The sequence below is a fragment of the Pholis gunnellus genome (genome assembly GCF_910591455.1).
Source record: "Pholis gunnellus genome assembly, chromosome: 11".
Classification (NCBI taxonomy): domain Eukaryota; kingdom Metazoa; phylum Chordata; class Actinopteri; order Perciformes; family Pholidae; genus Pholis; species Pholis gunnellus.
The window spans coordinates 5,999,666-6,071,754 of record NC_136538.1 but is presented as its reverse complement, the minus strand read 5'-3'; the positions used below and the strand labels follow the sequence as shown (position 1 = coordinate 6,071,754).

Below are 72,089 nucleotides of genomic sequence, written 5' to 3'. Positions count from 1 at the left end.
CAGATTTAGTTCAGAATACTGCAGCGTTGCATCATTTCTTTTATGTAATATTTCCAACCAGACATGTCAGCCAATTACTGGCGCTAATGGACGACCCCAAACAAGTAGACAGTAAGCTATTTCCTCACAACATTCTTCAAGTGCTATCCATCCGCTTTGCTGGGAGTCCATCTCCGGAGAGGTGTTCTGCATTTCTGGTGGTTCAACACTATTGAACAAGATCCTCCCTTCAAAACACCACCTAATCAAAGCCAAAGAGGGAGCGGGAGAACATCTAGAAAGTTCACGATGAAGAGGAGCTAGTTTTCACGGCTCCAAAACACCATAAATTGACTCTTCAAAGCTCAGTGGGTGACCTACTTTTGTGAAGCCAATTATATTATGTCTCCCTTCTTGCATCTTTTTTTTTTTAAAGTGGGTCAAGAAACACGAGAAACCGGAAAAAACTAAGTTTGTGCGTTTGTACACAGAAGGTGTGTTATCTGTTCTTCTTTTCTGAATCATGATTAATGAATGTCTTGGGTTGTCAGGATCAATTAAATATGAATTACTTAGACAAACAGAAAGCTGTAGACATCAATGGAAAGATGTTTAAGACGAAGACGTACCGAGAACTTGGATAAAAGAAGGATTTTGTTGAAAGGGTTAGGCATGGGAGCTGATCATCAACTCCTGTTATACTGTTACTTCTTGCAGAAGCCTCTTCGGCTCATACAGAACAGCAGAACTTGCTTTTGCTTTTGTTTTAGTCTGAAAGTACTCTTAGTATCATGAGCACGTCAAACTAAAGACTATGACCGATTACCGCTCGATTGATGAACATCCATTATAGCAGAAAAACCTGCTAATAAACACGATTAATGGGGTCAAGGCATGTCCTGCATGAGTCACGATATGAAAAACAACAGATTTGGCTCCGTTTTTTGATCAAATCCCAGTGTTAAAAGTACAATATCAATTTGACATAATAGCATTTTGCCTGTTATACCTGATAGCTAACAGTGAATATGGGGAAACAGAGAGGGAACCATTACCGTCCCTGCACTCAGAGCACTGCAGTAATACTACATCGCATGGACTGTAAATGCGTGTTTATTCACGTACAGATATCCTTTGGTAAGCAACAAACTTCAGACTGCTGGTTTTTCATTGTAAAGGCTCCGTATCATTGCCAAATTACAGTCAAGTGCCGGTAGGACGTGTTGCTGGATGCAAATGTGAACGTTAACCATATAGAGCGAAGTGAAGCATACATTTGCAAAAATATCTTTTTGACCAAGAACACCTTCATCCGATGCTTGTAGATTGTGAAAACAATAAAAAAAGGTGCACGTATACAAAACAGAATCTTTAATTGTCTTTTTTAGATCTATACCCAGGTATTGTCATGAGGCTTTATGTTCACTGTTTAAACCTGCACTATTTGTTACAGAGTAAATGTTCTCCGTTACTCAAATGTTAAAGCAGTATCAATTGATTTTTTTTCTTCTTTTTTTTTACTTTGGGACAGTGCATCAAGCTGTAAATGCAACACTGGGATGCTATGTCCTTATACAGTACCGTTGATATGGCGAACCCATTTGCACCCATTTTGAATGTTATTAGCCAATTGAATGGCCCTCAAACGGTTATCACTACCATCCTAATGCTCCAGACGAAGTCCAAACTGCACCTACCAAGTTGTGAAAGTGAAAGCGAAAGTTTAATTGAAACAAAACAATGTTAGGTTTAGGCAACAAAACTACTTCAATTGGCTGACAACATTAAAAGCAGGTGATAGTTGCCTCTTTAAACTCTCTTTTTTACCTCGGTTTTGGTCTCCTCCAACTCGCAGAGGGAAATATGTCACTCTTTAGCTGTTAAATGCTCAACAATGTTCACCATCTAGTCACTAACAGTCTGATGTTTGGTAGCATTCAGTCTCCTGGCTAGCTTGATAAGAGTAGTGACAGTATACCATAACAATGAAGCAACTCGCTGAAAGACACTAAAATGCTGGAACTGCAGAACTTGTAATCATTCTTTTCTGGTTTACACGTGGTCATTGGAACAATTGTTAATATCAACATGTTGACCACATGCCATAGCAAAGGTTTTGTACATAATGCTACGTAATTTGCGTACATGTTTTTTTTTTTAATAGTATGTTAGCAAAAGCAAGTTCATAAAAAAAACATTTTGCCTTCACTACCTCCAACTTTGTCCATGGAGCGCACACAGTGGTAATGCAGCATGTTAAGACACAGCAGCAGTGATCGTTTATAACCCTTACCGAGCATCTCACTTAGAATGATGGAGATCCTTTTTCAAGCCTTGTTATGTGTGCTGTGCAGGTACCTGCACTTTAAGAGAACCCCATCGTTATCGTACAAATTGAATTAGACAGGGGCTCTCAATCACCAGAGTAGCGGTTGTTGTTTACAAATGCTGCATGTGTCACCCAGATAGAGGCGTGTGCTCGTATTCCATAACTGGCATAAATGTCTCTTTTTCTAGCACAAGCACAACAGAATACTGACAATTCCTCCCTCTCCTGCTGTCTTTATCGAACGCTGCAAAAAAAAAGAAACAACACTCACATTGGTGCACACATGAGACTACTGAGAACCAATCCACTAAAAAGAAAATGAGACTTGGCGGCAAAGCAGTTGCTGTCCAAAGCCCCAACAAGACACAAGACGAACAGAGGTCTGAGTGGAATTTCAAACATGGAGGTGAGGCATGAAGCAGGGGATAAAGGCGTGTGAGTGTCTATTTCTGTATAAAAAAAATCAAACAGCTTACACCTCGACCATAACAAAGCATCTGTCAGTTAAACTCGGAGTTAACAGGCATGACCTCTCTGTTCCAGCTGATATTTTACCTTTGGCTCTGTTGTCTCCCCTTCTCTGACTGCATTTCCGGCTTCATTTCGAACCCGATGGGTTGAAGGAAATAGGTTTAAAAGGCTGGCACCAGTACGTTTTGGACTAAAGCTGCTGAAAGCTCAAACAGACACTGAACACCAGTAAAACTGACCATTTTCATGCCAAACACCTCCTGAAAATACTGTTCGCCGTTTGAATTTCACGCCTCTGGGACAGCTTTTAGAAGATAAAGCACTGAAATTCAGACTCATGACAATGATAATGGAAATCCAAATTCGGTGTGGACAGCGGAGCGTTATCAAATCAACATGTAATGAAACAAATTTATCACAGCCACCATATTTACAGGTCTTCAATAAGAAATGCATACTCAAGAATAATCACTCGCTCCCCCGTCACCCACACACTGAGTTCTGTCAACCCAAATACAGCCACCCACGCGCTCTCCGTCTGCGGCCCTGCAAACATTGCAGCGCCAAACCGACACAGTTCAGCAGGTTTCTTGAAAAAGAAAAAAAAAAAAAAGAGCATATGCCTGGTAATCACAGTCATATGCAGACAATGGCAGAGTCCTCTGTACAGCCGAAACAGGTCACACAGTATGCGACAGCAAAGTAAACAGCAGCTGCTCTCAAATGTTTAATGAGAATGCCCGAGTAACAACAGCCTGCGGAGAAATGGTGGCTTGGCTGTCGATTTTTTAGAATGTGACAGCCAGTTTATAATGCATGGACATCGTCTCGAAGGACATGAAAATAATCAACTGTCACAAAGTTACATTTCAGTAGTAGAATAGAAGAGATTATTCTATATTGATAAATAAGAACTAGAAATCACAAAAGTTTAAAAGACAAATTTGCTTCTTCATGACTGTGTGGGTGCAGTTTGATCAGATCTATGGTTGAGTTTGGGCGACTCGGTTAGAATAACAACTGTGTCATTTTTGACACATTGTTTAAGGAACCGTGTATAGCATTTAGGGAGATCTATGATATTAATAAGTATGTTTTTTTTGCGTGTATAATCTCCTAAAAATAAGAATCTAAGAAAAATGAGCTGTATATATCCACATACAGAGCGGGTCCCCGACACAAAACCGGCCGCCATGTTTCCACACTAGTCCAGAACGGACGGACCAAGCTCAGGCTAGGACCGTTCATGTTTTCACGCCGCTAGATTCCGCCAAATCCTACACACTGGACCTTTAAACAAACAAGATGTGACATTTGTATTAGTGCGCTTTAGCGGTGCTGGTTGTTCGATTGTATTACCTTTGGACAGAGCCAGGCTAGCCTCCCCCCCTTTTCCCCGGTCTTTGTGCTAAGCTAAGTTTGCTAGCTGATTGGCGATAGCTTCATATTTGCTGTACAAACATGAGTGGTATCGATATTCTAATTTAACTCTAGGTAAGAAAGCGAATGCGTTTCCCGAAATGTATGCAGCATGTCCGTAACGGGACACAAATTCCAATCGTCTGAGTCTGAAGTACTGCAGCCAATTCACCACCACCCCTCGCTACGTAAAGGGCACACCGTTTCCTGCATGGCTGCCAGTAGCTCCTCACAGGACGCTTATCGGCCTAGACACACATGCATAACTGAAGCCAGACAAGATGGATTAAAAAAAACAACACAAAACACAGAAGTATTCTACCTTCTGCCATTCATGTTGTGTTCATGTAGGACCCTTGGTGCCTTTAAAATGGAAAACAGCAACTTTACACCTTGCGTATCACAAACGGCAGCAGGTGGTACCTGTTACTACGTAAAGAACGTTTGTGCTTCCCAGTCTGGTCGGTCTGTGATGCTTTAAAGCGACGACATTAATAGAACAAGATGGGGGAAACTCAACAGCGTCAAGCCTACCTTGAAGTTACATGCTGTGCCAACAATGAGAGCAGTTTCAATGAAAACAAACACTGGGTTTGAAAGGCAATTTGCTTTTGAGGGATTGCTTCTATCCATTCCCTCCTGTGTGTGCATTGGATGACTGGCAGAAAACACAGAGCAGAGAATTGCAGCACTGATCGGAAAACACTCTGAGGGATGTTGAAATGAGATTAAAAAGAAACTTTTGCCGGAATCATATTAAGGGTAGATGCTTACTGTTGAAGTCTTGCTCTGCTGAAGTTGTTGTCAGACTGCGGGAGAATGAACGACAGCCGTGCAATGACATAAATGAGTCCTGGTATCTGATTGGGTTTATCTTGTCTGACTGGGTAAATGTGAAAAAATGCATCTACTTACCGAGTGGCATTGTGTGTGTCTTTTTGTTGTGTGTGTAAGCGACAAAGCAAGAGAGAAAGAGAGAGAGAATGTGTGTGAGTACATGTGGGTGTAACGGGCTCCAGCAGGAGATTCACTGATCATTTTTGGGATGCGTATGGTAGGAGGACAGAGAGGGTGGGTGGAGGGACTGGAGAGGATGAGAGCGAGAAATTGTAATTTGCTCATGGTTGCATGGCAAATACAGTATGTTCTGCTGATATGTTTACAGAAAATAAAATAAAAAAATAAAAACAGGCTGGTGGGATACTTGCTGCTGTTTTTGCAGCATTCCCCAGTGTTATCAGGCTTACGCTTTTTCCACCAACACACGTTCATATGCAGGAATATCAAATTTTGAGCAATTGTGATTTGAAGCATTTCCCTCTAGCAGGATCTAGATACCAAAAGAAGGCCGTGATGTTCTTGCTCTTTGTCCTTTGGAGCTAACTTTGGCATGAGAGCTGATGCACCACTGTAGTGTCTTGAGGGTTGTGTCCCACTTTATCATGCATGACTCAAAGAAGTCAAGCATAAAAACACCTTTGCCAGTGTGCTATGGCAGCTACCATGAAAATGGATGCTGGAGGAAGGGCAGTCTAGATGGTTCATATCACATATAGACCTTTTTTTATTTTTTATTTGTATTCATACCACAATGTTGCTCTTGTTTGAGCTGAAATCAATGGTCGTATCCAGCAGGTAACTCAACTCACCCTTCTTTTAAGCCCTGCCCCCCTGCTGCTACATTGCTACAAGCTGTCAAAGCTACTATTGAGTCCACATTGTCACTAACTCCCTGAATCATTTTTATTTTTTTTGGGGGGGGGGGAACTGAAAACGCCATTTCAGAGAGAGAAGGGATTTAGCATTTAGCATTTTGAAGGATATATCAGCATGTCAGCATGCACAGTCTTCCACAACAAAATACCCCGTGTCAGAGTACCACCCAGACCTAGAGAACATCCAAGGATATAGCTGTGAGAGCCCAGGACACACTGTTTGATGGATGCAGTACGAGGACATGTTAATAACAAAGAACAGTCACTATAAAGACCACTGAAACTGGACTTTTGTTTGTGTTTCGTTTTTTTTTTAACAAAAACATCACCCTTCTCAGTACTTGAAAAGGAGAACATCTGCGATGGCACATAGTGCAACATAATAGCAGGAGTACACAATGTACGGTAAGTTTAATAGGCTATAGCCAGCAGTGTTTTCAGCTTGATGCCTTTGCATCTGCTGTAAGCAGCAGAGAGGCTGTCTGTTCACAGGAGGTGTTTTCAACATCCTTCCACCACATAATACGCCTCAAGCTGGGATCTGAGCCCCCAGGATCTGTTGGGTTTGGGCGCAATAAGTGTCACACCAAGGAAAGGATCTAAGATAATAATGAAAAAAAAAAATATATATATATATATATATATATATATATATATATATATATATTCTGGTTCTTCTTTACTCCAGTCAACATTCAGCACCAGTCTGCCTTACTTTATGTCTCTTTTTTTTATACTGCTGTCAAGCCTGCATGATCTGACTAAAGCCTGAAAAGAAACTACGTGATGGCCGGGTCATGACCGGACCTCTCTGGCAACATGACAGGACCATGACAGCTTGGCCAGAGTGACCCTGATTCAAGGAAACACTGAATGAAGTAGTAATGGAATGACAGCATGACCTTCAGACATAAAAATTGGCGCGGGTCACTGGACGAAGCGGGCAGTCAGCCTTCGGCCAGTGTGCTGTCGGAAAAGGAGGAGGAGGACAAGGATGGAGGATGCCAGGGTAGTCTCTCTTTTTTTTTTTACAGTGCCATGCAGGGCTCAGTGCACCCGGCCCCCTGCAGGCTCCCCAAAAGAGCCAGTTGAGTGACAGCGTTACGGAGAGGGTGTGGACATGAGACAGAGAGAGACAGTTAAGGACAGACAGAGTAAGAGAGAGGGAGAGCGTGGGGGGGGGTGGGTAGCCTACTTAAGGTTGGACTTGATGTCTTGGCTCACAGGGGATATGTCTTCAAGAGCATAACAGCCCATCTGTCCCCTTACATAAAGTGTTTCCCCTCAAGTGGGATTGTGGATTGAGAGGGAAATGCCCTGCGCCGCTCAGTCTGGTGAGAGAAAAGCCACGTGAACCGTAAAAAAGGCTGGGACCATCCTAAAGGGCATGTGGTGACAGAGAGGTACCCACCCCCCCCCCCCCCCCCCCCCCCCCCCCCCCCCCCTTATCTGATCCCTGGCTGTCATCCTTCACTACAGTCGTTTTAGTGATTTTACAGTAAACGACAGGGATAGACCAGGAAGTACTACAATATTTACTCAAATAAGAGTAAAATGACTTGTATATACATGTTCGTAGGTACAAGATAACAGTAAAACAGTACTATGTTTTTTAAACGCTACAAAATAAAGTGCATTAACGTGAACGTTTACACACCAGTGGAACACCACCAGGCCACAGTTGGGAATCGCCCCACCGAGCTCTCATGCAGCCTGTGCATTCAACCGATTCTCAACTGTAAAAACACAACCACCTTCCTCACTGCAGCCTCACTAGATTGTACCAGAAAAGAGAAAACTAAACTCACATTTACACAAACTTGACCAACAATAAATAAAAAGAAACTACTCATGCTCCATGCATTTCAATAACCTGCCTCTTGAACAGCCAAATTAAGTTTCACCGAGGCAGCCAACGCACAAAAAAAGTAAAGTCAACATCAACTCGACAGCTGCTGCAGCCCACAAACACGCATTAAAACAAACAGAGACTGCAGTTTCCACACACAGGCACAACTCTACACTTCTAGGCAGTGCGGTGGTTGAACAGTGAGTTACAACAATCAATCGAGTGCTGCAGGAAGTCCGAGAACACGGAAATTAGTGAAAAGGTTTACACTTCCGGCTCCCTCCTCTTAAAGTAATGTTTTGTTTAGAGATACCTTAAAGAAGGTCCGTGGTTAACACAAGCTTAGGAGATTTTAACATTTCGTCTTACAAAATAAAAACACGCCAGTAAATCCCACATTCCTCACTTATGAAGCTTTTACGTGTCTTAAAGAAGGCGGTTGCTAACAAGTGGCTAAAAGAGACTCCTAAACGTCATCATGCCGAACGCTAGTCCACCTTTAGCTTCGTGGCGCTGACGTGAAGCCAAGTGACTGTGGTGTAGCAGTTTGTTTACAGCCGAACATTTGTTTTTAACTTACGTGTCAGTATCATAAACTTGTCATTGCCACAAAGCTTATTTTCTGATATAATCCGAAATGGAAAAATGCTGTTGGATTTTTGTTGAGGGAACCAGTGCGATGATAACTTTCTGGTTGGCCTACAAAAATAGGTCATCCCTGCTTCCCAGCCTCTGTCAACCAGTCCCACTGTCCTCGGTGCTATTATATCAGCGGGCAGGCCAGCGTTAGCCGCTCTGCCCTGCTCTTACGGATCTGGCCAAGTTCTGTAAGGCAACCGCAGCCAAATTTGGTATCTGAGATAGTGTTACAATCACCGACACATCGGATTGGCCTAACCCTGAAACCCCTTTCTCTTGTAAAGTGAACATAAGTGAGCATAAATCTATACTTATGATTCTAAGATGAACTATCTCCACACTGTTACACAAGAACAAAGCTGTTTCTTGATTTCCATGTCTTCTTGCCTGGGACTTGTAGTTTTATCCTCAGACTTTTAGTATTACATCGTGTATAGCCATTAAGAAATAATTGGAAGAATAAAGAAAATTGGAGCGCTAAATCTGCCGCCGTCGTAGGCTTACGTGTGGCATAATAAGGGAATGCTTGAAAGGCGTCACAGCACTACGGCTGGGCTTAAAGACATTAAAAGACTTTAGTGCCTTGGTTGCTTTGCTGCCGTGTCTCCATTATCCGTACACTCACATTAGATCAAGAATTCCTGCGGTTTCAAATGAGGTTGTATTTGCTTTTCTTTTAAACTTATAATCAAGTGTACTGGTACTCTTCATTTGAAGAATAAAACGGAACAAGAAAAAAAAACAATGGAGTGGTTGAGGCTTAAGTTTAGTAGGACTTACTTTGACTTTCCTGTGGTTAACTTGTGACTGTAATTGTGCTTTATTTAGAACGATCACGCAGTGAGGGCCAGTGGGATGCCATATTTTGGCGCGTATCCTGAGGCCGGAGCCAATCTGTTGGGCAATCAGCCAAGGAGCAACTGCGAAAAGACAGAGCACCAGGCTGCATTAAGAAAACATAATGCTTACGGGAAAGAAAATCCCCTCCAAAAAGGTTTTTAAATAGAATTCATATCTGATCCAAACGGGTTGCTCCCCGATTTTGTTCCCCGGCACATCTGAGATTGTTCCTTTCTCAATCCCACTGTGACAGCGTCGCATTATAAGTTTCTTCAAGCACATGTCACTTTTCTTATCATCAAAGAGAAAAAGGGAAGAAAGAGTGAGAAGGGTGGAGGGGGGAGGAGGGGGAGAGAGGGAGCAGCTCCCTCAGAAATTGCTTTCATAATGCGACCGCGATATGAACTTTGTCAGCAATACGGCATGTCAACAGCTCCCTAGCCGACATACGTCGGGTCAAATGTTCAGTTTGATGACGCCATGTTTGTTTCTACCGGGTTTAGAACGCAGTCTGATTTAAAGCACAGCAATAGAGGAGAAGGTGATTAAAAAAAAAAAATGGGACAGTGTGAGAGGGAGGAGGGTGGGTTCTGGCTGGTTACCATGGCACCTGAGCTCAGCGATGTTGCAGGAGTATTAAATATCACTCAGGGTCCTTTTGCTTTTCATCCAACTCTTCCAGACACACAGGCTTGCTGGCAGGATCGGCACATCTGGCTGCAGAAACACATCAGCCACCCGAGGAGAGAGATTTCATACGCACGCTCACGAACCGATGTCTTTCATAAGGGCATGATGAAACGCAGCCTCTCATCAGTCAAGTTCCTCCTGAAATATTCAGAAAATTGATCGTTTTCTTTCTCTCTTATTTGAAAGAGATTTTTCATCACAGTTGATACAGTCAAGTCAGATATCTGTGGAATTTAGAAATGCACATGACACCGTGCATGAAAGCAGATTTATTTTTGTTGTCACTGCTTTGAATTTATAAAATATTAGCAGCCCCGTCGTAAAAAACAACAACATTTCCATGCAAGAAGGATCCACAGTTCTCGGAAATACCAGCATAAATAATATGAATGAATGTGTAAGAGCCGACATCTGTTTATCCAGGCAATTTAAAGCACGGCGCATTCAATCAAACAAAAGCCAACAGCCGTGCCCTCATGCATCGCTCATATTTCCACATTGGGAGACGCGTATCTCATACGTCTCACAGAGAAGGCGGTAAACTCGATGAGCCAGGTGGAAATTATGGCGTGAACTGACAGAAAACATATTTGACGTATTATTCTGTCTGCATTGTTTTTTCAAACTATTGGGTTACAGCTCAAGCAAAGAATGTGTCTGCAACAACACAAAGCATAATAAAGCCATCAAAACAAGGATTTAGTTGGAGATCACAAATAAATAGCCATGCTGCTGGGAAACGCCTTGCCATCTCGTGTCAAACTACCAATGTAAATGCTAATAAACAGTTGCAAGTACGCTACAGTGAATCGCTCAACAGCCAATAATGTAAGGTAAGCAATCCGAGTCTGAAATCCTATCTGATCTCAGTCTGGGATGAAATTTAGGCAGGACATTTTGGTGCTACAGACAATGCTGTTGAGGAAAAAAATCACATCTTAGGATAGCAATTTAGGATAACTTTAATTAAAATAACTGCCAAAAGTTGCAGCAACACTGCTGTTAGTCTGTACGGCAATGACAATGAAAATGGGAACACAAACACCGAAATGTGATGATAGAAAGGCTACTCAAACTGTGTGACGACACCTTAAATTCCCCGGACCACGTATTATTGGGTATATACATCGACTGCCAAGGCAGTTCATTTATTTTTAAAAAGTTTCATTCCACCATCGACATGATTAATGCCTCCAACTCCTCGTAGCTCAAATTGAACGCCTGGCTCATTTTTTTTTTTGTCCATGATAGCAATCTAGCTAGCTAGCCAGCTGGTGACAACAAGACATGATGGAACAGCCATGAGCTCAGGAATTGCTCTTATTATTGGGCGATAGGATTTCTCCTATCCTTGGATCTTATCTGTAAGTTAACATTGGACAAACAGTTAAGATATTTGTCTGTCATGAGGCCCCTGGTGCTTTAGATTTATTATTACTTGGTTGGCCTTGTTGTGACGGCTTGGTCTTAATGGCTCAAAGCACCTTCTGTATTCTTATCAGCACCTTGTGTTATATTGAACTACCAAAGACCATAACCTTCCTGTCAGTTTAGCACTTTGGAGTCAAATCCTTACACCTCCTTACACTCCTTTCCAATTTCAACCTTCTGACCTCATGCACATCCCACATACATCAACAAACAGATTACGATCACTTATAAAGAGATTAATATTATTCACAGATTATTATTATTATTTAATATTTATATTATTTTGACCTTGATCATTGTGAATTGTGTAGTAATGCTGTTTCCCAAGAAATATAAGTGTATTTGATTCATAGATTATTTGAGCATTTTTGCAAAGACACTCCTGGACTTAGTCCAGCCCCCTTTGCCCCCCTGGCGCAGACCACATCCATCTTCAAACTGGATCTTCACTTTAATCTCAACTCCCCTTAAATACTCACAATATCATTAGTTACAAAGACATTAAAACTCCTTTGTGAGCTCTATTGTTTGTTTTTGGCTCTCCAGTCAGGCGCAAAGATCTTGCTTGTCACTTTATGGCAAAACTGATGAACCATTGACCAGTTCTTCCCTGAACAGTGTCCTCTGAGCTGAGCATTGTTTGCTCCCGACACTTTGCTTTTGTTGGTTCTGCTTAGTGTTTCCAGTTTGATTCAGTCTATGACAGCTGGTTATATTTAGTACATTTTTTGTTCCATTTTTCTCTTGAAAAGTCCACTTCATGCCTGCCAGCTCGGCCCCTTAAAGGCTCATTTGACGATTTGAAGATAAAAAAAAAGTGAAAAAAAAACAGTCCAATCACCAAGACCGTTGACCTTACCCCGCCATCAGGAAAGCAATAGACTGTAAAGAAGTGCAACTCTCAAGAAACAGCCCATATGGGGAGTGAATGCACTCGCTACAGAATAGTTATGAGCATGAACGATAATTCCCTCAGGGAAGTGACTCAGGGTGCAGTTACGTCTATGAATATGAGATGTGGTTTATGTTCAGGTCAAGCTGTACTCAAGCACTGTCAAGCGGCAGAAGACGGGAGGTAAAAGTTCAACCAGCGCGTGTCTTTAAGTGGTTTATTGATGCCTGTCAGCGGTAGTGCGGCTAATCACAACAGACGCCCTGTCCCTGCACTGAGTGAATGGGCTGAAGACGGAGGTGATGGAACCTCTTAACCAGTAGATCAATCAGCCCGGCTGATCCTTTCAGCAATCTAAATGGAAACGACTTAAAAGTCTATAGGCATTCCACTGAGCTGTGAGGCTGCAATAATCGTTACGCATCAGAAAAGTATAGTTGGACGGATAATGGAGAGGCAGCTTTGCTATTCTTAGATTGTTACCATGAGCGGGGCAACGGTTGAAGTCAGAGGGGTTTATTTTATTTGCCACATTTACCGCTAACTCCAAAATAATGACCACATCTGTCTCCCCATCCAAGTTTCCATCTGAATGCAGCACACATTTACCAACATTTCCAGAAAATCGCAAAAGAAAATGCAAATTGATGGATGTTTTCACTGACTACTTTGATGCATTATTAGTAGTTTGGTACATCAAGACAATCTGATGGTGTCAATTCTCAGCACCAGTCAAACCTTAAAGCAGGGGCCCGCCACGTCATTCTATGTGGCCCGCGACTCCGCCAGCAAAAAAGAAAAAAAAAAGTTAAAAAAAAAAAAATTAAATTAAAAGTTAGACTTGAGAATAAAAATATCCCCATAGTCGAAATTATGAGATAGAAAGTCGAAGTTATGAGATAGAAAGTCGAAGTTATGAGATACTTAAACACAGTCATAGAAGCAGCTCTTCATAGGTTACATTTGAAATGGAAATGTATTGTGAGTACATTGAAGACGACTTTAAACCACATGAAATACTTCACGTGGGATTGTGTAAACGCACCTTTGAAAGGATTTTAAGCTTTGAACAAAGTTAATGTAATAACTTGTGTTTGATATTTGTCTTTGCTATTTTCTTTAATAGTTTGATAGAGTAATGTGGGTTTCTTAACCCTAAATTAAAAAGATTTAAGTTGTAATAACAGAAATGTGCTTAAATATATTTTTACATTTATATAACTGCATGTACAATATTTTAACACTTGAATAAACAATAATCAAATGCAGAGACAGTTATTTACCAATATGTTAGGAGTAGTTACATTTACACAGTCTTACATTTACAACCGGCCCTTTGAGGGCGACCGTGATGCTGATGTGGCCCAGAGTGAAGATGAGTTTGAGACCCCTGCCTTAAAGGATGCTAAATGTAAAATCAATAATTCTCATACTAAACCCTCAGCGGAGGACCCTCGCCCTTCTTTTCTTTATTGGAAAAAAAACCCATTTTCCTTTCTTACTTTGCAGTCAGCCCAATAATACACACTATAATGCCACTTTATTTCACTTCATATTTAATAGTCTTAAAGTTAGTTAGTTTCCTGTTGATCCAACCAATCAACAGAAAGGGATGTAGCGGACACCTGATGCCAACAGCAGACCAACTTGCATCACTGAAATAGAAATCACTGCATCTTGTGCTTGTTAAGTCTTCCGAGTGTAGAAGCAATGCGTACATTTCAACATTCAGCGAGCTTCACTGACAACTTTTATTATAGTGACAGTGTTAGAATCAGCTGCTGAATGGTAAATTAGCTAGGTAGGTGATTTGTTAATTTATAATGGGATTGGAGCAATATTGCAGCTATAACTAGTTTATAGAATATTATGGATCCAAGATGAAACTGACAGAAGGCAATTGCAAATATGTCAGCTACTTCAGCACCATGGACAGCGCCGTGGATTTATTGATACATAGCACAATTAGGCTACTGATGTTTCGGGGGCCATCGATTCTATCTTCATAAACCTCAGTCAGATAAAAAAAAATCAATGAGTCAGGCAGACCACACTAGCATGTTCAAATAAACAACCCCTCTGCCCCTGCACTCTCTCTGCTGCCAGATAACAAGGGGCAAGGCATTCTTGTCATTTTGCAAACAAGAGGGCTTGCTTCCCTCATTATCCCTCCGCAAATTGCCTACCGCCATATACTGCAAGTCAACTGACTTATTTCACAAGGGAAAAGCTAACACTTTTAGTGGCGATTGATCAACTCACTAGAATCCATCTTTGTGGGCCATAAACAGACCAATTTTGATGGCAATCCATCCAGAAGTTATCCGATATCACTCTGTTCCAATGTGTTACACCAACAGACTAAATTGCCGTCCCGAGAGTCACGCCTCTGCTGTGGCTGAAACACATCTGGTGAATAAAACATCTCATCTATCTTTCACAGTACAACTGATTAATCATTTCCCAATGGATCATCAAGCTCAATCAGATGCATTAGGGCTTTCTAATCAGTCTGTTGAGCAATTGCAGCAAAGCCGAGAACTAAAACTGTCGAGTGATGACTGAAGTGTCTTAGTAAAGACTTTGACACTTTTTTATATTTTTGCATTGGAACAAGATAACACATTACTTTGGATGCTTGTGCAGCGAAATGTGAAGCACCCTGGACATCAGTAGGATGTAAAACTGCATCTAGTTGCATGTATTATCTTACCATTGATTTACAAGTACTAGCAAAGCACCAACATTAAATCTACCTCAAAAATCGAATGAGAGCATACATGTAAATGTGCAGTGATGCAGCTCGAGTGTGCTCATTTGTCATCGGTTCAACTTGACATTATTGGCTAATTGCTACGGTGTGTAACCACATCAGCAGATGCATGCTGTGAAGGATTGGGCATCGTGTCAGTTATTGCTAAGTACGCATCCAGGGCGCCATCAAATCCAATCCCCACGCCGATGATGTTTTAACAAATCAGTGGCATCCGTCATCTCCGATGAGAGCGTAAGCAGTGAGTCAATACCCTCATTAGCCGTTTGAGCACATGCTTGCATAGATAAGAAACTGTGCGTCTGACGGTCCAGCTCTGACAGGCCAGATTACTTTCAAATGTCAAATTGTTTAAGCTTGCCGATCGGGAAGCCACGTCATCCTGGAAGTGTGTTTGCCTATTGTGCATAAAGTAGGACACTTGAGGAGCACAGGACACACACACAAACTGCTGGGTACAAATTCAGAGGGAATGCAACATTAACTCACTCAGCGTTAGAAAAAAATCTGATTAGAAAAACCTTGAGGGGAGAAAATGTCCAAGCAAAGAACCTGTAAATGATGTATTGCTCATGATGGCGCATTCCTTAGGGTGGTATTGTGCGCCAAAACTGCTATGAGGTGTAACAAATGGATTTAAAATAATCCAAAGAAGGGTTCACATTACTAATTACCCCTATTTAATAGAGAACCTCATTCTGGGAACTGAACATAATAAATACATAAATATAATACTGAGATATTAATAAAAACAGACGTCATGACACCAATTGCTTGGCCAGTCAGACATTTAGCCTGAGGCTCTCTATCCAATCAATGACTGCTGCTACTCTATGTCTCGTGGGCTTTCTCTGCAAATGCACGGCGAATTTTGGATGTGTTCATTTAAACCACTAACACCCGTACATCTGTTTAAAATCCGGTGCTGATTGAGTACATCTTAAATGAGTGGCGGTCCTGCCAATTAGCTGCTCGCTGGTGCAGTAAACACTTGTAGTCACCGCTCGCTGTGCGTGTGCATGTGTTTAGTATACAGGCTTCAGTGTGTTATTAGCCATGCTAGCGTCGTAGCTTTCGGAATGTCTGTCGGTCCACCACTTTTGTCCAGGTTGAAATATCCCAACAAATATTCAAAATTTGGTGAAATTTGGTGCCAATGTTCATGGTCCCCTGCTCTAACTTTTCCTCTCGTGCCACCGTGAAGTTTACATTTGTGGTTTACCTGACCAAATACCTGCTAAGACTAAGGCATTCCCATCAGTCTTTTAGCTGTATGCTACTTTGTATTTACTACTTATTAATAGCAAATGTTGCCATGTATAGGAAACAGATAAGACCACTCCCCTTTATAATGTAGGAGCAAAATATTAGAAACACCTCTCAGTATAATGAAGTCATATAGAACTCCAACACCAACTATGGCCTTAATGATTACAATATAGGCTATTAACACATGTCGGAACGAATGTCAACTAAAGTATTATTATTTTATTAAGGGGACACAACACCAGCATTTGTACTAAAGCAAATACAGGGAAGTGTGCCAGGGGAAAAAAATGGAAATTTGTGTTAAACTCTGCAGCTCCATCATTTATGAATCTATATTTTATATCTGCTGTATCAGCCCAACAGCCCTTTTACAAGATAAAGAGTAAACAAATCACACCTGATGTTAATAACACAACCGCGCCTTATTAATGTACTTCATAAAATTGCATATGTAGACGGTTCTAGTAACATCATGGCCAGCTGTCCCCACAGCCTCAGATTCACTCACTCCCTCATCCTCCACTTTGCACCGCAGCACTCTGGGTAATCCTTAGTCGGGATGTAGGGCAGGTAAATATTATGTGAAGGTGGAATAATGAGATTGGCTAAACATCATGCACTCCATCCCAGTCACTTAATGTCGACGGTGCTCTTTTTCCCGAACCTGAGACTTTTATTCTGAAAAGACACATTACATGCAACGAGCGGTTATTGACACGCCATCACTAATGCGTGCAAAGCTGACTATAGAGCGTGATAGTTCGACACTTTGAAGCACAGCTGCATTATTTTGACATTGGTGTGGGAATGATTGGATCTAAGCTCTCAATCTTAGTTAAATTCCTGTTATTTCCTGTAACTCACTGGGGACATGGTGTTATTCAGACCAGCCTAATCCTTGGCACGAGTTATTTTTTAATGAGCTTTTAAGACACCCCCCATCTTACGAATACAATATTGATAACATTTCACTAAATTCACAAATTTTACAAACTTTCTTTGTCTCATTTGTTTGATAATCTTAATGAAAGGCTATTTCTAAGCATTGCCCTCTATTGCAGAAGACTCACAAAGAAATCTCTCGGTGCAATCAGAGATGAAAGATACAAGCCGTTTGGCTTTAAGTCCTAAAGCAAGACATTTGGTACTTCTTTATACATTCACATAGTAAAGTGTACTGGGACTTGCATGTATGTAGAGAAACAACCAGGTCGTATGATTTGGGCTGATGCTTGCCGCCATGCTTGTGTATGTGGGCTTCACATGTGCAAAACGCTCAATTATTGATAACCATTTGAGAGTCGATCAATAATTGATCTCACCCTGCTGATTTAACATCTTAAGGATATGCTGGTGTTGCGGGGATTTTCAGAGATGTAGAAAGTTATCCCATCAGGGGGCCAGTTAATGCAAAAAGAGTTTCTTCCACACAATGGCTTTGATTCATTATGAACGAGAGGTGAACTGTGCATGTGCGTAGCTCGACGCAAACAAATATTTTCATATGAAGTTCAAACATGCCTGTAAGAGTGAACAGTTTCATTATAACTGCTAAGTACTGGAATAAAAAAAAAAAAAAAAAAAAAGATCAACAGCTATGTGACAAATCTGTTCTCATCTTCTTGTTGATCTGAACGCTTGTTTGCGATGAGCTTTACGGTGTGAAACACAGGAGCCTTCTGGGTATTTGCTTCTGTGAGTCTCTGGAAAATGTTTGGGGTGATTAATTCCATTTCTTCTGCTGGTGGTGCATTGTTTTGTCTTTGTTCTCCGCCTTGGCGTGCGTCGGCGCTTCTGTGGTTACATCCTCATTAGACGCATCTCTCGTCCACGCAACGGTCCAGAGGTAACTCACAGACGCAGCTCACGGATTATCACTTCGTGGCGTTTTCATTTTTCCGTTCTCAATTAACAAGAGGCCGCGACCCAAACGTGCCGCATTGCAGCAAGATAGTATTTAGGATGCTGTGTAAACAGGAGCTGAATTGAGCTATAAAAAAAAAGCTGCTGTTTAGCCCTGACGGAAGCTTAACATTCATTCATTGGATGGAGCTTCAACTCACTCTATAGTTTGTTAAATTAAATTCTGAAAGAGTCCAGGCTCGTTATTCATGTAATCCGAGAAAGTTAAGTCTTTCTTTGTGGATGTCAGCCATTCCTGGGGCAGCTCCAGTGGCAGTGAATTCAAGTCAAATGTTGTGGACAAAGTGAAAATGATCTGGTTGTCTTTCCTGGGACATAATCTGTTTTACACCGTAACTATGATACATGAAAGAAGATGAGGTTTTGCCATGACGATACATGTTGAAGCCTTGGCTCTGGATTCTATTTTTTTCATCTCTATTCATATCGACAGATATTGATAGAATTGTGTGAGATTACAGCAATTCATTACATTGTTTAAATCCCATTTCATAGGATTATACAGCAGTAAAGATGTCTGTAAGCTTTACAGCTGGGCAGGTGTATTGTTGTAATATACTGGATGACAGCCTGAACAAACACATTTAGCATTTTAAGAGCCTATTCATCTTCGTATAGCACCATCTGTGTTGGCCAGATTTGCCTGGCTGCAGGCTTTGTGACGCCAGCCACACCCTCCTCTGCTATGAATTGATTATGTCACCAACATGAAACAGAACTGCTTGTCCTGTACCTTAATCCTACAGAGGCAGATTGTGCTTTTTACGTCTTCATCTGTTTAAATGGGCACTTACAGTATAGGTGGCAGGAGAAAATCCCCATGGTTGTATCTGAAATTGTAGGTATTATGCACTGAAAAAAGATCTTACATCACATATATGTATAAGTACACCTGACTAAATCATGTTTAGAGGGTCAGGGTTACACAGTAATTTGTCTGAAATGACCAGGAGAGCATATTGGTGTTTCCCTCTGCAACTCAACACTGAGCGCACATTAAACTGCTGTCTATCAGCAAAAGTGCTGTTTTGATGGCTGTGACATTTTAAACAACAAATAAAAGCACCAACTCACACCATTAAGTAGGTCAAGTGACTCTTCCAGTAAATAATAATATATTTCATATTTAAAGCAATCCCAAAGGGTGAATATTCTCTCTGTGTGTATATTTAGACAGGTTCCACGAGGAATTGCTTTACAACGTTGCTTGAGGGCCACTGAGGAGCCATCTATGCTGCTTTGAAATTCTGGCAGGTAATACATCTTTCTGTCAATTAACCCTCTAACTAGGAACCCCGAGTCCATGGCAGGGAGTGCCACTGTAGTTTGCCTTGCCTCACGATTTTCTCCCATCACATCAGTAACAGTATTTGGTTTGACCAAGTAAATTATTTTTGCACACTGAGTGGCCTGATTTCAAGTGATGCACTTTGAAGTTAATAAGAAGCATTGGGACCAGGAGCCTAAAGAGGTGCTTTGTGTGAGTCAGAGAGTCAGGGAGAGAGAGTGAGAGAGCGGGCGCGCGCGCGTGAGCGAGCGAGCAGGAGAGAGCGAGAGAGTAAAACAAGTCTATTCAATTTGACTTTAGAGACTCCAGTGAGTTGTTTGAACTCAAGTTAGTAGTCAATCAATACAAACAAGTGTCACCCTTTTTGGTCCTATTCGTTTACCGTAGTTTCATCCGGTTCTCGGGTTGCTTAGTAACGCTCCCTAACTACAAACACGGATGGTGGCTCTGTCCAGCATTTTACCTCGACACAGGGTTAGTTGTTTATTAAAGACGCTAATAAGTGGCATATTTACATTGACGGTAAAAATGCAACGTACGGACGTATTGTTTTTCTAATATTCAAGCAGTTTTTAAATTCTAGTTGACCGACGTAACAACTTTCACACACCTGTAACGTTAGTTTTAAATGGGGTAATTTAGCGCGAACAATAGCGTAACTGGCTGTCTTAACCTAATTAGTTATAGCTAGCTAACATTAGCTAATTTTTACCATAAACACATTAGCTAACGACAGTTAACGTTCTCCCGACATGGAGCGGGATATTCGTCAGTATCTCACCGAGGCAAAGGAGCGACAAGGTTTGTATTGTACTGACGTTCATTCAGGAGCACTTTCAACTTTAACACGTTATTAAAATGTGCCTTCGTTGTGTTTAACGTCACTTCACGTAGACTCTGGAGCTCTGCAGTCAGCTTACCGTTTACTTGAGAAGGTGGCGGTGGCTGGAACCAGCGGACGAACTCCACGTGTTGCCCCGGAGTTGTACGTCGTTTGTGCGGAAGCAGCTCTACAGGTGAGACCGGGGGGAATCAGTGAAAAGTTACCTGTTAATGTAGCCAAACGATGTCGTCGTAGATTCACCAGGGTCAAAGAAATAAATAATAATAAAAAAAACTTTGAAACAATGTCCCTCAGAAGTGTTATATTATCCCCGAGTTAGGATGAGATAGTCACAGGCCTCGTTTTGTCTGCACTGTTAAAAATAGCCGACAAATAAAGTCGTTAAGTGACGTTAAAGATATAATTATTGACTGAAATCTTGTTTAATCAAGTTTAAGATCTAACTGCCAAACGTGCTATTGTAATGCCAATGACACCTGAGGTTTATTTCTTTTTGGCAAATTCTACTAAAGGACTTAAGCTACTAGGTTACATATCACACAATACAAATGATACCTATATTGTGTCACCAGGATCATATAGATGTGAGCGCCTACATTGAATACCAATGCAGGCCTGATGCTGCCAATGCCATCTTATGCTGGAATCCTAGTGTTTGAACGTTGCTCTGAATGTGCCTGCGACGTTGCCTTCCAATTGCTGTGAGGAGCGTTGTCGTGCTGCGAGGGGTTCAGAGGCCGCTGAGATGTCGCATAAGACGCCATATATCCGGTTTGATTTTCGCACGCGCATGGATCTCATTTGCGCTCTTGGATTTTGACAGTGATTTGCCTTCATAGATTTGCATCTGACTGTGAGAAATGCGGCGCTCATTTATATCAGTAAATGCCTGCTACATGTCAGCGTCATCGTCTGCGGAAGTACTGACGTTATTGGCACGTGGAGAGGATTTTATTTGGTTTGAGTAAATAAAGCAGAAATCCTTTTTCGGGGTTCTTCGTTGATTAACACACATGCTTTGGTTGATGGCAGCAACTAAAGGTACCGATACAGAAAATCATTTGAATGAAAACCTCTGCAGCAACGGCGCTAGAAGAGTCCTATCACAAATGCCATTATGTCACTGTTTTCATACAGTAACTTTAGTTAGCTAAATCTAACTATTCTCCCAGTGGGACGGGATAATAATGAATATCCACTAATGTCGACTGAAGTGTCCTAGGGCAGTGGAAGCACATTTGAATAATGGAACACAGTGATATTCCATAATGTGATTTGTCTTTTTTTTTATGTGGTACAGCGAGGCTTCTCAGTGAAAGAGCAGCTTGCCTTGAAGTCTCAGGCCTGTTTGAATACTGAATGAGTCCACATCCCCAGCAGGACGACATCACAATAGTCCTCAGTTGTTAGAGAACTATGAATATTCCTGTTGCATTAAGACATTTTTCTAACGTTTTCTCAGATACTGATGCCGCTGTGCATCACTGTTACGTTTCACTAGTTTTATCATCTTCCAGCATGAGGAACAATGAAATGCTTAACGCTAACACAATCAAACGCTTACAGTATACAACATTTCTGTTACTAATGATCTTCCTACAACTCCATGAATGAAAACTACCCAGAGTGTGTTCATCTAACAAGTACAGTACTGACATGCTCAAGGGCAAAAACCTGCAGTCGGGATGTTTTTCGTCATGCGTAAAATCGATGTGCATCACACAACACATCGAGCCATTTCTTGAGTTCTTTTGATGCCGCATCAAATCTAGAAAAATGCTGGTGACACAACGTAACAGCAGATGAGGTCTAAATATGTATTTTGTTTGGCCTTTTGTGTTTTGTTTTTCCTCAGCTGGGCTGTTTGGAGATAAGCACAGCGTGTCTAAAGATGTACTTTGAAGGGAATCCGCCGGCTAATCAATTTTTGTGTCGAGCCTACCTCTGCCGGGGCCAGCTGAAGTCTCCACCGGCCACTGGCAGCAGTGTGGTGAGGACACCAAATTGGACAGATCTCCTCAAGGGGGGGTTGTGTGTATGTGTGTTTCTTTGTCAATAGGATACACACACACACACACACACACACACACGCAGTTACTTTAGAAATATACTGTTTTGCACTGTAAAAGGAGCAGATGTCCCCGCTTCGTAAACTACTTTTTTTCACAATGTGATTCTTCAAGGCACATTGCCCTTTTGTCTTTTCACACTTAAGTGCAGCTTTTCTTGGTATTGTATCAAACTGTGGCCTCTATTGAAGAGTTTCCTTCTCTGTTCTTTGTTTGTGACAAAGTCTTCTGCACTATTTTTCTATTTCAGGGAGACTTTGAAGAGGCTGTGCTGTGTTTTCTTAAAGCAATTGAAATTTCAAAGCATGAACCAAGGTACGTTACCTCCGGTGTGTTTGGCTTTGTTTCTAACAGTGTCAAGAAAGTTGACCAGTGTATGCCACGCACAGCTTCTCATCTCTGCTACTACAATGAACGTGAAATATTCCAAACAGGGAGTGTTCTTCTTTTTTTTATAGCTATGATAGGTCATGAGGGTTCAGATATATTCTGCGGCATCAAGGTTTGAAGAATACAGTTGAAATGTGACATGATTCTTCATGCTTCACCCGACAGGTGGATGATATTCAGAATGTTTTCTTCTTAATCTGCGAGCTGGGAGAAAGGCATGATAAATATAGATGTGATGATAGAAATTGTGACATTTGAAGAACGACCCATCGGGAGATAGTGGCCTCGGCCTTTGCCGAGCGAGCGGCGCCGACTCTCTTCGCTAATGAACTCATAACCTGTCAATAAAAGGGCGGAATGAGCAATCCCAATTAACACCAAAGGGAATATGTTTCTAATACATCCAGCCCAGACTAATGCACAACGCACTCTCTGGTGTATCAATTAGCAGCACTCAAACGGCCCGTTCACACAATTTCCTCTAAAACAGTGCCTTGGATTCATTAATTTCCCTCATTTTACATAGAAAGGCTCCTACGGGGCGGCTCTCCTGAGGCCCATTGGACGACGGTTGATCCACACGCATTTGCAATTCACAGAACTTCTCCGTGCAGAGTTGACACTTGGTCTGAATTGAGTTGTTCCAAGAGATCAAATGGCTTGCCCCGCGGATCATGTGAATAATTCATCTTTTCTCTGTTAAATTATTTTGCATCCGGTTTGTTTTCTCACAGATACTTCTTCCTAGCGTTCAACGCCTCGGTGCTGTACCTCCAGACAGTGCGTCCTCTCCTGCAGCCGGGGCGGTGCTGCCACCTGGTCCCCTCCCTCAGGCAGGTGGTCCAAAGTCTGGACGAGGTGGCAGACCGGGACCACAGCTGGAGGGCTGAGCTCATGATGCAAGTGGCCCCTCGATGCTCGCTTAGTTCTCTTTCATGAATAAGTCCAGTCCTGATTCTGTCCGGTCTCATGCTGGTGACGCACAGAGCTAATTAACCAGCAGCTCGTCTGTGGCCGTAGCGCTCTGGTTTCCATACTTGTATGTAAAATACTAAACTGGGTACTTGGTGTATATCGTTGTGGAGAACAATGTCCATATTTTGTGGAAAAATCCCAGTAAGCATTGCAAAACACTGTTCTTTCACACTGAACTGGTATCAGGCTCACGTTCTCTCTGTTTCTGCTCAGGCATCTTATTAAATGTCTGGTGGACGCCGGTGAAATGGAAGATGCTGCAAGTTTTGCCCAAGTTACAGAAGAATTCATGAAGTCCCACATCCCACATCTCTATCCAAGACTCTTTACGTTACTGGTGAACGGCATTTATTTTCATTTAGTGGTAGCATTTACTTGGGGGGTTCGTTTTTATTCAATACATTTTGGACTTACCGGCGCTCTGGAGTCATTGGAAGTGTTGGGATCACACAATCTGAAACAAGACTGCTTTTCATGCACTTAATAACTGTGTTTAATTTGAAATACAGCAGAGCTTTTAGTGAATGATGATGATGAATAGAAATGAACTTCTACCTTTTTACTCTTCTCTCCTCAGGTACAACACAAGCTGACAGAGAGTGATGTCCTCATTGAAATGAGCAGGCAGTGTCCTACCTTAGCAGTCATTTACAGAATACAGGAATTCAAAAAGTAAGGACATTTTCTTTGCTATATTTAAGTAAAATCTTTTCTGCCATTAAGATGAAGACGTTGTACTGTAGCAAGAAACTTAAAAACAGTTTGGAAGTATACGCTTTAGTTATTGATTGCATGTTTGTGTTTTTAGAGTGCTCCCTGCTAATACTACAGGCAGGTTCAGTCATGACCTTTTATTAAGTATGACCTTATTAATGGTCATACCAACTGTTGTTCAGAGTTTCACCACTCTGTTTGTAACCTACAGAGTTTTTCGGTTCTGCGTCCGTCCCATTCTCGTGGATGTGATATCTCAGGAACGCCGAGAGCAAATTATTTTCAAATTTGGCTCACAAACTGTTATTTTGGCCATAACTTTATGCTAATGATGACAATTTCATACAAATGTCTTAAGAGGATAAAATGATAACGTGATGACACTCTGGACAGACATGCACGTCAACTGCAACATGACTGGTTGGCAGCGGCACACAACCGGGAGGCGGTACTCCTAGTTTATATTTGCCACGCTTTTCTTAAGCTGTAGGACTCCCAGGGATGTTTGTTTGCTTTCAGCGAACTCGGCAGCTACTCAAACATTAAACTCGATCCACAGGCCCTCGGTTAATAAGCCCGCGGCGTCCCACGGTGGGCAGGTTTATCTGGCTGCCTGCACACAGTAATGCTATAGTACCACGGCTCCTGGTGTGGCGTCATACAAACCCAGTCCCTTTTTCTGCAGGCATGTACTCGACATGTCAGAGCTCCTTATGGCTCCCCAGCTCATCTATAAACGTCAGCAGCATGAGTCAGTGTGACCCAGTCGTCGTCGGCTTCGTATAGGTCATTTTGCCCGAGGTTGATGCACTGTTTAGTGTGAGTAAATTACGAGGGAAATGGAAATACAGATGCATGCATACTCTTGGGTATTTTTGCATGTTGTACAAACAGCAAGTTGGAAGAAGTAAATGAGGTCGACCCAACAAAAGAGGAGCTCGAGCAGATCTTTCGTCTCCTGATGGATCGCACCGACGCATCTGCTGCAGCTGTGAACACCAGTCCTCCTCAGAGCCCGACACCCATCCAACCAGCTGACAGGTCTGTGGCCCGAAGTGACCCGAACAAATGTCCCACTGCCACACACAACCGTGGATAACCCGAGGGGCAGAGCGCGGCCCGGATTACTGTACTTGGAATTGTATAAATTATGTTTTTATCTGGGATTTGCAGAGTCTCCTTCCTCCTGGAGTTGGCTCTGCTGGCCTTGCGAGTGAAGCGTCATGAAGTAGCTGTCGACTGTTTGAAGGCGCTGAAGTCGGCGGGAGAGACTGTGAGTGTCCGGTGTTCTCCTGAAACCTTAGAGGCTACAGACTGTCACCGCAAATGCATGCACGGATGTTGACGTCCACTCTTAAGTAGGCACTAATAGATGAAATCAATTAGCTGAGCTCACGGCCAAGAGCTTAAGAGAATGCTGCAGTTACTTTCATAATGTGCGATTATTTTTAATAGAAAGGTGTGTAGTGTTTTCACAAATTTGCCATTTTGCTCGAATTGTGAATTAGGTGATATGATAACACAATTGGCAACGTTGCACATGCAAGAAACCTTTGGCATAAAATACGACTCCCCTTATGGATGTGTCAGTCACCCTCTCTTCTGTACGCCGCTGAACGCCGGCTCTTGTAACCACATGTATGTGCTTTTGTCTTTTCCAGAGTCTTGGCCAGCGCGTAGTAATGGAATGTGTCAGCTGTGACATCAACCTCCAGAAGAGAGAGGGGAAGATGAACGACTACTCCAAAGCCAGTGTGGAGGTGCTCGATCATACAGCCGCGTGTTCCCGCCCGCATGTGATACGGGCGGTGGACCCGTCGGCGGAGTCGTGATTAACTGTTCAGTCATATTTTCTGTGATCTCATTCTCTGTCTAAAGGCAGTACATCCATACACTCCCTTTCACTCTCTGCCTTAAAACTGCTAACCCAGTTAGCAGCGCTTAAGAGTTTCAGCTGACGACTTTAATCATCTGTTTTTTCCTCTCTGGAAAAAAAAAGTGTTAATCTCGAGGGAAGGAGGACTCTGTAATCTCATTTTGCAGCAGCATATAATTATGTCACATTTAAGAATTGGCACCCCATTTTCAATACAGTCCAAGTGCGCTTGCCAAATGCAAGAAGTGTTGTGCTCTTGTTGCTACAGGAGAGACGCTCTCAATCTGTAGTCTCGATCCCACAGGCCCGGCTGAAGGAGATAGGCAAGCTGGATCAGTGGCTGCAGACGGCGGTGAGGGAGGGGGACCCTCAGGCCGCGCAGGCGGTGTGCGCCGCGCAGTGGAGCTCCTGTCTGCCCCTCATGCAGCACAACCTCAGGAAACGCATCAGGGCACCTCTGCTCAGGGTCGCCCAAGTCCTGGAAGACATTCAAAGGTTTACAGTTTCCTCAAATCCATTTTACATACAGTATACTGCATGTTATGGTGGCTCTGTTATACTATAGCTCAACATGTGTTGTAATGCAATAACATATATAATATTGTGTTGGTTTTTGAGGGATTGCAGAGTCTGGTTTTATTTTATTTTTCTTCTAAAAAATGCACTTTATGTTTTTTTTTACATTTGGATCAAGAAAAATGCTATTATGATGATTTATGGTCCGAAATGTTTTTTTCCACTGTAATAAATACATTTACAGAGAGCCAACATTTAGGTATTTTTCAAGTCCTGTCTCCCAATTTTGAACTGTGCTAACACACCTACAGATTTGTCGTCGTTTACAATGAACGAGCTTACGCTGGAAGTGCTTGTTTGCTATTTTCACAGTGCGCTGCTGGAGACGCGCTGTCAAGTCCACTCGGAGCTGGCAGCGATCGAAGAGGAGGACGGGCGCCTCGAGGCTTCTTTGACTCACCTTCAGAAAGCCCTGCTGCTGGATAACGGGACGCGGCGAGAGTGCCTGTCGTCAGCTCTCCGCCTCCTGCAGCTCAGAGGCACCCTCTACCAATCGCCCCCCCGGGCCGAGGATAAAGCCGATATGCTTATGCAGCAGGTTTGCAGCCCGTCTGTGTCAAACAGTCTTAACATTACAAAATGAAGCGGTTCTTTAAAACCTAACAAGCGGATGCTTTTTTTTATGCAGAAATCATACATATGTACAGGGAAGGAGAACTTCAATTCTGTGTGTTTTTATGTATGGTGAGAAGAGGAGTGTGCCTCCTTTAGAGGACGCTAACTGATGGCTAAATGTTAAGTCTCACATCCAACCCTTCCTTCCCTTCCTCAGGCCAGGGACCTGCAGCCCCAAGACAGGACGGACAGCCGTCCCGTCCTGGTCGCGGTGGGTCAGCTGTTGGCCCCTGACCATTTCCAGATGGTGCTGGATGCTGATGACACCTCCAAAAGTACACATTTCTCTTCTTGCTTTCAGTTTTCAGAGAGATTACGCACGGCTTGTGAATGAGAATAGGAACGAACGTCACAGAGCCAAACCTGGCATGTGCACTGTCTCCTGTGTGAATTTGTCCCCCGAGACTTCAAGTCTCGACAAAAGATCGTTCAGTGGCGGCGGCGAACTTGCCAGGTTTTGCAAAAAACGTCGACTGTGTGCTCTGGATCATGCAGCAGAGGGCCCTTTGATCTCACACTTATTCCATGCTCCTTGGCCCGCAGCATCAAATGAACATCCAGCAGTCTAATGACCCAGGAAAGAACTCCCCTCAGCCTTTTTGACAAGCTAGTCAAAGGGCCCCTTTGGTCCGTAGAGGCCCCTCTTGGTTTTGTCTATAAACCTCAAGCGTCCCCTAGATGACGATACTTAACCGTTGTGTGCGGTGCTTCAAAGCCAGCACGCCAAGTATCCCTTGAGACAAGGTTTTTTTTAAATTAATTGTAGCTCGTATTGTTGCCACGATGTTGTGTTGTACCTCAGATGGACATCAACGAGAGGCGCGTGCATGAGAGCCTTTTATTGCTCTGGTGAGTGTGCAGCGTTCTGCTTCTTTAAAACACGGCAGTCAAAGTCACAGACCTCTTTTTGTAGTTGAGTCCATAAAACAAATGCTTGAATAACTCTGTTGCTGCAGGCGGGTGTGACTAAAAATCTGGAACATGCTCTGTTGTTTTGCTTTTTACATCGCAGTCTGTGATGTTGCCATGTTGGAAATGGGCCATTTGCTCTCGGGGTCACACAGTTGTCGTTCCTTTCTTACGAGGAAGTGGCATAAGAAGGCTAATTTTGTAACTTCCTCGAAAGGATAACATTCTCACTACCTACACCAGTGCACATTTATTCCATGTTTTATGCATCCTTTAGGCCTAAGGAGTTGTGTAACAGACTGACTCGAGTTTTTGTTATGCATACTTGCCGGAAAATTGTATTGAGTCATTATTTAGCGAAAACGCAGGAGCTCTTCCAGTAGCATTAATCGACTTATGTATTTAGTCTCCCAAACAATTGTCTAGTTCCCGTAGGCGGTCTTGGATCTGGACCAGTGGCTCAGCTCTCTGCTAAGGCGCAGCATCACTCTACATCTGTGCGGAAGCTGGACGGACACCTGGCCAGACGGGGAGAGGACGCAGACAACACAGAGAGGTGTGTGTTTGCACATTTACATGTATTCATTGTGATTGTATGTTCTTGAATACAAGTGAAAGCCCGACTTCCTCTTGTGTAAAGTCTTTTTAGCTGTCAGGCTTCTCAGAAACCCAGCTTAAGCAGGTTTGTATGCCTTGTTGTCTTTTGATCCTCTCTACAGTTAATAAAGTTGTTGTGTGACTGTAGGCGTCGACAACCTTCTTTTACATTCACAGCGTGAAGTTGCGGCTGCCTGTCTACCAACATCATTACAGTAAAAAAGTGTGAAGTTTCCCCAAAGGAAAAGTTTGTTATTCATGGCCGGGCTAAAAAAAACCAACCTTAAATCATATACAGTGTGCTGCTTTGCCCTTGCCCTGACCTCCACCTTTTTAATTGTCTCTTAATTGTTCTTTATTTATTTGTTTTGTTGCTCCAGAGTGAAGCTGTGGGCAACGCTGGTGAAGACAGCCAGGAAACAGGAAGTGTGGGATGTGTGCCGAGCTGCTTGTCGATTCTGTTTGCTCTACGACGACGGGAGATGGAAGATCTCCGAGTCTGACGGTAAGATGATGAACGATCCTCAGACCGACGGTACTATTCCTCAATGTCGCAGTGATGGACAGGAAATAGTAGCTGTATTAGTTATACATACAAGAGGGAGACGATTGGTTTCATTGAGAGAATTTGCGTCACAGATTTAGTCAATTTGCTCCAGAATGCAGGTCCTCGGAGGAGGAAAGCGGTGCGGAACGTCTTCACGGTTGCAATCGAAGCCAAACCTGCGTGAGGGACTTGCTGCGGCTTTTTGCTGAAATCCGCTTCATCAATGCTGAGGTGTGTGACGACTAACACAAACACACTTTTCTTATGTTCTTGCAGGAGTAATCCACAAAAACAGGTTTCATATTTGCTCATGTTGTACAAACATGGTTGCATTACTGCGTGTACGCAGAAAACAGGTCAAAAGCTCTTTGAGCTCTCGGCTCCTTTTTCTTCCATTACTCCCCTCGATGCCTGTTTCGTAGAAGATTTTTATTTTATTTTATGAATGATCATGGTCAGCCCAAAGCGGCTTCTTCACGGTAAAAGCCACTCCGTGGAAACACTTAAAGGTCTAGTGTGTAGTAACTGGCCGTGAGGTTGCAGACTGTAACCAAGCGGGCAGGAGAACCACAAAACGAAAGAAAACACATTTATTAATATTATATTACAGATATCCCAGATACATTTATGTCAAAGATCCCCCTAAATGCTACACACTCTACCTTTTTTAATGTGAAGCAACATGTTGCCATACGTATTATGCCTAATTGACACTACAACACTTCATTTCTTCGCTTATTGTTGTACTGTATCGTTTACCGTGAAGGCAATTTGAATCCAGCTTTGGAATGGCGGACTCTGCCACTAACAATTAAAACTATATAGAAAGGTGTCTACTTTATTAGTGTTAATGTGCATCATTTACCATGCGCAGTGGAAACTCTTGCTTTTTGTTTCAAGCTTCTGTGGATACAGATGTTTTTGTATCGAGGTGTTGATGTTATAGCTATCTCAGATCATAGGAATATTGTTTTTTTGTTTTTTTTTGTAAACATGCATTATGGGATTTTTAACAAGCCCGTGAGGTAGATGTTGATTTGTTGGAGTCAGAGATTGTTGTGCTTGTCTTCTGAGCTTGTCTCATTGTGTAATCCCACTTCCCATCAAGCCTGCAGCTCCAAGTCACTAGTAAGTCCATGGCGAAGTTAACTTGACAGCACTTTGAAGAAAATGGAGACAACTATCCACAGCAACTGCATGACCTTGTCAGAACTGACTCACACTGTAGCGTCTATGCTCGCTCCCCTCATGTAGCTCTCTCTTTGTTCCACGGCACACGGGGTATTCTTTTTGGAGGATTGGGGTCATAATTCATAAACTGAATAGATACCTACGTCTCAGTCCTCTTGTCTCATCTGAGTTGCCCGCCGCTGGAGTAAAACGCCCACCAGTCGCTTCCTTTTGTTCTTTGATCTGCTGCCGCTGAGCTTTAGCGGCTCTAGAGAGGCTGTCTTTCCCACGGCGGGAGGTCTTCTCTTCTCATTTGATTATGAATTTATCAAAACAGGAAGTCATCTTTAATATTATCCTTTTGTGGTTGAGGAATGAAAGTATTCTGTCTTGTCAAGGCCACCGTCCAAAAGCTGCTCACAGAGGGGGTTCAGCTCAACGGCCCTGCTGTCCCCGCAGTGGGGAGTGAGCTGTGTGCGCCTGAGGAGGATCCACACTGGGTTGTTTACAGGTGAAAACACACACACACACACATGCTAGCATCATAAAACTAGTATATGTATGTATGTTTGTCGATATGTTTCTACTTTATTATTTGCATATCACAGATTTAATTATTCTTGTGTTCATTTAAAGTTAGATTGTACATGACCATATGAAACAATTTAAATGTTCTGTTGTATTTGTGATTATTAATAGCTATAACGGCAATATAAAAGCCTTCGGTGACCAATTTCTTTGACAAAATCGTGACTCCATTTTATTAAAGGAATGAATTCTCAGGTCCCAAAAATAATGAAACCTGATGTATGTTAATTTTATAAAATGTTGTGTAAAATATGTTATTTATATATATATATATATATATATATAATGATATCAAATTCCCCTAATGCCTATATGTGCATTGCCAGCTGTAGCTGTCAGTGTGGTTAATGCAAGTGTTTGAAAGGACCATAACGTGTGCTTTAGCCTTTTAAAGGGAACACATTGCGTAACTCGTCAGAGATGATGATGACAGGTAGTGGTGGGAACGACACAATCGCTTAAACTACCAGCCCATTACCTAAAACAGGTTTTGTTCCTCTTGAACCAAAACTGCACAGCACATCTGAAACCATTCTCAGAACAATTACGTGGTTTGAGCAACAAGGCTGCAAACATTATCAATGATGTGATTACCTTTCACTAAAGACCAGGATGTTGTAGATAGACGCCACAAAGCTCCAGGATCGCACAAAGTCGTGACAGCCTACTTTCTTTATTGAATTGACAAGACCTGACACATCACATCCAGCAGTGGAAATACTGCTCCTCTGCTCTTCACCTCCAGCACGTTGTAACATAATGCGGGCTGAGAGCTTCACCCAGGTGCTCAAACAAATTGCTGTTGAATGCCTCATTTGATGTAACGTATTTGACATTGTAGAGGTGGAGTTCCTCTCTCCCCTGTGGACGGTGCAGAAAAACAAATGGAACTATTCATGTTAAAATCCTATCCCGCGTTGTAATTTTAAATAAGCATTGTTCACTAGAAACAACATAATATGGACTATGACCCTTTCCCACTCTGTATTCTCTGCCTCTCTCTCACCCAGAGACTGGATCCAGGCTCTGTCTGCCTACGCCACCTCCAACTTCTTGCGCGCAGCGGAGCTCGGAGCAGAGATCGAGGAGCCGTGGGTGCTAGCAAATGCAGCCATTTACCTGTGGAACTACAGCAGCCACTTGCTGGCAGCTGGGGAGTACCGACGCCTGCTTCCCGCCTTCCAAAGTCTCGTGGCGATGCTCCGAAAGACGGAGTTCTCTGGGTAGGCCGGGTCTCTAAATTAGCATCAGTTTTCATTACAGGGTAAATACATCTGTCGAGGCTTTCATACACTGGTGGGTGTTTGTTTTCGTGCGATTATTTTGCTCGCCAATATATATTTTCTTCTGAACGAGGTCCATTTGTCTGAGCTTTCATACCGCAAATAAAGACATTATCCGATGATGGTATTGATGGTAAGAATAGTTTTAATGTGAAGTAACAGCAGGCGAGTATTCTGCATTATCGTGTTGTTTATTCATTACGCCCCCGGTGTGTAAAGGCCTTCTAAGGGGTGTGAGACAACTTAAAAAAAAAATATATATATATATATATACAGTTAGCTTAAATCTCAGCCTTTCATTCATTTCGGTAAAGAAAACTAAATTAAATTGTTGTTTTGGATTATTATTTAAAATGTATTTTAAAAAATCCCACACGATGGGGGCGCGGTGAAAACCTGAACACAAGCTGTATGCGTTAGAAAGGTACGCAGATAAAACAACCAAAGAGCTAATAGAACGACGGCCAAGAGTCATAAACATAAAAAACATACAAAAAAGTAAATTTAGTATGTATGATTCTTTAAAAAGAGAATTGTTTTAAAATAATAAATAATAAAATAGCAGGAAAACTCCTCTCTGATGCAATATTCACAGGAATTTCTCAAAATTCACCAAAATCTCTCGTTTCACACAATCTTCTTGCCGTTGTTGTGTTCCCCAGTATTGGTGGTAGACAGTCACAGTTTCTCAGTTGCTCTGTTGTTGAGTACAACATGAAATGTCCATAAAATAGGTCACTTAGTCAGTGGTTACTCAACGATAGAAAAGAGCTCCCTTGGGGTGGAAACGTTGTTAAATGAAGCATGGCGTTAGTTCATGCAGGACACGGAAGTCATACGCCCCGAGCTGTAACCAGCTGACAGCCAGCCAATCGAATCATAGCTTCCAATCGGCCACGCACCAATCACAGCCCACTCTCACTGCAAGGAGGTTCATTTAAATATGATTCCCTCCTCACTGATTCATTCTACACCTCTGCTGTTACAGACCGCGCTGCTGGCGAAGCTTCGCCTCCTCCTCCACCCCAGCCTCCACCCCTTTTTCTTTTAGTTCAGAGGTCATCTTTCTGGCAAATGGTTGAAATGTCTTTAAAAAATGTACTTCTGGCTCATTCCTGTAAACCCTTGGGGGGGGTTGTTGCTTGGTGCTCCCCATCTTAGCTTGGTAGCTGCTGGCTAATCCGGGCATTCAAAGAGCGGAGCCATCATCGCCAAGTTTAACTCTGTTTCCATTTGTTGCAATAAATGGTTCAAATCTACGACGAGAGTGTTCCTGACTGAACCAGAGATTAATGTATATGCAAACATAGTCTTTAAATTCAGTTCAAACTTGAAAACTATTACATTTTCAGCTGATAGCTGCAATATGTACTCTCAGTTAATCGTTTTAGGCACGCTGAGATTTGACTTGTAAAAAAAAAATGTTTGTTAATTTATTCTCTGGCACTGTAGCTCACTCTCAGAAAAACAGGCGGTTTAAGCTCGGCTCTAGTTTCTGGCTGTAAGAAGAAGCAGTGAATGTTCATGGAAACGCACCAAGCTGTCCTTGGGCATAGAAATAATTACTTGAATGTTGGGATTCAGTGGTATCATACATCTAGCTGTCCAAATCTGTGGTCAGTTTGTTTTACTTTCAGAAGGAACTACAGTATGTTTGGCCTTCAAGCCCAAATTCCAGTCCTTGTTTTTCTCCAGATGATGTCAGTTTGGAGCATTCTCTGTATTGTATTTCTCAGGAACCGCACTCTGTTGGTGCTGCTCTGTGATGCTGTGGCCCGGGGATGGATTCAGCCTCTGTGCGGACCAGGCAGCGCCGAGCAAGCCCCGCCAGGAGACGAGGGTAGAAACAGACAGGAGAGGGCTGCCAGCGTCCACGGGGCTTTCTTAGACCCTGTTGCCCTTCAGGATGTCCGCAAGGCATCTGAGGTATGTCGGTATGTGGGAGTGCGATGCTGCTAATGGCCACCTGTGTGTGTGTGTGTGTGTGTGTGTGTGTGTGTGTGTGTGTGTGTGTGTGTGTGTGTGTGTGTGTGTGTGTGTGTGTGTGTGTGTCTGTGCATGACAAAATGTTTCTATGAGTAGATGTAATAATCGGTACCATGGAAGCGATTGTGACAAACAACTTTCGGTTTTGTTAATTTTCTGTGACATTATTGAAGCATTAGTCTTTGATCTCATAAAATGTCCTTTTAAACAAACCAATAAAAGTGCCTTTGTTGCCAACATGTGCAAAGGGAGCCTTTGCACATGTTGGCAACAAAGGCACTTTTATTGGTTATAATTTTATAATAACATACGGAGCGTATGTTATTATAAAATTATAACCAAAGTTGGATACAAACATCCTATGTCTCAAGACATTTGCATAAATGTTGCACACATCGCTATAAATTTGCATCAAAACGTCCTCTCTTACATGCATTAACTCTTTAAATCCGCATTCAATTGCAAAACAATTAATTACATCAACCATACCTGCATATAGCATCAAAAGCCTATCAACATAGAGAACTACTTACAACTATCTGTTCAGACTCCAGTGGTTGTTGTGCAGTCACTAATGCTGTCCAAAACCTCTGTAGCAGACACATCATTAATCAGATCGTAAAGAACAATCAATGAGTTCTGGAGGGTTTACAACTCTCGAGGCATCGTGTAACATGAAATCATGACAACACGGGCCCCAGTCTTTTCTGGCTCCTACATGTCCATACATCACAAAGTAAAGTAAAGCAAAAATATTTTGGGTTTGAAGTTTTGATTTGTTGCATTTTGTTGAAGCGCACACGACTGACCCTCCCAGGCTGATTGCGGTGGCTTGAGCTGCTTTTTTTTTTTTTTTTTTTTCACTCTCTGATCTCTCCACTGTGAAAAGAAAGAATTCCATCATTCAAAGCTTAAGAACGGATCAGAATCACACAAAATAGCAGAAAGGAGTGCGTGCATAATCTCTGAATGGAATTTGCTGAATCTTTGCGAGGCGTGTTCAGAAACTCCAAGTTGTAATCTTTTGTACAGATATGTATGAAACGGTTTTCACACTGTCGACTCTTTTTAAAGTTTTAAACTAGAGGGCCGATAGTGGACTTTTATTGACCAATACAGGAACGATAGTTTGGATGATGGCAGATTAAGCGTCCGATGCCTATTAGCTGATAGTGTTGCATGTAAACGTGTCAGCTATAACACGAATACCACTTATCAGCTTGCTGTAAAAATCAGCTGTTCCCAGGACGGCAACGTTTTGCCCTCCATTTTCTAAACTTATTGCCAGAATAATGTGTTGAATGTTTTTCGGTGAAGTGTCGAATTACTCTCCTAATAACAAGTAAATAATAGACATCTAAAACATCATTCAAAGGCTGTTGTGCAATGATGGCTGCAATGAACCCCCCCAGGCAACGGAAGGGGAAACGGTGCAGCTTACTTTCAATCTTCCGAATGTCCTCTCTTAATTTGATGAATGATGAAACGGATTGCTATTATACGGATCCTGACCTGTTTTTCCATGTTATTTTGGAGCTATCACACTTCATGTCATCCTCCAGAAAGTGTGGCTGGCTAGTAAGCTTCATATAAATCTTTGTCCAGTATTATTATGCTAAAAAGGTAAGTGGGTTCACCAAAACAGACGAGACTGTAACTGTAACTTAGGTCCTTCCATCATAGGGATGAAAAACAGATGATCAAGGATGATAAAAAAACAAAAAAACATTTTGGGACGGTCACGGAACGGAAAGTAGACCGAGCCTGGAAAACAAAACAAAACAATATTCTTTGCAGAAGTTGTCGATGTAGAATTGCGAGAGACGGTCCAAGAATGCGTACGCAGGAACTACGAGGCCTCTCAGGAAGCCTTGATTCCTCCTCCAGAGGATATGACGTGACAGATGTTAGAGCATCGCAGATGAAAAGTTGAAACGCTCTTATGTTCACACTACGAGCAGCAGAGCAACGGTTTACAACTTGTTTTTCAATGGAAGCTACGAACTGATGCCCGACACTTGTCTAGCTGGCCTTGACTGCTCAAATTGTTGGTCCGCTTTTATCTACCCACAATTCCTGTTCCGTTCTGTCGTATTAAAAAAAATGGAAGAAAAACAAACTATTTAACTCCAGAACTCCGTCAACAAGCACTTGAGAGACATTTCAATGGCGACAATGTAGCCAGACATAGTGTGAACTGTTCATAGCATCAGGAAGATACACAGTTTGTTATCCCTTCATCACTTAACACACATGTAGCTCCCGTGTCTGTGTCTCGTCTCATGTCTCTGCTCTCTGTACGAGCTGCAGTTGCCAGATGAGCCCTGTTTCCGTTCTCCTTTTCTATTCAAATGATCCTCCATGAATATCGGCTCTAACTCCAGATGAAAGGCACTTTATCAGTGAATTATTAACTAAATTCCGTCGTGTCTGTTTCCTCTTTGGAGGAAAGATAAAAAAGTGATCCTTTTCCGATGCATTTTGTATAGATAGCCGACAGTAGGGCAGGGTCAGATACAATGTCTCGTCTTGAACAAAGCCTCGCTGAACTCTTTCGTGTATGTTGGCCGTGCCTGCAGCTGACAGGCTGGCAGAGGGCCTCGGGCTACAGAAAGGCTTCTTATAGATACATAGAACAATGTACGTATTTGATAGACACTGTGATTCACATTTAGGACGATGCAGAATCCTCACTGTTAATGTCGTGTTCTACTTGTTGAGCTTCAAAGGGTGCTAATACCGTACCAATGCAAGCTCATTGTCGTTTTCTCCACTCCCTCCCAGCTGTGTGACTTCGCCCTTCGCATGTCCACCTGTAACACCCCAGGGGAGGCCGTCCCCATCGCAGCAAGGAAACGGGTGGTGGCCACGTGGGTGCAGGTCAGGAGGCTGCTGCAGCAGGAGATTGGCTCAAAGATGGACACTAAAGATGAGGTACCATTCTCTGCTGGCTGGTCTATGATGGTTTGTCATCGTTGCTCAGCCTGTAGGAGATCATTTTTGATGGATGGCAAGTTCTAGCCATAGACTGCACGCCTTTTAAATCCTTCCACAGAGAGGAACATATTAGTGTCTGTCATAACAGCTAGACCATTACTGACAAAGTCCTGGACCAGGATCTCTAGAGAAGAGTGGTGACCCTGTGTTTATGACATTGTAGTCCAGGATTGGCTTCCACCAGCTACAGTATTCATGAATCGTTACTAAGTTTGAGCTTTGGCTTCCTAAATGGCAGTCTAAAGAGCCCAATATACCCCGAGGTTTTATGTTAGAAATGTACAGTGTGGGTCCCCAGCATTTAGAAGCTGCCGGATGCTAACTTGCATATGTTGGGCAGTTTGCATAATTAGCATTATTCACACTAATTAGCAGAATCATCTGTATTTCAGCAATTACTTTGCTGATTTGGGCAATACTGGAGTGCGTTTCGGGCGTTATTCAGGATGCTGAATCCATTTATGTCCATTTAAACCAGAAGTGACCATATTTCCACTCCTGTTGGGCCAACATGAAGTTTTAAAGAACGCTGTATCGATTGGATTGAAAAGATAACTTTTATATATTTGAAATAAATGGAATAACTTCAAATTAGTTACAAATTGTAAGATATTTATAAACATAATTATCCAAACGATGCAGAACATTTTTAATGTTAATTCACAGACTAATAGCCGACACTCTGAGGTGACTTACACTTGGGTATTTGAGAAAACAAAGGTACCACACCTAAATGTTATGACTATTGCTAAATAATGTCCTCAAATACGAGAGAAGGGAGTAAAACATGGACAAGTAGACCACATGAGTCCTGGAACGTGTTTAAAGCAGAAAACTCACGGCGCTCGTTACACAGCGCGTGACAACTGGAACACTTCGATCGAGCGAGAGCGCCTTTCACTTCCACTGCTCTCCACCGTTATGAACCATATCCTCATCGACCACCTCCTCATCCTCTCCCTGTCTCCAGACTCTGTACATTGTTGTTGTCTTGCTCTTCTTGCTGCGAGTGCGTGAGCGGTAGTCTCTGCAGAAGCAGTAGCTGGGACGGAGCAGGCCTGCAGCTGCACTTTGCTGTGGTGAATGCCTTTAACCCGGCTTTGCTTTTTACAGCCGATAATGTCCAAGAAAAACAACAGAAACCTGTCAGTCTTGCAATGTTTGTGAATTTATTTATTTTCTATTCCTTGGAGGGGATGGTATCCCTATGTATGCTATGTCTGAGATAAAAAAAAAACCTGTTTTGAAAGCTTTTGTTGTCCAACACAAAACAATGTGAAATGTAAAGAAGAGTGAATACTCGCTGAGACTGTTGCCATAACATAATCACCTCACATGCATAATGTTTCCTGTATCACATTATGGTTCTTCTTTAATGGGCTTATAATATTGTAGCTGATGACGCCTGACGTTTGTATTCATCTTTTTGATGCGGTAGGTGTTACTTCCACATTGCAGCATTGTATCCGCTGGACTGCGATCATCTCCGTATGCCATATTTCTTGATTGTGCGGCACCGCAGCGGGGACAGAAACGTGGGGAAAGAGCTTATACAATTTGTCAGCTGCTTAGTCGCCATAATCCTTTGACCGTTTGTCAGCCAAGAATTTCCTGCCCCGCATCAGTCGCGTCAGCCTGATGTACTTTGAGTCACAAAAGCATTGCAAATTAGGAAGTGTAGCGTTAATATAAATGTTTTTTTTTAGGGTTAATCTCAATAAATCCTTCATTAACTCATTTTCCACACAATAGCAAGTCGTACATTATCAACTGAGGTCAGGAAACATGCAATATGATAATCTCACTGCAGCTTCATGTATGATTTATGAGCAAATAATAATACATTATGTATTTTCTATAGTTAAACATATGGGATCGGTGTGTGTTCAGCAGGGGGCCGCGTTGCTCAGCGTGCATTGTTTTCTTCCCCATCTTTGCAGTGTGAGAACGAGAAGGTGTCGGCGATGCTGGTAGCGGTGGAGATGCTCCAGTGCAACAGGAACCCGAGGCACGTGGAGTTCTCCGTTCCCAGTCTCCCGTCGGTACGTACGTCTCCGCTCACGGTTTTCTCTACAGTCGCTGTAGCCCAGATGGGGACAACAGATGGCGAGGTGGCCCGTGTGCACACAGACCCTGTCTGCATCTCATCATGTGTCAATATCTTCAAAACTACTGCAGCTGCCTCCATAATAGTGCTTCGGTTGGGTCTAAACTTTTGTAACTCTGTGGAGAATCCTTCTTGATGCTCAAGGCCCTTTGAGCTTTTTCCACACGTTTTATCTTTTGTCTCTCATCCGTTTCCTCGGCTCTCCTCCTTCCTTTCCTCCCCGTTATCATTCACTCCTTCCTCTCGTCTTTTGAATTCTGTACATTTCTTTTTTCCATCACCCCCTTGTCCTTTCTTTTCTTTTTTTTCTCCACTTCTCCTTCTTCTTCTTCCTTCCAATGTTTCCTTTCCTGCGTCCCTCTAATCACTCACCTCACTCCTTGTCTACCTTTCCCTCCATCCCCCGACTACCCCCAAAATTTGCTTCACACCTTCACTCCGCGCTCGTCCTTCTTTTTCTCATGCTTGTCTTTACTTTTTTGACTCAACTCCTCTGCTTACCACCTCCTGTCTTTTCCCTCGCCAAACTTTTCTTCATTTCTGTTCTGCTTTTTGTCTTCCATCAAACTCTTTGCCTTTACTCTTTCCTCACTCCTTCCAATTTTCTCCATTCCCTTTCTGCATTACTTTACCCCCCCCCCCCCTCCACCCTCCCATATTTTTCCCTCCCATATTTTCATTCTCGCACATTTAATTGCCTCTCATCTTTTCTCGCCCTCCCTTTTCTCATCTTTTCTCTCACTCAATCGTCCCCCTCTTTTCCCACACATCACCCTCCCCTCATCCTCCTCTCTCTCTCTCTCTCTCTCTCCTCGCCTGAAAGCTGGTGAGCATGGCGTCTGAATGCAGCTGGACTGACGCCGTGGTGGAGTTGCAGGTGTGGTGCCAGCTGGCTGCCTGCTGCCACCATGCCAAGGACCACAGCTTGGCGCTGCGCTGCAGCGAGAGCGCTCTGCAGCTGGAAGAAGCAGCAGCAAAGAGCCTCAGCGCCATGCCCTGTGTTTTGTAAGTGGAGTTGGCTGATTACAATTGATTTAAAACAATAAGAGAATTTTAGAAATGCCCGGGGTAGATCTGTTGTTTTACAACTCTTAAAAAAAGAGAGACAACATGTGTGGAAAGCACTATAAGTGGGTGTTAGGAGTGGTTGAGATTTGTGCTTCCAAAGCTCTCTGAGGAGCAAGTGACATCTTGTGCATATTCAAGAGTATTGCAGTTGATAAGCAAGCGTTGCTTTCCTTTTTTACTTTTTAGCATGAAGTTGCAAAGTTTTGCAAAGTATCGCATATATTTAGGGCATGTCATTTATTTATTTTTTTGTTGATTGATTTAACTTTGATTGACAGCTAATACATTTCCCTAGGTACGGCCTGACTGCGGTGAACGAGCTGCTGAGCAGTGCCGCTTGTTTGCGAGGTTTGAGTTTAGTCCACGAGTCCAGTGGAGATCTACACGCTTACAGGGAGGCTATGAAGGTGCTTCTGTCCAGTGTCAGGTGCTGTTTACAGTCACACTATGCATCCACTAATGCCTTGGGAAGCCACACAAGTTTTTACAAAGTTCCTCTTACTCTAAACCTTACATGTGTTGGCTATCTTCTTGTGTCCATAGCAATGCAGAGAAGGCTGAGAATCCAGCGTTGTGTGTGGCAGCTGCCAGGCATTACTGGAACGCATGTCTACCCCTGACTCAGTCTCCTGGGGAAAGATGGCAGCTCCACGAGCCCCTGGAGAAGATCCTGACTGCTCTGGTCAACACCAACAAAAAGCATGCAAACGTATGGACCCTTCATTAGTAATATTTACACATTCACTCTAACCCATATACATTGTTTCCATGTTGGTGTCACATGCAAGCATCAGCCAGGGGTTTTAATGTGAACAAAACTAAATCCTTTGAGGGTATTTATATATATATATATATATATATATATGTGTATATATATATAAATATTTAAGATATTTGAATAGAGGAGTTACAGCGTTTCCAGTACAATCGCTTTAAGCTTTAGTCCAGTGTGCAGATACTCTCCATTTTTCCTCCACAGAATCTGTTATTCAGCGCCCGGCTCAAACATAAAATGGCCCACAGCTACCATTTTAGCATTTCTGTCATGTCTGACAACTATGCATCATTAGCGGTGCACTTAGCTCCTAAGCAGGAGCGATACAGCAGCACGGCAACAAGGGAAACCAACAACACAGAGTCGGCCCCTCTGCTGAAATGCTCCAGCCCCGGCATCAGACAAGTCTTTCCCGACACTTTACAGTTTGAGTCATGCCTGCTGCTGACAGGACGAAAGCTCCTCCAAAAAGAAGTACGAGCATCAAAAATGAATAACAAGCGAGCAAAAGAAGAATTGAATGACAGACAAACTGACCTTTCACGTTCTGCTATTTTTTTTACCAACAACTTCAGTTTGGTTGCTCTAAAGCTGAGTAAAATAGGCGGTAAAGTTCTTAAACTTGCTCAGTCATCTTTAAGTGATGAAACACATTTTCTTGAGGGGAGAAGTGTGGAAAGAAAAAAAAATAAAGCGTCTCCCAAATGCCGCCTGTGGACAGCGATCCAGCCAGGGGGATAAACACGCCTTCCAATGCAAAAATAACTTCAAATCCATAATTAACGGCTCATTATTAGCTCATTTGAGGATTCAGAATGATGTTCGTATGTGGTGTTTATTCCAACATGCCATAATGACTCAATGTGATTCTTTTTCTGTGTAGGATGCCCAACTGTGAACATCACAAATGACTACCTCACCCAGTATTGTCACATGCTCTGGGTCAGATAGCAATTTATGTTAGATGTCAGTGAGCTTTAAGTACGACCAAACACCCACCAGCAGAACTCTCCTGCTGTGGCGACTTAAGTGTTGATCCTTTCCCTTTTTATTTCAGAAGCAGGGCAAAGTGAAAGGCTCGCTCACCTTGACAGCGCTGCCTCTTGGGAGTTCTAAGCATGAAGCAACAGGCGAGTGGTAGAAGAACCCCGACAGGGCTCAGTGGTGAAATCTCTGATGTTTTGTTCTGCTTCCTTCTAGGAATCTGATTGACCGCCTATGTACCTAGTCTACACTATAAATAATAGATGGAACAAGAAATTGTTCATTCCACAACAAACAATTACGCTTTTTTTTTTAAGCTGTGACATTTGCATTTGGATGGGCTATCTGGGAGAGCTGAGTTTCTTAGATCCACATTGATGATGGCGTTGTGAACACACAACTTGCAAGTACAACACAGATCAATCATCTGAATAGAGTTCCTGTGTATCTATGCATGTGAGCAGGTGAAGAGGACCTCGCCCTGAGAGCAGCCATATGCAGCCTGTTGCTCCACATCCACATGGATGAAACAGACTGGAAAAGTGTTCTGCAGCTGCTGGACCGAGCTATCAGAGACATGCCTCGCACCAGACACCGGCTGTGAGTAGAAACACAGAAGAAGAAGAAGAAATAACACACAGGGGAGGGAAAAGATATGAGAGTATTGTCCTCTTGTGTTTTACCAGACCGCTGCTGAAACACAGAATACTGCTCAAAGCTCAACAGGGGGAAAGCGTACTGACGGACATGCAGAGGTTACAAGACGAAGGAGAGCCGCGCTGTTCACTAATGTGGCACCAGGTGGCACTGTGTGCCGGCAACATAACCCAGCAGCTCACCAGCTACCAGAAGTCCATCACCTCTCTGTCGGTAATGTTCTGGCACCATATCTGTGTAATTACCTAAACCTGGTACGTCAGCAGATTAATGCAGATCGATCATGTTGGAATCTGTCATAATAGAGAAGTCTAGTCTTAACGTGAATCCTTTTTATTTATTGTGTCTTTTGGCACTGAGCAAAGGTAACAGTTTTAGCTAAGTCTCTAGCTCCATCATGTGGAGCCACTACGTCAGTGCAACTGTGTTTCACTTGCAGTGGCCTGGAATACAGGAGGAGAGCCTCTCAATTGGGGATAAGTTAAGGTTAGGGTAAGAGTTAGGCTTAGGATGAAATGAATCCTTTCTACCATCCAAAGATGTCACTTCATCCCAAGCTCCAGGCCACACAAAGGACTGTTTCCTGTCAACGGCTAAACAAACACAAAATGGAAATGACTTTTGTGTTTTGTGAACAGAGTGAAGAGACTCCGTGGCAGAAGGTCAGCCTTCTGCTGGAGTTTGGAGAGTGGTTGTACTGTCACAACTTCCCCGAAGCCGATGCCCAACACCAGGTCCAGTGGGCCATAGACATCCTCCTACACTTGGAAAGTGAACGGGCAGAAGGATCAGGTAGAACGCATTGACTCATATTGTTCATTGTATCACGACACAACTGTGTGAATGACCAGTTAGTTGTGTTAATTATGCTACCGTGTACCCGTAAAATCTACAGGAAAAGTTAAAAGATGCCATGTGGGCATGGAACGGATCTCTCAAAGGGTTTCACACAGTGTTAGTCTGAGCAGTAACATCTGATCCAGAAAGGGGCCGTGCCACAGCTTTTTGATAATTGCATCAGCAATTTGTACCCTCATTTCAATTGTGTAAACATTAAACCAAGCAATTATTCTTCAGAGGAAAAGAAACTGACCGGACAAAGAAGTAGATTTCTCAAGCTCCCATGTGAGAATAGCGTAGCTCTATTTAAAAGACCGTGAGAGGTCCTTTGTATTCTCCTGCTATGAGCCCCGTTAACTATTCCCTGAGAGACCAACGGAACACCCGAATAACAGAAAACGTGGAAACTAATTACAGAGATATGTGCCTCTGCATTGTTAGCTTCATTTGTTATTCTTCGTGTAGTGGCCGCTAATGATGCTGTGCAATTATACTTCCAGAATATTGTACACATCTGTTAAACTCTTTGTCACAGTTAAGCTTTCATGTTATTTTTCCTCTAGAAGACGATTTGAGCTCAGTGGAAGGCGAGTCCCTGGTGGGAGTACGGGGCTTGTTATTGACGGAAAGTTTGTCGGATCTGAAGGAGGTGCGGCGCCTCGACAGCTTGGTACGAGCACACGCTCTGCTCGCTGTCATGGCGGAGAGGACTTCACCTGAGCACCAGCTTAACCTGCTCAGAGCCTGCGTCTTTGTGCTGCGGATATGGCAGGTACTGCGTCTTTAACTCTCACAATGTGGACGATGAGGCTGTTGTTCAAATGCTTAGTCGAATGTTTAAGTTGAGTGTGGGGCCGTGCGCATGTGTGCACCGCCTGTCACCCCAGGTGTCCATGGCGGTAGGTTGGGAGATTTCCAATGAGATGGCAAAGAGCCAGCCTCCGGCCTCTGCTGCATCCAGAAAGGACAAAGCCAAGGACAAAGGCAGAAAAGGGAAAGCTGTAAGTCTTATTGCTCAAACTTCCTTTTGAATGTCGTGTACACGGCTTAGTGTAAAGCCCTAGGTATTTACCTTCGAATGATAAAGCGGTTGCTTTACTAGTTTGTCAATAACAGTCATCTACCGTTTAATATATCAATTCTGTGTGTAATCAGGACGACCAGCCTTCCCCTGCAGAAGAGAGACCTAAATCTGTTGACTTGGATCAGAAGCTTCCTTCCACGCCACAGGACTGGGCTCGCTTTGTCTGTCCTGAACAGGCCCGGCTCATCTTCAGAACCAACAGTCACCCCCACTGCATCAATGCACACAGCATTACAAAGCAGGCAGGTCTCTCAGTGTCATCACTATACCGGCTATGGTGTTGGCCCTCATTTCGGTCTGGTTTTCAGCATGGCAGGGACTGTAGCTGCTGGTTGTATAGAACTGATGGTGTAGCTGGGAAAAAGACATCCACTTGGCGTCAATGTCGCTCTAAGAAGCTGTCCTTTGTTGGTGAAGAGGAAGTGTGTTTATTGATCTCTGTGGGTCACATTCTGATGTTATAAGAAACTTCAGTATTCTGAAATCAATATGTGTCGTAATTCGTTTATGGATGTAGCCCCAAAATGGGATGGAAGTATGTGTTGAGATTGGGTTTGATGGCACCGTGGGTCACTTCCTGTTCTGATAAAGCACCGGATAGTATTAATATGTAAAAATGTTCGGCTATGCCCTGAAGAATATGATTTTTATTTTTTGTTTTGATTGGCTGCAGACTCGAAGCCTGTTTTATCTCGACCTGCTGGAAAAGGAGCTCCACTCCCTCTCACTTGACCACCTGACGCTGCCCATCATGCATCTTGCTGAGACCATCGCTCATGACCTTTTGGGTAGGAGGAGCCTCTCCGACCTCTACCGACTGAGGTAAGAACACTGGGGAGTTAAACTCCACAGCTTTCACACGTTAAAGTCCTTTGGGAGTAGTACTGCATGTGAGAGGAATACACACCCCATCTCCAACCGAACTGTCCGTAGTCCTGTTGCATTGTGGGTAATCTAGCCGCCAGGTTTTGACAGGGAAGAGGAATGCATTGAATTATAAAGCTGGTATCTCTGGTTATGCTGCATCGATTCCGATCCTTTTTCTTCACTGAACATCGCAAGTCTGAAAATTTTATCGAAGTGCAATGCTACATCCTACAAGTTTTTAAATATATTATATATATTTACTTTAATTGAATTGTGTGCCACTGCAAGATAATGATGCGACTAAAGTCAAACTTGCTTTATTCAAACCCAGAAATGATGAGCATCAACAGAATGAGTTACTTTCAGAAATAATGAAGTGACTTTGTACGTCTCTTGTGGCTCTTTTTTTCTCCCCCAATTAGGATTGTGAGGCGCTGTAGTCAGCTGGGTTTGGAGACACATTCACCGTATGAGGAGAAGCTCCTGAATCTGAGTAAGATCCAAGAACAAGAACAGATGGGGTAAGACAACGCGGCCGTACAGATTTCTTGATTGTACGTTTTGCTTAAATGACCTGTGATCTCATGTTCATGGTTCCAGGTGCCACAAAGTGATCGCTTTTTCACAGGAGAGAAGAGGCCTTCACAAAGCTTCCAATCAGGTCAGCCTGCTTCTTACAAAGTAGATATATCGATGTTTACAATTCTGCTTCAAATAAACTCAAAGAAATTACTATTATGAATAAATTTAGCTTACTCTAGTTGTATCACTTCTTAGAGGATTGTTTGCAATCGCTCACAGGTGACTTATGTTGAAGGAGATTGATTATGGTATAGTTATCATTTCTTTTCTGTTGCATCCGTTCTTTCCCATGGTGCTGTGAATGTTTGTGCGTTTCTGCACCTGTATACAGTATGTCCTGCATGTATCCAACCTGTTAACAAGTTGGCAGTTCAAAAAAAGAACTTGATCTGTTTACCATTTAAATCAGTTTATATAAAAAGTGAATTGTCTATTGTGGTGATTTTTCAGGAGGTGGATGGAATGGCTGGCTTTGGGCGGCCGAGGAGTGATGCGTGTGCTCAGCACATCTGGCTGGACAAAGCTGAGGTTTGCCTCAGCATCGGGCTCCGTCAACAGGCCAGGCAGCTCCTGGCAGAGGCCCACTCTGTGGCCCTGGTGAGTTAAAACTGTGACAATCTGACCTTTCACTCTTGCTCACATAGAATTTTGTAAAACAACATTACTACCTTGGTTTTATTTTTTCTCACTTCAAGGGGATCAGAAATCTACTTGACAGAGTAAATTTGTACTTGCCCTTATAGAAATAGTTTTATTTATTAGCGGTTATCATATAACAACAATTAATTGTCATTTCATCTTTATTTAAGCAAATTAATCCTGAGTTTTGCCCATATTTTGTAACGCCACCCAACTGAACTCCTGTTTCCAGCATCATTGAAATGCCTGCTTGCTTTTCAGCTCATAAACTTTTTCTTTTTCTCGCGAGTGTCCGATCGGTACTGTGGATGCGCAACTCTCAACAGAGATGAGAAGGAAGCGAGTTGGATCGCCCCTTAACCACTTCCATCATTAGCTCTGGATACAATCTAGTCACTGAGGTTTCTGTTTCCCATTCAACTATAACGATTACTCACTTCCCCCTCTGTCCAGGAGCTCAGAGACCTGAAAGCAGTGGCTAGAAGTCTGCTCAGTCTGGCCATTCTGGCTTGTGAAGAGCAGAACTTTGGGCAGGCTTTGGTCCTGCTGGACAAAGCCAGCGCTCTGGGCGGGGATGAGGAGTTCTGGTACCAGCTCACCCTCACCAAGCTCAGAGCTGTAGTGGGCCAGGGAGAGCAAGACGTACACACCAAGGTATAGAAACACAAGCTTCGTAAAACCCCCTACGAAACAATTACCTTGAATACTTTTCCCATCATGCCTGTTTTTTCCTTTCGCAGGCTGAACAGATTATAAAACAAGGCCGTGTGGCTCTGAAGCTGGTTCTGGAGCAGCGGGTAAACCGAGCCCCAGAAATCACATTCTTGATCACCTCATTAGAGATGAGGTAACCCCAAACGACTGTGGTCATCACAAATCACCCTTAGCTGTGTTGTCCTTTTTTAATTAGGATTAGGACTAGCTGCACTAGTATAAATGTGCTTTATTTACAGGCCTTCCTGTTCCGAGGCACAAGATATGGGAGAAAGGAATGTGAATCCTGATCCTATGATGTGTGTTTCGTTGTGTTCCAGGGGTGCCATTGAATGTATACGTGCCCTTGGTGGCGGTGAACCCGGAGGGAGATTAAGCAACGAGGTTGTCCAGAGGCTGATGGCCGCCTGTGATACACTCGGAGACTGTGCCAGTGGTTTCGCTAAACTCGGCTACAAAGAACACGCAGCGGAGACGCATGTGGAGTACGCACATGGTCTGAGGTGAGTCAGTCTGGAGCCGTACAAAACCACGAATGCAAAAACAATGTTTAGTCTTACTTGGGTGCATGTAGATCGCTTTGACAGGTAAGTCTTGACAATCGGCACATAAAAGTTATTTCATACAACTATTACACCTACACCAGACTCAAACACAATGGGTCTCATGCAAGAACATCAGAGGCCGACGTGTACCACTCCCCAATGTTCTAATTAGGACTAAAAGCATTCATGTTCTCCCCCGACAGTAATGTTACATAACACACAGTATATTTGCTTTGTGTTTACAGTGCATGCTTTAGAGTGCTTGGACCCATTAAAACTCACCTACAAAAAAAACATGAACGCTTTCACCCTCTTGTGGCTGAAACGGGCAGTACAAGATGAAACATTTTAGAAAAATCACTTAGTTTTTCTCCTTGCAAAACTTTTTTCCCCACCTGTTCTTAAGTCATAAACACACAGGAGAGAAGACAATGTAGATCAGACTAAATGGATCGCCACACTGTTTTTCTTTTGCCTCTCAGGGCTTCTGCAGCTTCTGCTGCTGTGCTGAGATACGCCGGCAAAATCTAACAAACCTCTCAGTAAATTGTCAAGCTATGATGATGATGATAAAATGGTCAACAGAATATTATTTACACATCACTTTGTCTGAGTGTATGTTTTATTTTAGTTGATTTTTAATCTCTCTCTCAATATCTCTCTGCAGAATCCTAGCCAGCCGTACCGCTCACACAGAAGGCAAACAGCGCTTGCTGCTCGACGGCCTCTCCCAAATGCAGCTGGCTGTGACAGAGCAGGAACATGTGGCGCTGAATGCTCAGACGCTGCTCCCCCCACAGGAGGAGGTAAATACAGTGCATGCACGTTCTTTGAAAAATGTTTGAACAACTGTGTGTTTGCTCGGCTGTTACTCTCCAGCTCCGAAGCTGAGTTCTGGCTAAAACTGCTGGCCCATCAAGGACATGTGCAGATGGCAAAATGTTTGATCCTATTTAGAGGAGTATCCGAGCGTGTTTTTCAGCGTTGAGAGAAGAAAGGATTCTCCTGTGAAAAGCCCTTTTTGTGGCTAAATGACAGAGCGCGAGGCTTTGTTTGTGTTCTGCGCATCTCATTTCCAAAGGAGTCTAATTAACCGAATCACAATTAAGCAGCTGCATGAGGTCATTAAGGCCCTGGTGTATGTATTGCTGTTCATATCTCCGACTCAGACAGGTAAAGCCGCCGTCGCTGCTTCTTGTCAACATCAGATGGGTCGCACGGATCCCGTTCTATCCAGACACTAACACAAGCTGTCACACAGACGAGGTTATCTGAGGGCTTCGGAGCCAGAGACGGCTCGGCATAACACTGGCTGCTGCAGCATTGATTTACATGCTGATGGAATCCTGACTCTCAGAGCTACTGCGAAATCATGCTTTTGAGTTTTTGATTAAATCATCTGTGGATGTTTTTGTTTGTTTTTTTAAAGGGATTTTCAGCACCAAAAACCACAGCAACAATACAAAACCCCTGCATGTTTTCTAGGGCGTCCTTTATCCAATGTTAATGAGAGGGGTAAGACTAGGAAGGCAGTGAATGATCATTGGGTAGGACACCAAACAGGCCAACATGTGATGGTGATGGTGGATCTTAGCAGATGTGATGGCTGAGAATGAGTCAAAAAGACAGACTTCCAAAAATAGAGATGAGGCCGAAACACGTGGGTGAGATTAGCATAGGTGACATTCATCATTATTCATATTCATCATTGCCTCGGTAGTATTAGACCAGTGGACTCGGTGAGGTGCTTTGCGTTGTGAGACCCAGTGAGGGACACAAATAGATGACATGTGGACACGTTTCAAAACCGACTGCCGATCCTCGGTCTTTATCTCTTTACCAGAGGGGTGCGTTGATGATCAGGGGTCAAAGGTTGGCACGTGAAGAGAGTGTTGAGAAGCTTTGAAATGGATTAATAGGACAGCGATTATGAATGATGTCTCAGAAGTGGATCCTCTGTTACTTCATCACACGAGTTAACAGAGCAAAAGATACAAACGTCCCATCATTAGAAGAGTCTGTGGATGTTTCCCACTGGAGGCTGGGTTGTAGCAGTCAGTGTCCTGTCAGCAGATGGCGCTGCTGCCCCAGTCAGTCTTAATATCCAACCTACATTGGAAACAAGAGACCACAGCTGGGATCACTGGAATCATGCTCATTTATTCATTTGTATGAGCTTCATGTGCTAGCTTTTGTTCCACGTTCAATTTGGTTTAAGTTGGTGGTTTTCCATCCCATTCAAACAAGTTTCTCATTCGCCATGTCTCACAATACTTCTTGCCTAAGTTTGCTGTTTGTCTGTGAACTCATGGTCTCCTGCACCCTAACCCGCCGCTTGAGAACACTTGTTTCCAAGTCAGACTTTTTAATATCCTAAAGTGAAGGTGCTTCTGATTTCATTTAAACAGGGAAGCAAATGGACTTCTGTGGAGTTTTTCGTTATCATTTAAACTTGACTTCCTTTCATCCTTTGCCAGAGTCCTGGAGTGTCACTGGCAGCCGCGCGGAGGCTGCTGCGCCTGCGACTGGCCCTGGCAGAGTTTAGTCTGGCCGTGCTGGAGGAGCACTGTGCTGAGGAGACACGCCGAGCTCTGGCCCGCCAGAGGAAAACCTCTGCTGAGGTAGCGCTGGAGGAGTTCACACGCTGCCCACCTGAGCCCGACTCCATAGAACAGGTTAGTCGGTACACAAGCACCTCAGGCTCCGTTACGATGTACTCTATTCTAGTGCTATAACATCAATTAATGTAGCAAATGAACAGATTATGCTAAAGCTCTTTTACGGCAACAAGCTGTTGCATTAACCGGTCATTTTTATTATGAGGGTGTAGCATGTTATTTGAAAGAATAAGTCATTATTTTATGTTTTTATCATCACGAAGTAAAAAGATCAACAACAACAATGAGTTCATCCTACTCAGAAATACAGCTTAGAACTCATAGAGCAACTCATTAGAACACTTTAAGAGCATTGCATTAGGTGACACAGCCCATGTGTGCTTTTGAATAACCACATGAAGTGCTTCATTGGCAGTTGTGTATTATTAATCACTGTCATAACCAAACAAGTGCAGCAACAAGCCATCACTCCAAGACGGGGACACCACCGCCCAGGATTTAAGCTGTTTGGAGTGTTTTGCCTCGATTTGGAATATTAATTTAGGATTCCTCACTAGAGTGCTGGGTTTAGGAAAAGTAGCCACGGGTCATGGGTAAGCATACACTCTCGTGACTCCTCTAATCTAATAATAATAATCAAATTTCAAAATCTATTTTACAAAGTGCTTCACAAAGGCAGCAGAATTAAACAGACAAGTCATAAATTAGTCATCAATGACAAGTCATCAAAAAACATTTGATGTATAAAAACCAATATAGTGTAGAAAAGGGTAATATGAATGACAGTTCAAAGTAAACTATAACACAAGTAAAATCAGGGAAGTTGTTCATCCTAAAGGAGATCACTGACTCAGCCGACCTGATTTCCTCGTGCCGATCGTTGCAGAGCCTCGTGGCCTTGACTGCAATCGCTCTGTCCCCTTTGGTTTGCAGCCGGGCCTCTGGAACAGTAAAAGTATGTTCTGGTGCGTCCGGTGCTAAGAGGTCAGAGATCTAGCAGGGAAAGATATCGCAAAGACACAAAAGTAACTCTTAAAATGTTAAAATCCAGTCTGAAATACCCTGGGAGCCAGTGTAAAGGGATCAAACTAGAGGGATGGGATCACGTCTCTTCCTTCCACTCTCCCAATGCTGCTTCTGAACACATTTTATAGCTGCTAAAAAAACAAAAAGGTACATTAAACATGTGTTAGTATTTGCTTCCATTATGGGGTTTCTGTTCAGCCAAGTCCTGAACGTCAGTCAATCAATGCGTCCAGTGAAATGTAGCGAGGTTTGCGTTTGTCGTATGATAGCACAGGTAAGAACATTGCCTGTGTCTCCATCCATCTCCTCATGTGACCGTAACTTCCTTGTGTCTTGTCCAGGAATGGCTGAGTGTGGGCAGCACCTTGGGGCAGGTGGTCCTGGGCCAGCTGACTGCGGTCAGCTCTCACTACCGGGACAACATGCAGGCCAGAGCTTCCTGCCTGAGTCTGATGGGGAAATACCTCCGACTGCTGGCTGTGCAGGAGGACCCCATGTACCTGTGTGCTCTCTGGGTCAGACATGAGCAGGTACTGTAGACAACACAAATGTTCATGTACATAAATGTACACGTACAGTATGTCTGGTGCATAGAGGTGTTTTATGGGATCTGATAGATGTGGAGAATCACAGGGAGTATCAGGAAACGCAATGAATAGATTTGAAATTGAAACACAGAACAATATATTTAAATTCCCCAGTTTGTTACCATTGAAATACAAACTCTCTTGGATCAGACGTCTGGGGACCAAATATCTTTGTGATCCTAATCTTTTGATTTGAGAAGTTGCCTTAGTAAGAACTTTATGGCACAGAACAGAGTCCTAAAAAAAAAGTGTAAGTAAGAGACATATAATGTCCTCGGTGGCTCTGGAGGCTATTTTATGGGAGTTTATGAAATATGCTATTGAGCTGTATCACTGGAAATGATGCAGTGTTTTAAGTCTCAGCCTCTGCTGCTTCGATTTCGACCTTTCTTTTTAAAAATCTGTTTCTTTTTAGTCCCCCTTCTTTCTGAAAGCACAATACCAAATCACTGGCGTAGAAACCTTCCCTGCACAGCGGTCTAAAAGCTTCTAAGGGACTAACATTGTTCAGAGTATGTATCTCAGCACTGTAGTCATGTGACCTCATCAGCTGCCATACCTGGTATTTATTTCCTGACATGTCTGCCTGCACTCGATGATGCTTTTAGAGTAAAACACGAAATCTTTTTTGTCCTCTTTATTAGGTAACTCTGCTCCAGGCTGTTTATGCCTTCAGAAATGTTGTGACCACAAACACAGCATACCAGAAAGAAACAAGTCATATAAATCTCTGGGGGATTTTATTCACAGGATTTATTTCCCATTTTTTTGGGAATCCTGATGCACCCACATACACACCAAGTGAGAAATAACCTGGAAAAAGTTGACACACGGGGTGAAAAGCTTATCGTGATTAGAGGGATTGATGTCGGCTTACATAATTGCGGACGGAGAAGCTCAGGTCTTCATGGTTTGTGATCATGAGGGGATTTGGTACTAATCACGCTCATTTTTCTGTGATCTTGAAATAACTTTGTGCAGGAGGAGGCCAGGTCCGACCCCGAAGCCGTTTCCGCGGAGGACGAGAACTCCGAGGAAGACGGAGAATCAATCAGACGAGAGGCGAGGGTGACCTCTGCCAAAAGTGCTGAGCTGCAGGTACATACCTCCTGACAAGTGACCCCATCACTTCTGACTCATCTCTAATCTAAGGTCTTCATACTGAGCCTCACATCTCAAATCCCCCCCGGAGGTAACTCTCTGGGCGCTCTCATATTGAAAGTCTGCGCAGAGAGATCTACTGTCCACCTGAAATAAGCCTCGAATATATTATTTATGTGGCAACATTTTGGAATATTAAGTAAGATTCACGAGGTAATGTTGAAAGGTCGGGTCTTGACTTGGGTGTCTGCATGGAGATCAACTACAATGAAACAAAATGTAATGTATCATTTGGATCATATCAACATGAGATGAATCCCCTCACAGACGGCTTTAATCAGGTGATGTGTCCTGCTGTTAACTAGCATACTGTAGAACCTTCTAGCCCTATGGAAACATAAACATGTGAAATAGTCTGTGCCTCTTACCTACACATGTAAAAGCAAAGCACTGAAAAGGCTTTGCTGGAATGATGCAAGAGAGGTCTTTTGAGTGGTTAAAAAAACATACCAATACAATATTTCATTGTCCTCTCAGTTTCAACGAAAGATATCAAAGTATGAATAACTAATACGGCATATTATGGCCGTTATGGGTTTAAAAAAGAAAAAAACGGAGCTGGGTAAAGGGGGGGTAACTTACAAATATACAAGAAAAGAACTCAAATAAATAGGGTTGTTTTCTTTTGAATATTCTCAATGTTGTTCTTGTAAATTTCCGACTGTAATCCCAGAAAGGTTTTCTCTGAATATTATCCTCCTCCTGGCTCTGGAATATTATGTTTGACTTCCCTACAATGGCCCTTATTCAGAAACCGTTCCACTCCTGCTGAAAATGTTTTTAAGCTACGTTAGAAAAATGACTTCCCCTTTCATTTTATGCAAGTTGGAAATGCAAAGTTCAGTCTTGATGTAGATAAATCACTGAGAGCGCATGAGAAGGTCTATGAGATGTAAAAAACATAACCCAGCAGTGGGTAGATTACAGGAAATAGTACCAAAAGGATACATTTTTCAAGTCTTGCTGTAATTGTCCCTCTCGTGCATGCTGGATGTGAAGAGCTCACTTCCTGTTGTAAATCCAGTTCAAGAGATGGGCAACAAAACCCACAGTCTTTGCTCTGTGTAAAAAAAGAAATGCACTCTACAACATAATAGAAGCTAATATGAGGCTTCAGTAGTCTGAGTAAGGCAAATGAAGTTACAGTCTTTGAAAAGATTCCCTGTTTGTGTTAATAACCCTCAGCTCAAGAAAGAACTGCTGTCCACGCTAACAGGAAAGCACTCTTCAGCCAGTAGTAAGCACATCATATTAGCTTCAGCTGAACAATGGGATGTATTTTTATAGGAAAAGACGACTGTGGATATTCTTTTCTCCCGTCTCTCACATTGGAGACAATTTATGAAAGAATCCTTTGACAGCCAGTGTGATGAGGAGGGATGATTACAGGGTGAGAGTTACATAACCCTTACCTGTTTGATTGATTGATTACACAGACTTACTGCTGCCTGCATTTTGTGTGTGTGTGTGTGTGTGTGTGTGTGTGTGTGTGTGTGTGTGATTTTCTCTTCTTAGCGGAGGAGGCGTAGAGCCCAGCAGCTGTTGGCCCAGGCCAGTAAGGCACTGGCTGAGGCCATCAGCCTGTGCCTCCAACACAAGCTGCCCTCCTTCATCCTGGCTGATGCCTCTCTCAACATGTTGGAGTGTCATGGCCAGTCTGACCCTGCAGCGTCAGGTCAATACCTGGCCCTGTTTCAGGTATTGTGCATTAGAACATATGTGCATTTTTTTTACTTCCTCCACTGCCCGAGTCTAGTTTCTGTGGGACATTGCACATAGTATGAAACAGTTGTCCATATGCTGCATGTAGGACACCTACAGGTGTCTCTGTGCACATCGCAGTCCCTTGCATTCCTCGCGGTATCATCACCCACTATAAATCCTGCTATTACCAACAGCACCCTCATCCATCTTCTGTTTTGTTTTCCCCCAGAGCTGCCGCGCTGTCGCTGCGATGTCCGAGGTCCTAAGCTCTGCCTGCGCCGGCACCAGTGCGTCCCAGCTCTCGGCTCTGCTCAGCCTGCACAGGAAGCTGCTCCTCTCTCAAGAGGAGAGGCCCAGCGGCATGCTGAAGGGAGCGGAGGACTCCCTCAATAGCCTCTCCAAGGTAGCGGGGTCACCAAACCCCACCACTCATGATTTATGGATGCCGTCAAACTCTGCTCAGTAAATTCCCTTGATGGCGGACACACACTATCGGTGCTGTTACGGCCTTTGCTCTGAATGCACTTCTGAAACCACACCGAGAAGTGGAGCTTCAAAAAACAAAAAAAAACACTTCAAATTTACACCAACATGCACAGTCGCTACTATGTGGGAAACCTCGAGGACATCTGCAGCCCTATATAATACATATAATATATAATACAGCAGGAATCTGCCCCCTACAATGCAGATGAATCTAATGAAATATTAGAAGGAAAAATGTAAATGAATAGTTTCCTTATAATCAACCTTGGTAGCGCAACTGGTGATGTGATATATTACTGTATGCAATGGTGATTATAGTCCTCAGTTTCCCTCAAAGCAAGTTAAGTGACTCGTGTTTGATTATGATATTAATAGCAACAATTATGTCTTCAGAGAAAATCGAAATTGAAAAATGCACTTTATCATCGACATGACAAAGTAAAAACTGATTGTGATATTATCGTCATCGCTTCAACACGGACGTGACTGAAATGTCATCATTTCATCTGTGACCTTTTCGGACAAATGACATCGTCGGTTTTTGTCGAACTAAAATGAGTTCTTCTTCTTCTTCAGCTTTCAGATCAGTTCTAATAATTACAGCAACGAGTGAATCATTTACTATTGTCGTCGACGACTGCTGCAATATACTCAAAGCTGAGGTTCTGCAACTCTGTCTTTGTAGTTTGTTGTTGTTACCTTTTTTAAAATAGTGCTTCATCACAGAACCAACGGAACTACCAAAGGACCTGATTCTCCATATGCTGAACATTTTAATATAATGCTAGTTCATCTACAGCAAATACTGCCGACAGTGTGTAGTACATGGGGTTGCCACATCATCTGGTTGTGTGTCTGACATGTCTCCGTCAGATCAATGTCTTCAAAATACTTTTAAATTGAAAGGCAACAATCTAACTTTTAAAACCCGACATCCCACCTTTTAATCACTTCTAAAACTATTTTATTCAGATAATGAAAAATAAAAGAACAAGGGCAAAAGTTTATATAATATGTCGTTGTATTTATGATCTTGAAACACCTTTATGGTTTGCAGGCCTTCAGCCAACTGACCATCCATCCCAGCCACCTAGAGATCCTCGCAGAGCTTCCGCCCAACCTGAACATCCTGCTGCTTCAGCACAATGAAGACGGGTAATTCCTCCTTTGTCCTCGTCTGTTGTCTCTCGCTACATTCCCCGTTCTTTGCCCTGCTATAAATTCTCTCCTTATCGTCGTTCTGGCTGCTTCACGGTATATGAGTCACAACAGGTTTTAGGCTGGAGGAACACTGTAGAGATGAAGGGGCCTGCTGTGTGGTACACCTGCCACTAGAGGGCTGATGTAGAAACTATGTATGTGTACTCGTGGAAAGAGATGCATCTGTGGTACATACAGTATACATTGTTTGCTTGTTTTTGTCTTCAGGTCAGAACTTTATGGGGCCTTCTATGAGATGACCAGTGCTCCAGATCAAAACGGAAAGACGACGCAAGTTCCAGGTCAGAGGCTCGCGCTTCTTTATGCCTCTTTAAGCATTATGTTTCTGGGTTGTCCCGTCTGGTCCATTCAAGCTTCGAGCTCTTCAGTACAGCACTACTGCATTCATGTATTTGATCGAGTTTGTCCCATTGCCCCCGGGGAACATGGTCTCCATGACACATACGTTGCTATTCGTAGCATTGTAACAAAGTTGTTTAGTATTTCCATGTAACATTTATCTGCAAGGCAGATGAAAAGTTCAGATTTAATGAAGACGAGGAGAGAAGAAAGTAGCGTGGAACATTTCCCTTTCACCTCTTTGCTTACTGGCCTGGCGTGGAACACCGGCTTGCATAAGTCATCACGCGGTATTACCTGCTCACATGACCTTTTGTGGGAACAGCCTGACATAAGATGTTGCAGCAATTGCGGGGGGGGGGGGGGGGGGGTGCTCATGGGGACCAATTAGCAGGCTATTACGTCTCTGATTGTGTGTCAACACTGTGGTTGCAGGTACCCTGACGTGCTCTACGGTGGCCAAGGTTTCAGTCTGCCCCCGGGCTCTGCTGGCACTGAGGGACCAGACTCGGGCCTTTGGCCTGGAGACTAGGCATGCCCTCAGCAAGCAGGCCTGTCGGCAGAGGGCCGAGGGCGGGCCGGAGGCCTCCGAGGAGCCCCGTGCTTTTCCCCGCGTACGTCTTGTTGAGACCTCTGCTCTTCTTTCACTCCATTAACATGATCCACTGCAAGCCTCATGAATACGCTCACTCCGCTGCAATCATCATCATCTCACGTCTCCTCCTGCTCACTTTTCCATCCAAGCGTATAGATGTGTGTTACAGCTGCTGAAACTCCTCTTCTCTCCTCTTCTCTTCTCCTATACAGAAAACTGCCGCAGAAGGAATGTTAGGAGCTCACTTCAGGGAAATTGTCCGAGATATGGAAGACTATTTGAATCCACTTCTCACACAGTTTGACTTCTCGTGCTTAAGGTGACGTATTGTTTATGTCATGAGGTTTGTCCTCTACAAAGGCGCGACACATTTCATGTAGTTTCCTTCGCCCGAGGAAGGAAACTTTGCTACTTTTGAAGTGAAGATGTGGCCGGTACAAATGTCCACTGTGGGAAAAGTCTTCAGTGAGACTGGTTTGTCTGTTGATCTTGATTAGTCCGTTTGTTTGGTTTTTCCTCTGTTGGCGTTCACAAATGCATGCAGCAAGCTTACACAAAGTGAGCGCTGCATGTCTCTATTTCTGACACTTTATCACATCTCAGGCTGTCTGGTTCTGTCCTCCTGTTGTCGTCAGGCGTGAGGTAGCTCAGCCCTGCTCATCCTCACCTGTCCTGTCCTCCCTCAGAACCCCGGCTGCACCACCACCAGACCCTCAAGTGACCAAAACCAGAGAGAAAGAAGAGAAAGAGAGCTCAGGTAAAGGAAGAAGCATGTTGGTTGAGAGCTTTCTTGTGTCACACATCCAACATCTGTTTATTGGCATGGCAACCCATCAGCAGATTTCTGTTTAGGCCAGTGTTGTGGCTTTACATGTGATATAATGTGATACACGTTGATTTACGCACACAACTTGATAACTCTGCACTTTTACCAGGCGCAGTGGAGATTATAGTGCCGCTAAACTTTTTTTTTTTTAAAGAATGAACTCTCTAGTCTACATTGTTGGAACAGTCACACAACAGTTATAAAGTATGGATTTCAGAAGTGCAAATAAATGATGGGTTCTGAGAAAATGTGTGTACTCGTGTGTGTTTGTGCGCAGCTAAATTACCAGCAGAGCCAGGGACGTGTGTGGTGTTGCTGGCAGACAGGAAGTTGCTGGAGTTGCCGCTGGAAGCGTTGTCCATCCTGCAGGACCGAGGCCTGACTTCTGTGTCTCGAGACTTCTCCCTCCAGCTTCTCCACAGTCGCCTGAACAGAGAGGAACCAGTCAAAGGTACCGGAGACACACGTGCACTGATGTTTTAATTAAGACACTTCCTGACCTTCTAAACTTCTAAATCTGTCGGTTTCAGACATTTATTCATTCATTAAACAGGCATTCTGTTTGAATTGTTACTAATACTTTTACAATTGTCCTAAGAATGGTTAATAGCACCTTTCATCACTCATTCCCACTAATTTCCTTTGTTCATTTCTAAGACACCGCTTGTTGCCTTTGTTGCAGACTAATATGTATACTTCTGCACAATACTTCTACAGTATAAGGAACTTGTATTTCTGTCAAATATCTTTTGGAAAATGGTGATACGGATAATGTAAGAGATATGCTTTATTAGAGTTCAATCACTAACTTTATCATTTTTGCGTTGTTGGTATCATTAAGTAATAGAGTAGCAATAAATACGATTCTTTCTTCAGCCGTAGATTCCTGCTTTATATTGCAGGCAAAGATATTGTGGCGTAGACGTAGACGGGTAAAGTTAAGTAAGAAACAACAAAGTGTTGAACTGGTGGACCACAACAAAAGAACAGGAATGAAACCAAAAGATATGACTTATTATTATGAAAGAAGACATATGACTATTTAAAATGCGGCAAAGATCCTGTAAGAACAGGTTTCCTGATGGGAGAAATGAGACCATGCAGTCTTAGGTGTCTTATCTATTGAACTGTTCATATCTAGTGGGGGCTTTTTCTACAGTATAAGTGGATGTGTGCCTCACATCGTTCCCCGTCATATTTATGTAAATAATTGCTTACATTTCCGAAAGCATCTTGATGCCTAGATTTCGACTGCAGGCAGTCATCCATAGAATTGTAACATGTTCAGGAGAGAAAAGTCATCTCACATGCTGCCGGCATGCAGAAGTTCAAGCGGACATCCGTGAACACCAAGGCCAGCTTTGCTGAAGTGGTTGTCCATTAAAAGTAGCCATTTTGATGCAATATACAGTCAGGACTGTGGGTTTAATTGTCCAGGTGTAATATACAGGACTGTCTCAGAAAATTAGAATATTGTGATAAAGTTCTTTATTTTGTGTAATTCAATTAAAAAAACAAAAATGTCATGCATTCTGGATTCATTACAAATCAACTGAAATATTGCAAGCCTTTTATTCTTTTAATATTGCTGATTATGGCTTACAGCTTAAGAAAACTCAAATATCCTATCTCTAAATATTAGAATATCATGAAAAAGTATACTAGTAGGGTATTCAACTAATCACTTGAATCGTCTAATTAACTCGAAACACCTGCAAGGGTTTCCTGAGCCTTGAAAAACACTCAGCTTGGTTCAGTAAACTAAATCACACGTATGGGGATTATCACAATATTCTAATTTTCTGAGACAGTCCTGTATATATATAGGACATATAATGCTTATGCTTTTACAGTTTTCCATCACGGTGCGAGGTATTGTTTTGTTACATTTTGGAAGTTCAGCCTCCTATAATAAGTCGATTTTCTCATATTTGTCCTATGGGGGAAATGTTCCTTGTTTCCACTGCAGTGTTTGATGCAATGCATGAAAATCAACGTTGTTGCTAATCCTTATCCTATCCCAGACTGTGAAATCCCCCCGAGCATTTAGTCTACAGAAAATAAATACGTTTCTTCTTTTCATAAAAGCAACAAACTGGCATTCGAAGGGCTAACATTTTGAAAATGAATATTGAGTATTTGGTGGTGATGATCAGGACTGAAGTTTGTTAAAAACATTTAACTCAGCGAGAGTGGAGTGTAATATCAATATATCACTTTATGCAAGTTGTCCCAGTTTTGACGCAGACATTTTTGTACTCCAAGGACATCAGATCAACTTTTTTGATGTTGTGGCACAAGGTCTAAGTCAATGGCCCATGTTTTTAATGTATTACCTCCTTGATCTTATAGCAAAGCTATTCATAAAAAGTACACAGCTGACATGTAGCATAAATATAGAGCATTAAATTAACCAAACGTGAAACTACGTGCTTAAAGGAAAAAAGCAATTCGCTGTTGTTGATTTGCAATTCCTGTAGTCTCTCATTAATAAGAATAGCAACATTGTTCACCAATGTATTGTTAAAGGTACAGTGTGCAGTAATGTACTACAACGTCAATAACTATGTTTTCATATTTCACTATCATTGCCCCAAAACTGTGATTGGAGCACAAGGCAAGTGAGCGGTTGCCAAGTACGGTTGTGTTGTTAGAGAGGACTGCAGAATGTGCTCCTGGGCTCATAAACGTGTCCCAACAGTTGCAAAGCTGTAGTTCACTAGTCGAGCCAGTAGGACTGTCCAGCAGCGTATAGCATGTTCTGCCCATTTCAATTGTTTCCTGTCAACGACGAACCGTTTTTTGTTGGAGCAGGAAACAAACCATAACAATTTGATGTGAAAGGATAGAGTCTGATTTTAAAATCAATTTAAAGCAACAACCTGTATTTTTAATTAATAATATCCACACATTGTGTCATTCTCCCAGTCTCTCAGGGTTTTATTTTGAAGGTCTCCTATGAGCGTAAAATCCCTAAGAAAAAACAATCCAGTTGTTTCTTGGCAATGATGCTACAAACCTCTGGGGAATTATGCACGTTAATATTTAGAAGAGAAAAGGGAGTAGAAAGATCACTGAATGTGATGCTGCAGACTTCTTTACCTTTTTAAAGGTTGAGTCATTTGCATAACTTGAGTGAATGTTCAAAGGTTAGCGTGTGCGTGTGTGTGTGCGTGAGCGTGTGTGTGTGCGTGTGTGTGTGTGTGTGTGTGTCACTTGACAATTGCGTACACCACTGGCAGGAAAGTCCATGTATTTCCTAACACATATCTCATGCCTGGATCAAACACATGGGTGACGATCAGACCAGAAATAAAGAGATCTCTTTCTGTACCATCATTACCATCATTTTGACATCTCTAGTTTACCATCGTGCCAAGAAGATAAAGTGCCTGAAACCACTTTTGAAAGGGCAATTCATTATTCTGTGCAGTGCTTTCGTGATGTATGCTCAAGACAAATGAGCGCAAACAATAAAAAGACGGCCTTCAGGTGTGACGTGTTCGCCTTCGTATGACCGTATGTCCTCACTGAGTGGGAGTAATGGACTGATAGAACATACATTGTGATTCAAACTACACAGACTTCATTGTTGATCCTTTTCAAAGCTTTACATACAGTGATTTAGTGAAATTAGGAAAACTAGTAGTTATAACATGAATAGTGGGAGCTGCTACTACAAATAGTGGTGGCTTGTCTAGCTGTAGTGGCAAGTAAAACAACTCAAGTGGTACTGAACACGCTGATGCCATGCGATCAGTGGCGCTGTCTGACGGTAGACAGGAAATATGTGTGGGCAACACAGACGTTATTTCATATCAAAAACAAAGTGAATGTAAAAAAAGTGAGAAAAAAACCCACTATAACACATGAACTTAATAGCCTACTTTATGGATAGTATTTTAAATGTCCTAATCTTAATGACGCTCCTGCTATAAGTACACATTGTGACCTTTGTCGAATGTATTCCAAGCATAACGCGGCACAGTGGTTCTATGTGGCAGACTTAATAACAGCGTAGGGCTTCACGGGCAGTTAAACCACCATCAACTGGCTTCAGGTCCAGACTGAAAGGTCTGAAAAGTTTGCCCTGAGCTTGGCGTTAAAGGTTGACACTAGTGAATATTTCCATATTAACTCCCTCGCTGGAAGGCTTCCCAAGGCTCTCTTTCCTTTTTAGAAAGGTCAGAGAAGGATTGAGATATGTAGGAATTACAAAGCTCTTTTAAAAAAGAATGTCCGGCCATCATTAGATTGCTGTAAATTGGATTAAGCTAGGTTGGCTTCCTTCCCTCTCTCTCTATTGGGACGCACCAATCTGAGGAAACGAGTTTCTGTATGCCTTTCAACGTAGTCCAATATCCATTAGTAGATCTTTTGTTCTGCACTTCATCAGCTGACCTGAACTCATTCCTGTGGTGTAATAATTGAGCACATATCAAGAGAACAGTCCTTCAGCTTCCCAAGTCTAAAGGAGGCTATTAGCACATTTACTTCTGGGTCTGTAGCATCAACAAACGGACACGTCCTCTTTGTGTCTCTCACTTTGATCGGGGGTTTGTTCCCAGCTACCTCTCTCTCTCTATCAAACAAGTTGCTCAGGACCCAGTTGTTACCGACACTTTAAAATGTGGAATCAGTTTAGGAGACACTTCACCGACACCCTCCGTCAGTTCTATCTCCAGTCTTTCTCATCCCCCTATCCCCCACTTCAGTCATATATGATTACATTTTCAAGCTAAACCCAACTTGTTTGGATCCCTGAGGGACATCTGGGACCAGGACCTCAAGATTACCACGTCAGACCAGCACCTCCTATGAGTCTACTGCAGTGCAAGATTTACCTACGCAAGACTAGCCAAGATATACCCTGAGAGAACTGCTCTGTGCAACAGATAGACAGTCACCCACAAAGAGGTTCGGCAAAGAGATTGAAATAGTGGCAAGTCGACTGGGTCGACTCAACAGATCAAACACTGTGGTGTTTTTGCTTTCCTGATCTTTACCTCCGCCAAGGAGGTTATGATTTCGGTCTGGTTTGTGATCAGCAATCATTTGGGTTCATCCTCAGGGGACTTTAACTGTCTTTATATTGCATTATTTTCCCTTGGCAGAGACTTTTGTAAGCAGGTGTTGGAGTGGTACAGTACAAGGGCTTATTTATGGGGTTTGGAGATGTGGTGGGTTTTTATCCGGAGGATGGGGATTCGCTATAGCTGCAGTGAGATTGGACTGATGGACCTACAGATGGACTTCTCTCTTCCAGCCCCATCGCTGGAATGAAAATAAAAAATGCATCTTGAAGATTACTTCGTCAGTGTGTCTGTGACTAAACCCATTTATGAATTTATTTGTTGGTTTGATTACGGGGGGGTTTGAATCAAATGTATCTGGTAATTAAATGAATAACCAATGCTTAATCAATAGTCTGTGTTTTCATTTGCTGAGCGTAATGGATATCGCTGCCGTGAGGAAACTTTTAGAACTGTTCTTCACTCACCAATAAATGTCACTGACTTTTTTTCTTTTCTTTTTCCCCCAGTCCCAAACGCTGTGTAATCTACCCTACAGACAAGTGTATGTATTAATTCTGCTTCCTGTCTGGCAGTTGAAAGTGACAACAAAAAGGAGACCAAAGGTGGCAAGGGAAATAAGAGGAAGGCAGATCAAAGACAAGCCATCAAAGTGGTGAGTTCAGTAAATGAATCTGGTTCTGCCAGATACAGACGGCAATATTACTTTAACCTGCAGTCAGCGCCGGCAATTATTTATTTCCTCTCGCCTCCCTTTTAAGTGTGGTTTTTCAATCAATTACATAATGTGTTTTCGTAAAGATCCTATTTCGAGCTTCTGAGCGTTTATCCTCCGTCATGCACCACTTTGCTTGTTTACAACCAACCCCTTCCTTTTTACTTACATTTCTGTTGCTCCGTCTCCTCTGTCTTAAACCACACTCTTGCATTATTTCTCGCAAACTGGTATTTGCAGATGTACATACACGTGTATATACTGTGTATGTTTTTGTAACCATCTCTGGTTCACGCTGTAACAACTCTCATTTATTTTCCCAGATACCTGTGAATCGCGTGTTGCCTTCCAACACCTTCCCAGTGGACATGCGTCGCATGAAATGTATCTTTTTTTTTTATTTTTTTGTGAAGTATAACACCTATTTGTGTGTTTTTAAATTGGCTGTTTTATTTTTGTGACACGTATTTATAGAAATGGATTATTGTTCTTAACACAGCCCCACAGATATTGTTGACCCTCACAATGAAGGCAACTTTGGTAAGAGAGATGACATTACACATTTAAAGGATTAATAAACTAGAATATTGATGTGTATTAGTAAATCCAAGAGTGGAAAAGGCAGAAAAATGTGCTTGTTGCTGGTGATCAATTACAGTACAGTATAGCTCTAGCTGCTTTTCTTTCGTGGATGCTGTGTTCTGGACTGAAGTACAGGAGTGCTGGGATGCTCTACTGTGATTAATGTTCTTTTCATACTGTATTGCAGCCGGGCATTGGCCCAGCTCGCTCTGCATGTCAGCACGTAGCCTCTCAAAGCATCCTTCTCCCTTTTACAATACAGTATTTCACTTCATTTTATTCCACTTTTGTGGCCTTGCATGAGTCATATTCCAGCTCCCGGTTCAGTGTCCCCCCCCTTTAGCGGTGTAAGCATCCGTCATATTTGTATGTTCTTGTCCATCTGACACAGAAGGGACCAGTCTGAGCGTGAGGATGAAGGAGATTTTGGAAACCCACAGCCAGCATTGTGCCCATGTGTGGGAGGGCTTCATGGGCAGCAGAGAAACGCCCAGGTCAGAACGCAACGCAGCACGTCTTTGCACTGAGCGTGCTGAGAACCAACTGTGTTTGTGACATTACAATGCACCTCATCTGCACCACTAACCCTTCCCCAATATGTATCAAGTGTGTCCGAGATGGAGCAGCTGCTGTGCAGATGCAGTGCCTTCATTTACCTGGGGATGGAGCGCTTCATGGCAAACGTCCCACCGGCCAAACTGGCAGCCTTCGATCTGTCTGGTACTGTACACCCAAACAGCCTTTCTATACAAATGAATGTACGTATGTTGTTTTAAAATGTTGAACATATCCAAATGTACGACAGCGTATTAGGGGCATCGTATGTGTAAAAAAGAAGAAATTACAGGGGGGGGGGGGGGGGGGGATTATGAGAAAAAAAACTCAATTTCTGAGATTGAAGTAATACATTTACAAAAAAACACTAAAGTTTAAAGTAAAGTTTACCAGAAGGAAACTAGAATATTCTCTGAGATCATAACGTAATAAACTCTGACATTCTCTGATTAAAGTCTCAAATTTCCAAGAAATGAAAAACGGAAAAGTACTGTTTTCTTAGTCACAGAACCGTAATGCTTCACTAAGGTTGGCTCAACCTCATCACACCACAGATTGCCGTGTATTTTAACTGCAGTGGATGACATCATCATATTATACTTTGCAATCGGATTTAGCAATAAAGGAATACTCATGATTTTTGCCCAGAAACACCATATTACCGGGAGCGTCCAGACTTTGAAGAGAGTAAATTGGACTTATTCAGCATGAATCCAGCATGTCTTGCGCTCTTTGAGTAGTTTGCCACTGTCAGCGCTCCTGCGTGGCACGATGACCCGTTCGATGCCACAGAAACATAATGAAGAGATCTGATGGTGAGAATCACTGAAATGACACATCTCCGGGATAATCCTGATGGTTTGCCTGTGTGGGGATGAAGGAGATCATTAGTCTTTATGGTGCTGTTGCACTGTGCCAAACCTCCACAGCGGTAGTCGCCCTGGGATGAGGGTGCAAGGGTGTCTGTGTTCCTTGACTGGGGTTCTTCTTGTAGTCAACATTGGCTCGGATCAAGTGATCCCTCATGTTTTCCTCTCTTTTCTTTACGAATAGAGGTGGATCTTCAAAAATAGGAGGAAGTTCAGGGACAATGTCTTTAAAAATGTGTGTTATTGCAGTAGAGCGCACTAAATGTTGAGTGACACACGTCCTGCATGGAATGACACATCTCAATGGAAAGACTTGTTCCTCTCCTTCACACCCATCTCCTGAGATAGACCTGCAAACTGTTGTGGTTTGAGTAACAAAGATTAAAAAAAGATTTCCCTTGATGTTGCTGAGATAGTTACTATCTCACAACCCTCTCGAGCTAATATAAAAGATCTCTGTAAAGGTTACTGTGTCGTATAAAACACAAAAGGCTGAGAATGATAGAGAACCCGTCTATGCCATGAAATGTCTTGAGCGTCTGGTGCCCCGCGCTGCTGTTTGAGTTCTCTAAAGCCGTTTCAGACGGTGTATCAGGAAGAAAAGTAGGCGTCAGAATACTGTAATGACTGTATGATTGACATTTGGAGCGGAGCTGTTTGCCGATGATGGAAGCAGTAAATGGAGCGGTGGGGCTTAATCTCTTCACACCCATCAATCTTTTCGTTCCCCGTGTGGTTATATATAGACACAACGCTGCTCTGCAGCCAGAGATCAATGAGGTTTTACTATCGGAGCCCTGCTACACTTTAACATTCCCCCACAGCTTCACTCATCTATTTTAAGACGGATATTTGCTGAATCATTTCAAGCTAAATTCACTGTTGCCTCACTCAATTGATAGCTGGAGAAAAATAAAACTGGAACCTTTTTATGAGTTTCTTTTTTCCCTGAGCAGTCTCAAAAGAACCTCTTGACCGTCGTGTTTTATTTACAGCCGGGGGGGGGGAACAGGAAGAGGAACGCGTCTCCCTCTTCTCGAGCACGAGAGGAGGCCTCTTCCCTCCCTCAGCACTCGTTAGATAAAGAATAAGCTGCCCCGGATCACCTTCCAGTTCCTCTCCCCTCCCCGAGATATATTTCACAAAAACAACACGCCTTCATCTTAATGGCTCCCTCCGCCGGCATACAAAGAATGGGTGGACTTAATGTGAGTGACAGAGTGTCAGCTTGGCCTTACACATGGCCGCAGGCCAGACATATGCGCCTCCCGCTAGCCCGGCGCTGTAGTGCGGCTAACTATAGCGCGGCTGACACCGTGGTCTGAATTCCAGCTGTTACCTCACGGCCAACCGTGCCGCTCTTAATTAATTAGCCATCAGGACGAGAAGAGCCGACGGCAGATGTGGGTGTCATGCCGAACGCGCGGCACCATCTGCACTCGTATCACAAATCACTTTGTCTTGTTTTAAGTAATGATATTATGCTTCTTAACATGGCTCTATGGGGGAGGGGGGGGGGGGGGGGGGGGGGGGGGGGGGGGGGCTCTATGATGTTTTGGCCCCAGGCTGCTGGATAGCAACAGGTCGTCATTGTATTTAAGAAGTCAGCCAGAATAGCTGCGAGGCGCTGCAAAGAGAAGCTATGGCGACCTCACTGACACACACACCTGGTGTCCGACACGAGCGCCAGTTCTTCTCACTCCTACAGGTCTAGACCGAGTGCTTGTGCCGTAAAAAAGCCTCTACTTTGTGTTCTAATAGACGGGCTGTGTCACTGATGGCCACAGCTTTTTAAAGTGTCATGATAAGTTCAGTCATCTAACCGCAGACCTGTTATTTACATCGTACACACATTTAATTTCGATTTTGAGGTTTGAGGTGGCTCTTTTCAACGATATAATGAACCCGTTAACACCCCGTGTGTTCGCTGGATGTGCTCTGACAGTGGGGACGCGGCTGGTGTGTGCAGCCGATGGTGTAAACTACTAATAAGTTAAACCTGTCCAGACGGTTCCAATTTAGAATTCTCACACTTTGTCTAAAAACTTATGAAACAAGTTGGTATAAAAAGACTCGAAGGTGTGCGTCGCCTGAGCACAGGGCTTCCTTCATTAGTCTTCTCGAGTAGAGAACATCATTGGGGGTCAATGCGTATCTCATACTGTTAATATTTAAATGATCCCCTTGTCCTTTTAACAATCGTTTCAGAATGTAATCGTCGTGTCAGCATACAACTCTTATGATTCTTAGAAATTCTCCTCCTGCAGAAATAGAATCAGTGTTCTGTTGCCAGATAACAATAATAATAATAATGATGATGATGTTTTCTCTCCTCAGAGTGTCGCATGGCTCTGCTCTTCGACCTGACTCAGAACAGTGCCAGTGTTCTCCGCCAATCGAACCTCGACATGTCCAAGAGGTAACGGCTCAATCGAATGAAGCGCAAACTCAGTTTGTCAGAAATCGTTTGCACTAACCTTTCTATTAAGTCATGAAATTGAGTTCCTGTATTGACAAAAACACACAGTACAGCTGTTGTTACAAGAGCGGCTTCAGCAACAGCTGCTCTCCCCGAGCACATCTGCCCTCTGTCTCCGTCACCGGCAGCCGTGACTGTTCCTCACAAGGTGGCCGGAGGAACACGGAGGTCTGCTGCTGCCTCTCGTTAGTCAGAAGCATTCAAATAAAGAAGAAAAAAAATTGAAATAAAGTCGTTTTAAATAAAGAAAATTCCATATCTTGCTCATATGATGTAAAATACCCCAAATGAACACTGCAAGCGGCTACTTGATTACTATGAAGGAATTGTTGAAACAGCGTTTGATCACTATAAGCTGTGAACACTGTGTTTCTCTTCTGTCCAGTGCAGCACAGCTGGACCTGGAGAAACCCCTGGAGGCCGCTCTGCTGCTGAGTTTGTGTGGTGTCGGCTGTATTGTCCTCCACCAGTGGCACAGCAGCCTTCAACAGAACACACGCACTGTGCTCAATGTGCTAGACAGTAGGTTCTGGACACACGTTTGCCTTTTTCTACATTTCCCACCACGTACTATCCACCTCAATGTAATTTATCCTCCTTAAATGTTTACGTTGACTTATTAGCAGTTACAGTAGTGTGTGTGTGACCATGTGTTCATGCAGATTTACTGAGGGTCAGGCAGACCTCTGGCCAGACCATCCACGCCCTGAGGAGAGGGGACGGTAAGGTCACAGGGATCACATGATGCTGTTTATCTCACTCGCATCCTCATTTAGCCTCACATTTGCATTTGTGTTTACTGTAAATATGTCCAAGTGTCATTTAAAAAAAAAAGAAATCTGTTTCTCTGTATGTGAGGCTTTGGGCTCTTTTTGAATTCAGATAACCTTCAGATATAGTCATGGCTTCCTCTGGCTTGTTCCTCTGCAGATCAGGTGCTCCGCAGTGACTCGGAGGGAGACGGTGCTCGCCACGAAACCACTCTCGCACCCGCAGCCTTCAACTGCATCGTCTACGGCCTCCCGAACTTAATTGTCACGTAATATGCTGTATATCCTCGCTGCTATTTCACTAGTTCAAGATTGTTACTGAATACATATCAGCCGGCTTTGCAAATATGAACTAAAGCTACTGTAACATGGGGGGGGGGGGGGGGGGGGGTTTAGAGAGCGCTGTCCACCTCAGTCCCCGTGATTACCGATGCGTCACTGATGTGGTTTACCATCAAGAGGTCAAAGCAAACGCTGTGACAGAACACAAATGGACGGAATCGTGCGATAAAGAGGACCGAGCTAGAAAACAAAAAGGCTCACAGCCAGGTGCGCATGTGAGTGCACTGAAGTTCTGTTATTGCTTGCAATGTCTATTGACTCGAGCCTCGTTTTATTGAAGCTTTCGTTATTAGCGCTGCTTTAAGTCTCTCGTTGACAGTGTTCACAGTGATTCGTCACATGAAACTCTCAATTGAACATTTTGTAAGCGTTGACCCCCACAAACACTCACCGTGTCACACTGCGTCAACACGACAACCACCAGAAGTCTCTTTGGTGGACTTTAGTTCAGAGAAGCTGGGTTCACCCTTTTCATGAAAATGAGGCTCAAATGAAGCAGAACTGTGTTCCCTCATGTTCATTTAGAGGATGCCCTTATCAGACATTGCAGCGCCCGCTTAATCCTTCTACGTATTGTTGTATTTCACTGAATGTTAATTTGGTGCATTTCTAAATGTTAAATAAATACATCCCATGAGGAAAGGAAAGGTGTTACTGTGAGAACTGTGTAACCTGAGGTTTAAAAAGAGTGAAAGTCATGTTTTCTTACAGATTTGGGACTAAAACACAGCTCACTTTATACCTGATGCGTGTAAGAATGGAGAGAGTTAGTTCTGGTAGTCGCACACAAAGCCACAAGTTGTACAGGCCACAGTAGAATTAAAGGAACAGATTATTATGGGAGATATACTTATGTTTATATGTATTTAATGTAAAACTAGGGGCACTTAAAGGTGCAGCGTGTATAATCACTGTAGTGGTTATCTATGATGGTTCAGGCCGTCGCATTGATTAGGAAGCCTTGTAAGGCAGGACGATAAAGGTGGTGCAGCGAAGCCAAATGTGGAGCTCTAGATTGAGTCCGATATCTCCTCTTACTCTGCTTTAACTACACACTCCAGGCTCCACTATACTTTTTCCACTTAGATTTTATACAGCTTTTTGAAATTCTTATTAGTTTTCAAGTTATTCTCATTTCCATACTCTCCATTCATCCTAAAGTAATTTGCTACAACTCATAAGAGGTGTGAAGGATACAAACATCATTCTAACTTCCATTCCTTTATTATCATCTTAGGCCGACTCCATAAACACTTCACGTTGGTTTTAAGGCAGACGATGCCTGTATAGACCCTCAACACTAATGCACAGTACGCTACAGTGATACGCATGCGTGTTCATTTATAAATCCATATATTACTGACAAAAATCAAATTGACATTTATTCAAATCAAACACAACACAACAGTGAACAAGGCTTTTAACATAATTGTGCTTGTCAGAGTAGTTTTACTGCAGCATCGATATTTTCTGTTGAGAAAAGTCTTTCCTTTCACTCCGTTACATGTGGATGCATTCGTCACTTTTATTTATTTATATTTTTTTCATTCAGGTTGTTTTAAGAGACGGTCAGCTCGCAGCGCGGTGGTTATTCAACCGGTACGGCCTGCGCTTTTAGACTGTGTCACGGTATATTACCATATAGTCTTTATGTTAGTTAGCCACTGTAGAAACTC

At 42.9% G+C, this 72,089-nt stretch overlaps 1 protein-coding gene across 1 annotated transcript; it reads left to right on the top strand.

Moving 5' to 3' along the window:
- Positions 1 to 20,259: 20,259 nt before the first annotated feature.
- cfap46 (cilia and flagella associated protein 46) lies at positions 20,260 to 70,344 on the top strand (the record flags this gene model as incomplete). The annotated part of the gene is made up of 59 exons (XM_079169532.1): positions 20,260 to 20,308; positions 20,402 to 20,523; positions 22,207 to 22,338; positions 22,671 to 22,735; positions 23,545 to 23,713; positions 24,003 to 24,122; positions 24,363 to 24,457; positions 25,394 to 25,540; positions 25,673 to 25,772; positions 26,161 to 26,259; positions 26,680 to 26,870; positions 27,264 to 27,489; positions 27,724 to 27,841; positions 28,902 to 29,031; positions 29,453 to 29,577; positions 29,732 to 29,850; positions 31,188 to 31,300; positions 32,388 to 32,600; positions 34,397 to 34,586; positions 37,431 to 37,580; positions 39,584 to 39,685; positions 40,574 to 40,755; positions 41,114 to 41,245; positions 41,362 to 41,527; positions 42,651 to 42,723; positions 43,042 to 43,177; positions 43,264 to 43,447; positions 43,873 to 44,026; positions 44,638 to 44,846; positions 44,962 to 45,075; positions 45,239 to 45,400; positions 45,832 to 45,980; positions 46,448 to 46,546; positions 46,626 to 46,686; positions 47,058 to 47,204; positions 47,700 to 47,900; positions 47,987 to 48,093; positions 48,281 to 48,463; positions 49,173 to 49,311; positions 50,983 to 51,180; positions 52,491 to 52,679; positions 53,718 to 53,834; positions 55,413 to 55,595; positions 55,831 to 56,004; positions 57,145 to 57,242; positions 57,516 to 57,589; positions 58,083 to 58,261; positions 58,455 to 58,561; positions 58,878 to 58,999; positions 59,346 to 59,519; positions 64,677 to 64,756; positions 65,140 to 65,200; positions 65,324 to 65,356; positions 65,790 to 65,892; positions 66,006 to 66,118; positions 69,160 to 69,241; positions 69,687 to 69,823; positions 69,964 to 70,023; positions 70,232 to 70,344. The coding sequence occupies 59 exons, from the start codon at positions 20,260 to 20,262 to the stop codon at positions 70,342 to 70,344; spliced, it is 7,770 nt and encodes a 2,589-aa protein (XP_079025658.1).
- Between the last annotated feature and the right edge of the window lie 1,745 nt (positions 70,345 to 72,089).